The sequence below is a fragment of the Canis aureus genome, chromosome 13 (genome assembly GCF_053574225.1).
Source record: "Canis aureus isolate CA01 chromosome 13, VMU_Caureus_v.1.0, whole genome shotgun sequence".
NCBI lineage: Eukaryota > Metazoa > Chordata > Mammalia > Carnivora > Canidae > Canis > Canis aureus.
This window is the reverse complement of record NC_135623.1, coordinates 59,255,464-59,327,552: the sequence shown is the minus strand read 5'-3', so window position 1 is coordinate 59,327,552 and position 72,089 is coordinate 59,255,464. Positions and strand designations below refer to the sequence as shown.

At 38.4% G+C, this 72,089-nt stretch overlaps 1 long non-coding RNA gene across 1 annotated transcript; it reads right to left on the bottom strand.

Annotated features, from left to right (window-relative positions):
* Positions 1–27,353: 27,353 nt before the first annotated feature.
* Positions 27,354–39,482, bottom strand: LOC144281677 (uncharacterized). The gene is made up of 3 exons (XR_013350105.1): positions 39,307–39,482; positions 29,748–29,808; positions 27,354–27,695 (listed from the first exon to the last, which is right to left on the bottom strand). It is a non-coding gene; the product is annotated as an uncharacterized LOC144281677 (long non-coding RNA).
* Between the last annotated feature and the right edge of the window lie 32,607 nt (positions 39,483–72,089).

Genomic DNA, 72,089 nt, shown 5'->3' with positions numbered 1-72,089 from the left:
CACAGGCAGATAACTTGGCTATCTTCCTTCTTCCTTACAGCTGGTGCACTGTGTGACTGCATTCTAGCCCATGGAATGAGAGCTGAAGTGATTTGTGCCTCTTTCAGACCTGGCCTGTGAAACATCCAAATGTGACCCTCCTTTCTCTTTCCTTTCTGCAAAGATTTTGGAGGCCAAACAAAGAAGATCATGGAGCCACAATGTAAAGGGACCTACTTTGAATTTTATGGGCAGAGAAGTAAACTGGTATGAGAGTAATAGATGAGATTTGACAGTTTGCCTGTTATTCCAGTGAGCATTACCTTAACTTACAGATACTTATAAACAGAAATTTTTAAAAATTGTGACTTAGGAAAAAAGCAGGAGGCAGTGGAAAGAGATAGGTCAAAGATAATTAACAAAAAAAAATTTGGATAATTTTTCTGTGAATGTATAGACGATGCCATTAACAAATAATGAGTAATATTTACATTTAGGTCTCCAAAGCCAACTTTTGACCCCTGGGTTAGAGCACTGAGGAGGCACAAAACAATAAAGTGTCCCACCTGCTGCCTTAGCAGGTACTTTGGGGGGGCAGGAGGCTACACCCCAAGTAGAAGGAGAGCTATCAACACAGACAAGCTCTGAGACCTGCAGGAACTTGGCAGAGACTCAATGTTTAATACTACTCTTGGAGCTCTTGTCTCACCAACAGAAAAATGAATAAATAAATAAATAAATAAATAATACCAGCAAAGTAGAAGGAGAAAAAAAGTTTAAAATCCAGAGCTTCTGACTGCTATTTTAATTTTTAAAAAATCCCCACTCTACTCTTCATGTAAATATCATGTGAGAAAAAAGCAATCAAAAGCGATTTGTAGTCAAATAGCTGAGAAACAAGCTGGGTTAAATATGTTCTTCACACAGAACTCCTAGAATCTTTTGACATTCTGCTCTGCCTTCGAAATATCCAAGAGGGTATGCCTGGCATATGCAGTTTCCCAAATTTATTTAATCATAGGCCTCTGATTGGGGAGCCCATTCCATGCACAGATGATAGGAAAAGAGAAGTAAAGGACATAAAAGCACATGAAGAAAAGGTGCAGGCTCATGCCTTCCTGGTCTTGCCAGTAAATCGACACCTTCAATACCATTTCTGCTTTTGGCTGGATAGAATTTCACCCAGCTATGCTTATCCATGTGCTGTCCATACTATATTACAAGATAGCTAATCATGCCAATCAAAAGATCCCTTTATTTATTGGGACATTAGCTTCAAACTACATTTCAATATTTCCAGGATGCGTTAGAAGAAGGAACCACAGTAACCACCTTTGTAGCTATTTCTCTGGCAAGAGTTTCTTCCCTTCCCTCTATCTTAATACATGCCATTGTATTAATTATTAGTTAGTTAACATTTGCGCTGCTTACAGAATAGTCCAAACTGGATACCATAGTCCGGGAAAGGATCTTGGACAGCAGAGCTGAGCTAAACAGCAATTTCCTCAGTCGCATACTGAAGTAAGGAGAAAGTGTTGCGGTCTCATGCCAAAAACACATTTGAAAAATGAAGGCACTATAGACGTGTAACCTTTTGAGTGGATATTCTTGATTTTCCGTGCTTCTCTCCAGTCACAGGAAGACTGCAGGCACAAAGGCAGCATCAACATTTCTACTATAATTTGTAGGTGGGTGTGGAAGAAGTAATCATGGAAAACCAACTAACCAAACAAAAACCAAGGTTATTCAGTGGACAGAACACTCCGTGCCTTATTCTTTACGCAAAACGTTAGTAAATGCTGACCATCTTAGAATTCCTCCAAGAAGATGGTGGTACACCGATTTTAAATATATACGTAGTTCTTAAGGTCAAGCATAAAAAAGCGGATCTCTTCTTTGGCTAATTTCCTAATTTCTTGAAAGAGAAAGTAAGACAAATAGTGTGCCTACACAGTCTGCCTGAGGAAATACATATACAGTCTTTTGGCCTTGTTTCTGATTGTTTTAGTCCATTTTTCAAGTAGAATTATTCTTTCTTCCAAATAGCTTTTTCTTCTTCTGAACTAGCACTCCCCTATTTGGAGAGTTATTTTAGCCTCTGTGACCCGAAATTGTACTGTTTGATGTAGTTCATTTTAAAATACTCTGTGGACCCAGAAATTGAAAAGCATGTAAAAAACAAGGAGCAGGAGGCACAGATTGTCTGCACTATTTCATTTTGATAAATTCTGTCAACTTTATATCTCGTTTTTGAAAGCCTCAGAACAAATGCACTTCATATGTGAAATGTTTTGTATGGTCAGAATCTCATAATATTACTGTTCGAATTGGAGTCTTTAAGAACCAGGGGACACTGGGTTTGACATCCCCATTATCAGCGAAGAGAATGGGACCCCACTACATAAAGCATCAAAGATCCTGCCCTTGCTCCCCAAGATGTTGTTTTCAAAGACAGTTTCATGGCTTTGGCTACTCTCAGTCATGATCACAAGATGAAGATGGAGATGGAGAAGGAAAAAAAAAAAACTTTATTATTTACATTTTATAGATGAAAAGGCATGCAGAAAGTTGGGTTTTAAATTCAGGTCTCTCCAGCTCCAAATTCGTGTTCATGGACATCAAAGTGTCACATATAAATGTCGTTGGTTAAATGATTCCATCATATTGACCCATGAGCAATGTTCCCAACCCTCAGCATTTTGGAATCCGTGCCCAAGATGACTTGCTGATGAAGAGCAGAGCTGCCAGCTTCTACCTGAGTTTTTTTTTTTTTTTTTTTTCTACCTGAGTTTTACTTACCTCTCCCACTTCGATAATATCACTGTTCTGTTGAAACCACCTTGTTTGAATCACCTGTTACTTCAAGTCACCTCTGCTTTGAGGATTTCTCAAGCTGCATGACAGTTTTGAAGGACTTGTAGTTTCTAAATATCTTCCCTCTCTTCATCTTTTCCCTCTCTGCTGCTCTTCCTCTTGTCCTTCTGTCTTTCTTTCCTTTTTAGCCACCAGCATTTCCTGGAGAAGAAATGTTGGAGCTTCTATTGGATGTTATTGGATGCAGCTTCTATTTCTCTGAGAAGATTTAGATTTCTATGCACACTCTTTTTATGGTTCTTATTTAAAAAAAAAACTCTCACCTCTGCTTATGTTTATCTCTCTTTGTTTTGATGAGATTTTTTTTCTGCAGTTGTGAACCTATATTATTTTCTGTTTGATCTCTTGTCATCTCTCTTCTATATTTTAAATACCAAAAAAGGTGGTTTTTTTTTTTTTTAGTCCAAAAAGACTACATGACACCCTCTGAAGTTAACTGAAGAACCAGTGACCCAGTGCATTGATAAGGAAAACCTTCTATATTTAAACCAATTGCTCCTATAAGTAAGGCTTGCAGCTTCATCTCTTCCAAGTTCTTGCTCTGTCCTCAGCAAACATGAGAGCAATTATGATCATCACTGTACAGGGTACAAGTACAAAAAGCACAAGATCTGGGCCCTCAATAGGCTTAAAATCCATCAAAAGACTTCATAACAGAGTTCTGCTTAAATTCTTTTAGTACAATTAAGTAAATATTCAATGTTTCCAAGCAGGAAACTCCCAAATTTATGAGAAAAATCCAAGTTATGTGAGGTGGGACCAAGAATTGGCTTCTTTATTTCTAAAAACTCAGCTTCTTCCTCAACTAATGTCCCTAAAATGCTAGAGAATAGTTCAAATTGGCTCAATTTGTGCCAGCTTTCCACTCCTGGATCAATCAACAATGACCATGAGCTGGAATCATATTTTACTATTATGAAATTTCTCAAACAATTTGGTTGGAGTCAGAGTGGACATTTTTCAAGAGGTCATGCTGCTCCAGAACTCAGAAATTTCTAGATAGTTTTAAGTTCACAATGGAGAGAAAGAAAGATAACTGCGTAGCTTGTGTCACTCTAACTTTCTTCGGCCACAATAGATACCATTGACGTGTTTGGGTTATTGTGTTACTGTTGCTAAAATAGGGTTTGGGGCACTAGGTGGCTCAGTTGGTTCAGCATCTGTCTTCAGCTCAGGTCATGATTTCAGGGTCCTGGGATTGAGGTCCCTGCCAGGCTTCCTGCTCAATGAGGAAGCTGCTTCTCCCTCTCCCTCTGCCTGCCTTTCTCTGAGTTTGTACTCTCTCTCTCTCTCTCTCATTCACTCTCTCTCAAATAAATACATTAAATCTTTTTAAAAAAATAATAATAATAAAGGGTTTGAAAAACACGGTTCCAAAATTGTCTGAGGAAATACACACAAAAGCATAATAATGTTGAAAGACCAGCATCCTAAATGAGGTAGGCATTCCCAAGGCCAATTAAATTCAATTAGCTAATGTGATTTGTGCCACCTGAGTGGCAAACTGTCCAGTGACCATTATTTCTTATTTATGGGGTGATTATTTAGGCACTGTGCCAAGCTCCAACTGAGAGCAATAAATGTTTTCTAAATTTTCTGTGGCTCTACTCCTCAATCTCTAACAGACATCAGATTCAGGCTTTTAAAAAACTTTATCTGAAAAATGGACATAGTAATAGTACCTACCTCAAAGAGTTTTGTGAGAATTAGTCAATTCATGTAAAATACTTAAAATATTGACAGACACATTTTGTGCTTAATATGCTATCTTCTATTATTATTATTATTATTATCATTAATGATGCTCATGAATCAGAAATAGTAACTTTTAAAAAATATTTTATTTATTTATATGAGACAGAGCAGAAGCAGGGGAAAGGGCAAAAGGAGAGGCAGAAGCAGACCCCCTGCTGAGTGCAGATTCCCATCATGGGGCTTGATCCCAGGACTCCAAGATCATGACCTGAACCAAAGGCAGATGCTTAACTGAATGGGCCACCCAGGTGCCCCAGAAATAGTAATTTTAATAAGTAGATTTAAAATTTGAATCTTGAACAACATGGAAGTTCTGTTCCAATTGCTGATCTCTAAAATAAAATGTTTACACATTTTCTAGAAAATATCAGACAGTTAAAATTATGTGAAGACTTAAGAGATCAAGATCAAGAATTAAGCAAAGTCTAGGGGTGAGCCCAATATTCAGCACCACATTTCTCCTTGAGGTAGTTGCTATTTCCAACACATGATTCAGAAGCTAAATAGAAGTAGGGCAGCCCAGGTGGCTCAGTGGTTTAGCACCGCCTTTGGCCCAGGGCCTGATTCTGGAGTCCTGGCATCAAGTCCCACATCAAGCTCCCTGCATGGAGCCTGCTTCTCCCTCTGCCTGTGTCTCTGCTTTCTTTCTTTCTTTCTTTCTTTCTTTCTTTCTTTCTTTCTTTCTTTCTTTCTTTCTCTCTCTCTCTCTCTCTCATTTTCTCTCATGAATAAATAAAATATATTAAAAAAAGAAAGCGGTAGAAGAGAAATTGAATAGAACTGCCAAAAGTCTCATGGGGTTGGCTAATGGGATATCGAAGAACAGGCCCACTAAGGGGGAAGTAAGGTTGCCAGATAAAATATGAGATGCCAACTAGCTTTGAGTTTCAGATAAAAAACAATTTTTTAGGATAAGTGCATCTCATATAATATTAAAAATTCAAAGTTCAAAATTAACTGGGTAGTCTTTTTGTTCTGTTTATTTATTGTTTTGTCTGTTGTTATGAACTCTGGTAGCCCCAGAAGGAAAGACTATGCTAAACAACCAAGGTTTTTAGCTGGGACTTCAGAAAATCTATACTCTTGGAGTAGTAATGATGTAAAAACAAGCCAGACCTCACAAAGAGCTACACATCAGGTCAAATGCTAAATACATTACAGTAATATACACTTACCTTCTAGAAGAAAAAATACATTCTTGCTGCAGGAAGTTAAAATCTTCTAGAACCTCAATTGCCTCTATTGTTTTCCAATATTTAATTAAGTATTACCAGAAATAGCAGAGGTTAAACAACTTGACCAAACAAAGAGAACTGTGTGTGTGTGTGTGTGTGTGTGTGTGTGTATGTGAGAGAGAGAGAGAGAGAGAGATTATAAGGAATTGGCCCATGTGGTTATGGAAGCTGAGAAGTCCTCAAATCCACCTTCTGCAAACTGGAGACCCAGGAAAGCCAGTGGGGTAATTCTGTCCAGGTTTATAGGTAGGCCTGAGAACCAGAGAAGCTGATGGTTTAAATCCCAGTTTGGGGGCCTTTGAGTGGCTCAGTCAGTTGAGTGTCTGACTCTCCGTTTTACCTCAGATCATAATTTCATAATCCTGATACTGATGGAGCCCTGTGTTGGGCTCTGTGCTCAGAAGGGAGTCTGCTTAAAAGATCCTCTCCCTCTGTCTCTCCTCCTGCTCTCCCTCCTTCCCTCCATCCCTCCCTCTCCCTCTCTAAAAATAAATAAATAAATAAATGTTAAAAAAAAAATCCCAGTTTGAGGACCAGAGAAGATGAAATGAGATGCCCCAACTCAAGCAGACAGGTAGCAAAGCCAGGTAAATTCCTCCATTCATTCTTGCTTTATTCTGGCCCTCAGTGGATTGGAGATGCCCATCCACACTGGGGACAGCAGTCTGCTCTACGGAGTCCACTGATTCAAATGCTAATCTCATCCACACCCTTATAGACACACCAGAAATAATATGTACTAAGGGCACACCATGGTCAGTCAAATTGAAACATAAAATTAACAGCGCATATATGTAGCATATCTACCAGTTCCACTCCTTGTTCTATCTCCAACAGAATGATATAAACATGTGCTCCAAAAGATGTTTAAAAGTTATCTTGCAGTATAATCCATAATAGCAAAATGCTAGAAACAACCCAACAGTCTATCACCAGTAGACTCTATAAAGCATGGTGTGGGGTATGTGTGTGTGTGCGTGTGTATGTGTGTGCATACTAGAACATGGCTATATGCAACAATACAGGTACACATCACAGATAAAATTCTAATTCAGAGACCAGACAAAAAAGAATACATACTGTCTCATTCCATTTACATCATGTTCAAAAAAGACCAACTCCTCTCTGATGTTAGAGGTCAAGATATTGACTACCTTTGATAGAAGAGAGGGGTACTTATTGGAAGAAAGTATAAAGGAAGCTTCCAGAATTTTTATTGCAGGCATTTTTATTGCATACATCTCCACACAACATGTTAAATATGTTTACATATACATGTGTATGTAAAAAAAATTATATTTTTGTAAAAGATAAAGTTTAAAAAGTAGAGACCTGGATATTGGGGCACCTGGGTGGCTCAGGTGGTTAAGCATCAGCCTTCAGCTCAAGTCATGATCCCAGGGTCCTGGGATCAAGCCCCACATCAGCTCCCTGCTCAGAGGGGAGTCTGCTTCTCCCTCTCCCTCTGCCCATCCCCCTACCACCTTGTTCATGCTTGCTCTGTCACTCAAATAAATAAATAAAATCTTAAAAAAAAAAAAAAAAGAGAGACCTGGGATATGGACAGTTAATAAACATAAAAGTTAATGAAAAAAATAATAAATCCATTAGCATAAAGGACAATAAAAATAATAATAGGGGTGCCTGGGGGGCTTAGTTGGTTGAGCATCAACTCTTGATTCCAGCTCAAGTCATGATCTCTGGATTGTGAGCTGGAGCCCTGTGGCAGGCTCCACAGTGGGCATGGAACCTCTTAAGATTCTCTCTCTTCCTCTGCCCTCCCCCACCCTTCTTCTCAAAATAATAATAATAATAAATCATCAGCAGCTGCTGAAATCAGGTCTATAAGTCCTACGCTATATAGATGGCCTATAGGACCATGAAGTGTGAGACTAATTTGGGGTGCATCAACTGGGTGCTGGGAATGGAGCTGGAAGGAACCTTTTCTGGGTACAGGCGGTCAGATTCCTAACAAAGGGACACATTTACAAGTAAAAACAAGCCTCCACAAAGAGGACCTGCAGCCATAAACTAAAGGTTTGGCAAGCCCAGCTGCCTGAGCACTGGCTTATCAGTCACAACCACAGACCTAGATAACATGGCTGAGTCTAGTTCTGCAAATATGAAGGACATGCAGGTATAGCCACATGCACACAGACGGTTTATTTACAGCATCACCCTCTTCTTCCTGTTGTTAAGTGATAAGAATGGTTCAGAGAAGTTTCATGTTCTTTGGGAAAATTGATTACTCTATTGTTAAATCATATTTGGGCTTGAAGCCCTTCCTCAGAATTATATTTTCCCAGCCTTTCACAATCTTTTTACAATACTGTTCTTTTTTTTCTCTTCGTCTCTCCATATCTAGAAACTAGTTTTTTCCATCAATCCAGTTGACAAATTTTGTAAATGTTTAACTAGATGCTGGCCATGAGTATCTTGTATGCACTGAGTTAAGCAAAATGGCTTTTACTTAATTCAGTTTAACAAACATCAATAATATGCCTAACATATGTTAGGTGAGGGTTTAGCCCTGAAGAATTTCTTTAATTTATTTACATTACCACTCAGATGCTCCCTGAGACTTCATTTTTTTCGTTATTTGTGTAGTTCTACCTGCATCCACTTTTAAGAAACTGATCTTTCACATCCACACAGAGCCCATTTCAAATGCAAAAGTTCATTGAAAAAAAAGAGCTAACAGGTTGCGCAGTTCATGGATGCTGGCAGAGGAAACCCGATTTCTCGATCACAAGCAAAGGACTCCATTACTTATGACATAGCAGGGAGCCCGGGCATCAGCATAATTACATTTCCCTTCTTATACCAAGTCCAACAGAAGGGACACGAACGGCCCCCCAAAATGGCTACATACAGAATGGTTTGCATTCCAGAAAAGAAGACCTAACTTTTATAATCAGCAATATGTATATTTGTCCTTTGCTCTGCAGAGATTTTTTTCCCCTCTGTAGTAAGTTTATCTGTTCTTTGCTTTGTTGAAAGATGCTATTTTTTTTCAAGGCAGTTTTCTATACAAACACTAAAAGGTAGTTCACACTAAGAGGGCAGTTAGTACATCGGTCGTAAGACATAGAAACATGAGAGACTCATGGATAATGATCTCTCAAACGTGCAGAAAAAATTAGTACAAAACTAACATTCTATTGACTTGGGCCAAAGCTCCTTAAATTCTCCAGATAATAATTAGAATTGGAAGATAAGCTCCATGGAATGGAAATGATTATTTTGTTTTTGACAGTTTGTTGTTTCCATTGTGACGCCACACAATTTGTACATGAAACAGAACCTCCTCTGGGATGATGATAAAATTGGCGATGAGTTTGGTTTCTCTGTACCACTTTTCACTGCCCTATCCCCTCTCCTCCACATGTGATATAGCAAAATACACCCAACACCAGGTACTCAACAGAGGTGGTGTGAGATCGATCAAATAAGGGTTTGCCGGAGCAAAGAATATATCCCCCCCAGAGTATGAAGATAATATGGAATATCGGCACAAACAATACAATCAGTCTAATCCCTGAAAGCTCTGGGATTAAACACATACACAAATCCTGTTGTCAGATAGCTCTATGGTTAGCCTTTATAAAGGTGTTTTGTTACAAAAGCAGATCTTCTAGAATCAAGCTTTCAGACTCCTCTTGGCCTGGTAGGAAGTGCAGTTTCCTCCTCCAGGGAGGCCATCCCTCTAACGCACAAAAAATGATGTCAAAACAGGAGCCTTTGAGGTCAGACCCTACATGTTAAATCTCATTTCTGTTCCTTAGACACTTTGTGACATTGGTGTGCCAGATAATGTCCCCAAGTCTCTGTGTCCTTGCCTGAAAGACGGCATCCATACAGCTTAGCTGAAAAATGCAAAGACTCAAAGACTAAAGGAGACAAAGACTTGACGGCAGAGACGTACACAGAACAAGTGCTGAATTGCCACTGGCTTTGCTGTTGTTCTGTTACATCACAGATGCTGAGCTCCTGCAAGCTCTCCTCTTGGGCTATCCAGGTATGGAGATGGAGCCTACTGGACTGGCTCTGAGATATTCCATTTCTTGTCTCAGATTCTACGCTTCTTGACTCCATCCAGTTTTTCTTCTGTCCAGTTGGCCTCTGTGTTTCCAAGCAGAAGTGTTTCATCCAGCTTGGATGCAGCAACTATCTCCCATGACTCTAAAGCCTCCAGGGCCAAGCCATATTTTCATTTTTTATTCTCCGCTCCACAGGCCTTCTGACTAAATCCTTGCCGAACTTCTTCATAAAGCAATGGCCCAGATTAAGTCATTGATGCGAATCTTCATTTTAATTATGTCATTCACAGAAACATTAAGCTCTTTTCAGAGTGCAGCATGGCTCATTCTTTAACAAAATATGGTACCCTGGGTTATGTGAAAAGGCTATAAATGAGGCCTATTAGAGGCTGCTTGATCTACTTCCTCTGGCACCAGGAGATCTGGCCTGAAGCTGCTTTTTAAAAGCCCTGCATTACTCTGGGTGTTTTCTTCCATTTCCCCATAAGCATTTCATGTCATGTAAAATTTGTTCTCCATTCACAGAAAATGTATTTAATTCACTGATATTTAAGCGTGTGTGTGTGTGTGTGTGTGTGTAAGGAAAAGACAGAGACTGAACAAGGGAGACAGAGACTCAAAAGGAAACTCAGAGGAAAGATTAAAAATAAAAATAAATGTCCTAAGTGGGCTCTGAACTCACAAAAGGGACATTTTCAGTTGCAGAGAATGTTGAAGATTGGAGATGACCTTGAAAGGATTCAACTCAACCCCTTCGTTCTATAATTGAGGAAATTAAGGGCCCAGGGCACAGAGGATAAGAGGTAGAGCTTGGAAGAGAATAAAATGAAGGATGGCCAGGTCAGTATGCTTTCCATTGTAGTGGAGGCAAAAGCAAAAGTCAGTCAGATGAGCAAGTGTGGAACACTTGCTGTTCTGAGTTACAAAAATGTTTGATTTTATTCTGAAAATATTATATCAAGAGAGTCATGAATATCTGAGCCCTGAGCTATTATTACTCATCCCTCTGTCCCAGGGAGCTCTGGGAAGGGAAGACTAGTCATATGGAGGATGTGACTCAGACAGGAGCCTAAGTAGGGCTCTCACATTCTTCTAAAAGTAAACCTTGAGTATGCCTCCGGGGACCAGGCTAATGTGGCATGAGGAGCCGGGAACCAAAGGGACATGAATCCTCATGGATGCTAAGCTACATGTTTGGAAGAAAAAGAAAAGGGGAAAGTAGCCCAGTTGTGTCTCCCTCGAAGAGCAGAGGAGAGGGTCACTCAAGACTCACCTTGGAGCCACAGTAACCCACCCATCCCAGCCAGTAAACCCACTCTCCCATCCCTTGGGAGGGACCAGTAAGGAGCGGGCAGAGGAGAAGCAGCAGAGCTTAGAGGATGGGAACTTCTCTTCCCAGCAGTGGTGCTGGAGTAACAATCACATGTGCGATGCAAGATTCTGGGCACAGAGGTCAAGCACTAGCTTAATTTTTTTTTTTAAGCTTTTATTTATTTATTCATGAGAGACACATAGAGAGGCAGAGATACAGGCAGAGGAAGAAGCAGGCTCTACACAGGGAGCCCGATGTGGGACTCGATCCCAGGACCCTGGGATCGCACCCTGAGCCAAAGGTAGACGCTCAACCACTGAGCCACCAGGTGCCCTAGATTATTTTAAACTACATCAACCTGATAATTAATGAATGCAGCCAAGGCAGAAAATATAAAACCTAAATTAAAAAAAAAAAACCTGGAAAAAGAATTTCCTCAATGAGCCCCAGAAATCTATCTAGAGGTTTCTATCATAACAGTTGAAAAGATAGACATGAGTAAAGGGGCCCATTAGAGCAGAAAGGTGGCAAGACCCCAAGTTCCAGGCTTCCAGCTCAGTAATTTTTCCTTTGTACATCACGACATCTGAACACAGGAATAAAAAGCACAGGCACTTGGTCATTGTTCAAATCATCAGCATTAAAGTCTGCTGCAAATATGCAGGATCTGGTCTGCCCAGAGGCAGAAAAACACTTTAATGATCAACTGGTCACAGTTATGACCTTTAGTTTTATGAGCCTGTCACTGCATTTCGACAACAACTCTCCTTCAAAATGATCCTCGGAGCTTTCTCTGCGACCATTTCAAAAGAAGGCTACCCAAACTAAACTAAACGTTAAAGTAGCATGTTCAGGAGCTGTGAAACCCCACAGCTACCAGAAAGCCACTGAAAACACTTTCCAAAATGCTCTAAATTCCAGTACCAATGTCAAGAAGACATCTGCCAGCCGCCCTAACAGCGCATTCAGAAAAAGTCCCCCACCGCCCCCTAATCAGTGCAAGTTGAAATCAAAATCAAACCTTGTTTCTCCTCTTCCCTCTTGAACTGTATGTAACAAACATAAAAGATGAGCCCCCACCTGAATAAAGAGAGATATTACAACTTGAGTGAGCTGTCAGGATGGGTAGATTTTTTTCAGTCTGTTCACCTAGGCAACACCTGTTGCCACTGCCAGGCTTCTGAAGGATTTTCTGTGGAGGTGAAAGTTTCACAGGCTGAGTATATGCCAAACCAACGTTTCTCCCAAATACCTAAAACGAATTTTTTAGGTAGAAGTGTCTTAAATGTCAATTATTTGAAATAGGGCCTAGCTACTCCCAGGCAGCAGGGGGAGAGCCAGCATTCCTCAAACTATAATAGAAACCCCTCAACATTAAGAATTGGTCTGAAGAGATAGGTTTTTTCTTTCCCAGATTGCTAATCCATCCAAATGCCTCCAGGAATAATCTAGAAGTTGGATCTCTGCTGCGGTTTTAATCCACCACTTTACCTTCATTCCACCTTCATACGAAACACTGAGGTTCACGGAGATTTTTGAGATCTGTCGTCTGAGTTTGAATCTCACCACAAGGCAGTGGAGAAGGCAGAGAAGATGTTGTTTTTTTTTTAATTTTATATATCAAGAAATTCTGACCTATGGAGCTCAAATGCCCCTATTGTCCCCGACAGTAATAGCAGAATTAGAGCTCAAACTCAAGATGGTCCAAATCCAATTTAATGATTATTTCTACTGCCACATTGTGTCACGCAACCTCTCTGAACTACCTGCAGCCTTATTATGGCCTCTAGAAGCCACGGATAAAGTAACTGGCAGGCTCTCCTTCCACCCTCTTCTTGGCTGGTGATGACCACGTAGCATTAAAGCAGTAACACAGCGTGGCGGTTGCAAGGTTCTAGAGCAAAACTACTAAGTCTGAATCCTGGCTCTTTCGTGCATTGGCTATGTGACTTGTGACATGAAAATCACTCTAGTCTGCTGCCTCAGTTTCCTCTTCTGTAGTACTGAAATAAAAATTGTATCAATCTCATGGGTTTTTGTAGGGAGTTAAACAAGTTAGCACACAAAAAAGCACTTAGAACATCGCCCGCTACAAAGTAAAGTGCTTAATACATATTAGCTATCATTTTCCCCAATTCTTGAGAGGCAGATGGAGCCAGGTTAGTGTAAGAATAGTGGACTTTGTCTGCCCAGAATCCTTTCCCCTGCAGAGGGTATCTCCTAGGACCCCCTTTTACACCTCCCATCATTTGCCATTTATCTTAACCATATTTTATTTTCTTACCACTAAAATTCTCACAGTTGGATCTCAGTGGCTCAGAGCCCACAGGACAGATAGTAACCTCATAATTTAACTCATATCTATGGACTAGCAGGAGTTTATTATCTTACCTTTCCCAGACACTGTATTTGCATTTTGACAGCAGTCCTCTGAAGGCACAAGAGCATAACCAGTAGCTCATATGCTCCCCACAGAACACAAATCATCTGAGTCTACCCCAAATCTGAATCAGAGCCTCTAGGGGCAGATTCTGTTGGGTTTTGGGAGTTTTCTTTGTTGTTGTTTTTGTTTTTAATGACAAGTGTGTTGAACTCTAATTCATGTACTGCTCTCTTCACCCTTGCAAGGTATACAGTTCAGTGGTGTTTATTCACAGAATGGTGTCGTCATCACAATAGTCTAATTTCAGAACATTTTCATCACCCCCAGAAGAAACTGCTCATCCATCAGTAGTCACTCCACATTTTCTCCTCCTCTCAGCCCAGCAAACGCTGATGTCCTTTTTGCCTCTATAGATGTATCTAATTCTCAACATTTCATGCAAGTGGATACATATAAAACATGGCTTTTTATGACTGGCCTCTTTCACTTAATATAAGGCTTTAAAGATTCAGCCATGTTATCTCATATATTAATAGTTTTTTTATATTGCTAAGTAATATTTCATTCTATGACTATACACCACCTTTTGTTTACCATTAGTCAGAAGATGAAAATTTGGGGTTAGCTGTCTCTCCTTTTTCTAGATTATTGAGGCAGAGAGTTAACTTATTGACTTGAGATCTTTAATCTTTTCTATTACAGGCATTTGCAGATATAAATGTGCTCTAAGCAGTGCTATGATGTCATCCAATAAATTTCAGTAGTGTGTTTTCATTTTCATTCATCACAAAGTATTTTTTAATTGCCATTATGATTTCTTCTTTGGCCCATTGATTATTTAGGAATGTGTTGTTCAAATTCCATACATTGTAAATTTTCCAAATGTCCTTCTGTTACTGATTTCTAATTTTTTTCCACTGTGGTTGGAAAACATTTTTTTTGAATAATTTCAATGGCTTAACGTCTGAAGGGAAGTGAACATGATTTTCCCAGCAATGTAACACCTACAAATAATAATTTTTCAATGAACGAAATGTGTTGAAATGCTTGGCAAAGGTGAATAAAATATTATGGGCTTATTCATGAGGCAAAAGGCTTATGGATCTTTTACTACAAACTGTTACATAAATGATATATAAAGAGACCCAAACTAGAATTTTTGCTTTTTTTGGGCCCAGATAGGTTCTTTTTATTACTAAAATATTTTGTTATATTCTGTGCTTTTTGACATACTGTTGTATCGTTTTTATAAAATTTCCCACTAATCATTATAACTTATTTTTAAAAAGATATTACCTGGAGCTATTTCTTGCCTTCAGATCCTTGTTGCTTATGATCATACCTTGACTCATGTAAAAATTCTTGTGGATTTTGCCACTATCTAAATCAGACTCCAAATTCAAATTAAAACAAAAAGTAATTTGTGTGTGTGTGTGTGTGTGTGTGTGTGTGTGTTCAAAATGTCTTTGATTTTCCTAAATGGCTATTAGTAACACAAAGATTTGTATCTTCATGTTATAAAAAGAGCACAAAAGGAAAAATTAGGTTTGCTTGATCTCTCCAAATTTTACTTATCTCAACACTATTGTGAGCCTTTTTTATTTGTGAAATTTAGGATTAAAAATAATCTGAAAAATTAAGAGTTCAGCCTTCCTAGTTTAACAACAGGAAAAAATGTGTTAATAAAATGTTTCAATGATTGTGTTCTTTTCAGATTTAAAAAAATCATATTTATATTCAAGACTAATGAAGTATCTCTCTATAAAAAGATTTGTTTCTCAGTAAAATACTTTTCTCTGTCAAGGCCAACCATAATATACCTAGTATAAAAAATTAAAGATCTAAAAGTTCTATTAATGCTCTCAGTTTTCATAAAATACTTCCTCTTCCAACAGTCATTAATTGAGAACAAATTAATTGTATACAGTAACTCAGCAAAGGATCTCACTCTCCTCCATTCTAATGATTGTGATAATAAGTTAGCCAGTGCTATTTGGCTATATCGTCCATACATACAAACTGCTCTCCCAAGAAACCATCTAATTATTTTTATATGATTTTTGACTGAAAGATTGGGAATTTTGAAAATTGTATGGGAGAACATGCTCATTGGAGAAGACCTAGCAAGGGATTGATCCTTGCGTAAATGCCTTTGGGCAAAAACGTGACTTTTCTCCAACTCTAAAAATGAGGAAGATGGCACTATTCAAAGCCATAAGCTGAAATCCTCAGAGAATCTCCAGAAGAAAAGAGTCCAGAGAATTTAAGACCTAGTAAACTGCTAGCTCTAAATTTTCAGAACAGTGGATAACTTCCAGAGGGAAACTATTTCTGCCCAAAACCAATGAAATAAGATGCCCCCTGCTGAATGGTGTTAGCCATTAACTGAATTTCTTTGCATTTTTTTAATCTTCTTAGGCATTTCTTCCCACTTTGCTGGTTTAAATTCTAAGTCCTTTTTTTTTTTTTTTTTTAAGATTTTATTATTTTATTCATGAGAGACATGGACAGAAAGAGGCAGAGACACAGGCAGAGGGAGAAGCAGGCTCCATGCAAGGAGCCTGATGTGGGACTCAATCCCGGTACCCCGAGATCACGTCCTGAGCTGAAGGCAGATGCTCAAACGCTGAGCCACCCAGGCGTCCCTAATTCTAAGTTCTTAGTAAACAACTCTGCCTTGTAATCATGGTACTGCTAATACAATACATTTGATAATCACAAAATATAGGATTAAGATATGAGCACCATGGTTTAATTGGTCAAGATTATGTATGTTACCGGAAGTGTTCATCTATCCTTCAATTTAGGCTGATTTATAGTGCTTTTCAAATCTTCTATGTCTGATTTTCTGTCCATTTGCTCTGTCAATCACTGATAGAAAAGTATTAATATTTTTAATGACATTTGTGCATTTATCTATTTCTCCCATCAATTTTTGGCCTCATATATACCAATGCTTTGTTTTAGGTACAGGTGAATTTAGGATTATTATATCTTCTTGATAAACTGTCATTATAAAATATCCTTTATCTTTGGTAATATTTATATTTACTGTTCTAAAATTGACTTTATGTGATATTAATATTGTTACTTCCACTTTCTTATAAATAGTATTTGTAGGGCATACCTTTTTTCGCCTTTCAACTTTTAAGCCCATTTCTTTAAGTGTGTCTTATAGATACCATTTGGCTGGGTTGTTTTCCCAGAAATCTGGCAGTTTTCCTTTTATTTGAGGTATTCAGCCAATTTACATTTTAATGTGATTATCATTTTGTTTGGGCATAAATCTATCTGGGATAACTAATTTTATGTGTCAATTTGGCTAGGCCATGACATCCAGATATCTGGTCTAGACATCAGTCTAGTATATGTGCTGCCAAAGCAAGCATTAGACATGAGTCTAGATGTCTCTGTGAAGGTATTTTTTAAATGAGATTAGCATTTAAATCAGTCAATTTTTAGCATAACGGAATACTTTCTATAATGTGACTAAGCCTCATCGAATCAATTGAAGGATATAGGAAAAAAAAAAAAGAAAAAAAAACACTGAAGTCTCTTGAAGAAGAGGGAATCCTACCCCCAAACTACCTTTGGACTCAAGCTACAATAGCAGTCTCTAGACTGCCAGCTTGCTCTGCAGACTTTGGGCTTCCCAGCCCCCAATGTCATGTAAACCAGTTCCTTAAAATAAAGCATCTTTCTCTTCTATTTGTTTCATCTCTTTTCTTTGTGCCTTCTTTACTTTTTTTTTTTTTTTTGTATTTTTAAAATTGCATATTTTTTACTATACCATTTTATTACAGTTATCAGCTTATTCATTCTACCTCTTTTTTTGTCTTTTAATGTCTGATCTAATGTTACTATATAAAGACTTATCATAGTCTACCATTAAATAATTTTAAACTAATAATGTGTAATGCCTTTACAGTTACATGTTTTCAGTTTCCTCATCCTACTCTTATGGCCATGCATTTTATTTGCAGATATGTATATACCTTATGAACTCCACAATAAAATGTTAATATTTTTGCACTGACTAGTTATTTCTTTAAAAATATTTTAAACTATGAATTTTTAAAATTAATTTTTTAATATTTAAAAATATGTCATTATGTTTTTCCTTGGTTACTATTTCCATTGAAATACATTTCTTTGGTACAACCAAGTTTTAACTCACTCTAAAAGAATATTCTTTAACATAGTGCAAATCAGTTGAGAATAAATACACCATTTAATATTTGTTAGTCTGAAATTATCTTTAATTCACCTTAATTTTTGTTCCAAATAGAAGACAAATGGCATACAGTTATGAGTATGCTATAGATCTACTAGGTTACTATATATAGCTGACAGCCTCTTCTCCCTTCACAATTAATATCTAAGAAATCTACTTTAAGTATCAAAATGCTCCAAACACCTATTGTATCCTTAATATTCTCTCTCCAGATACCCACTTGTTATGGACTGAATTGTGTCCACCATCCTCTCAAATTCATATGTTGAAGCCCTAACCTCCAATGTGACTGTATTTGGAGATAGGACCTTCAATGAGATAATTAAAGTTAAATGAGATCATAAGGGTAAGGCCCTAATCCTTTCAAGAAGAAGAGATACCAGCAATCTCTCTCCTCTCTCCTGAAATGTGTGGAGAAAAGGCCATGTGAGGACACCTACAGGAAGGGGACCATCTAACAAACCAGGAAGAGGGATCTCAGAAAACATCCTTATTAGACCTTGATCTTGAACTTCAAACTTTGAGAACTTAAGAAAATAAAGTTGTTCTAAATCTCTAATTAAGCCATCAAAATTTTTCATTTTAGATAGGACATTTTTGATCACTAGAGTTACTGTTGAATCTTCTATATATCTTTCATATCTCCTCTTGTCGTGTTGTTTTCCTTTAAATTCTTAAGTGCATAGAATACATTTATAATGGCTGTTTGGAAGTCTTTGCTAATTGCATCATCTTTGTAGCTCAAATACCATTTCTACTGAAAAAAAATTTTTCACTTGTTTATTGGTCATGTTTTCTTAGTTCTTTGCATATCTAGAAATTTTTGTTTGTATGGTAGACATTGTATTTTCTTACATTTTTGAATGCTTGATAAAACTGTATTTCCTTAAAAAATGTTGGGCTTTGTTCCAGGCAGGTAGTTAAGTTATTTAACTCTCCTTTTGCTTTTTTGAGGTTTGCTATTAATTACATTTAAGGATGGTACCAGAATAGTCTTTTCTCTAGATCCCATTTAGCCCATGACTAAGGGGTGACCATCTGTAGTCTTTACTTAATTCCCTGTGTATTCAGTCAGTTTTCTCTATTCTGCAGAGTAGAAACTTAATTTCCAATCATGTATAAGCTCTGAAAATAGATTAATATTTCCTTGATAATTATTCTTTCCTTAGGATTTCTTCACCTGGCTTCATGCCCTATGCATGTGCAAAATGGTATCAATCCAAAGATTTAATGGAATTTCTGTATACATTTCTTAAGGTTTTTCTCAGCATAGATCCTTCCTCTATAGTATTCATCCCTTTAAAATGTAGCTCGCCTCAAAATCCTTGAATTCCTATCCTTGTCTCTTCAACTCAGCAAGACTATTGATTTCCTTATTTGTGCTACTGACCAGTAATTTCTTCCAAGAAGAAATCTCAGAAAATAAAATGATAAGGTTAATCTTTTTTTTCCCTTTCTGGAGATCACAGTCTTTAACTGACATTGGCTCCATGTCTGAAAACAGCTGTTACTTATAGTGCCTAGTTTTTTAGTCATTTTTGATAGTAAGATAAGTATAAAACTTAATACTCCATCATAACCAAAAGTAAAATTCCAAATAACTTTTAAGACAGGATTTATACAGCCATGTATGTATTTCAAAGCCTCCGACTTCTTCCTCACCTCAAGGAAGATGACAAAATATTTTCCAAGTCGGCACAAATCTGACTCAAGATTTCCTTCTACATATGATATTTTTAATCAGAATCTAAACCATATGTGTTAATTCTACAATAGTAAGGAAAAAATGATCTTTTCACTTCTTGTATTATCCACCACTAAATCCTGCTCAGCTGTTTAACGTGCTAATCTTCACTCTTTGAAAGATTTCAACACCAAATCAAAAAGAGTGGTAGGGAGTGGCTTTCTCCACACACATCAATTCTAAACAATATCAGCTTCTCTAAAATTACACAGAACCTAGGATCTCTGAAGAAATCTTTCATTTCACTGCAGGTGACACCTATCTGGTTTTATGTAAGTTTTCTTTGCTCAGCAATTTCCTTTTACAAAATCAAAGATGGGCCACTATTAAATCAATACAGCAAAATATTCAAGAACCAAGATGGATGCAAGGTAATGTAATTTTTTTTCATTCAGTACAGCTGCTGAAAAATGCTTAGTGATGTGGCATTTCATGCTCTGTGAGTCTAACTCATATTACCTTTTATATCTCACCACTCTGCCAGCCTGCAATGAACCAGACTATCCCCCAGTATTTGTTCTTCACTAGGTCAAAAAAAGGATATCTAGAAATATAGAATTGTTAGATAAGTCCCTTATGCATACCTTCAAAAGGTAAACTGCCAGAGTGAAGATCTTGGGCAGAATTCTTAAGGGAGGACAAAAAATCCAGAAAGAAAGGAAAAGAAATGGCACTATTAACAAAGAGCAACACTAAAGTAAGTAGGAATATCAGAAAAGACATGAAGAATCAAAGGGAGGACATAAAAGGAAACTATAAGTCTATATATTTAGAACATGTTAATAGATGAGAAGATTCAATGTGGAAAAACTGTCAATTTTTAACATATTAATTTGTAAATTCCATTTATTCTTAATTTAAATCCAAACAGTGTTTTCACAAACTTGAAACCAGAGTTTAAAATTTCATGTGGCATAATAATGACATATTATACAAGATAAATCTAAAATAAATGAGTAAGGGCAGGAGATTTGCCCTAACAGATAATAATATTTATTATAATTATGTAGGAATTAAAATTATGTGACATTGGGATGCCTGGGTGGCTCAGCAGTTGTGCATCTGCCTTCGGCTCAGGGCGTGATCCCAAAGTCCTGGGATGGGGTCCCACATCAGGCTCCCCGCAGGGAGTCTGCTTCTCCCTCTGCCTGCATCTCTGCCTCTCTCTCTCTATCTCTGTGTCTCTCATTAATAAATAAATAAAATCTTTAAATATATATATAAATAAATAAGATTATGTGATATTAATACAGAAGTAAACAAATAGATCAATAGAATAGAAAAGGCAAGGGAAAGGCATATATACACAACTTGATGTGCAGTAGTACTGGCATTACATATCCGTGGGCCTTTCGATCTTTTGATGAGTTTTTCAGTAAATACATTTAGAGCACTAAGCTTTCTGTAAGGAATAAAATAACAGATCCTCATAATGCAGCACATAAAAATAAATGCTAAATGAAGATCTTGTGGGTCAGTTTCTGCAAGAAACAACTTCTAAATTTGCGTGCCACAGGGTAACTAGGGAGGGTTCATGGGAGTGAGAGAAACAGAAGCAGACAGAGAGAGAAATTGAACTTTAATTCAGTTGCAACAGAGGTTTCCCCTAACTGCATTGGGAGCTTTGGACCTATGAAGGGTCTTCAGAGACATCCTGAACTGCAAAACAACCTGCCCCCAGGATGAGGAGGAACCTTTTGGGGAGCAGTACCTTTTGGCTAAGGATAATTCCTATGGAGGGATACAGCTATGAAAACTCATCAGGACCACGGGATCTTATGGTCACATGTCTATTGCTGCACCTCCTTTGTTATAAAGTTAGTCCCTTAGTTTGAAGCAATTGTATGCAGAATATCTGTCAGTGACTGAAATAGTCTATAAGTCTTAAAAAAAATAAAAATAAATAAAAATAAGTCTTTAGGTAATGGTGCTTGAAGTCCTATAAGCAGGAAAGGCAAAACAAGTCAATTCCCTTTAAGATGAATTACTACCCCTTCAGGTTGGAAAAAGTCTAATATAATCAACCCATTACCAAAGCTGGTTGGTTTCCTAGAAAGATGGTTCCACACTGAGAGCTCGCCCTTTGTTGATTTCCACTATTGACAAGTTGGACACTTGATAGCATTAGTTTAGTCAGCCTGGGTGAGAGAAAGTCCATATTTTGGGGCCTATGCATATTATCTATCCCTATCATAATGATAATTCCAGTTTTGCTTCCATTGAGTGAGTTCTAAGGTATGCCCTAACAAAAAAAATGACTATGTCATTTTGTCTACATGGTTGTTTAGTGACTATTACATGAGGCATATGCTCTGATGGTAATAATCAGACAATACAAATATTATAACACTTATTCATTATAATTGTTCCATCTTTCTTCTAAAGTTTGAGCACCTGACCTGTAGTTACTTTAGGATCGTAAAATCTCCTTTGCTGTCAAAGAGCTCAGTCTTACCATCAGCCATGGTCTACAGAGGACATTGCCAGTGGGCTTCCCAATATTACTTTGGCCCCTCCTACAAGTGTATGCTTTATTGCTTCCATAAATAGAGTGTACTCTGGACCCTACTATAGAATATAGTTGCTGATGGGTTTTCCAGCCATGTATAGTACATTCTCCTTAGCGTGCTCACCTCTTTTCTTATCTTGTCTTCCACTGCCTCCAGTGGATCTGGCATTCTGCTTCACCTGATGCAGTACCTCACCTTTTCTAAGTTTTCAAGACCCGTCTTGTTATCTGAAACTGTGTTCCACTCTTGGTGGGTGCTGAGTCAAAAGAGATCACCAAGCCAGAAAATGGGAAAAGGAAGGGTTTACTTGCAACAAGTAAAGGAGAACACCAGGGATCTTTCCCAAAGCAGTGTCTCCCTGAACACAAAATTGGGGAAATTTTAAGTTAAGGGATCATGAATATTCATGAAAGAGCTTGTACAATGGGAAATATAGCACAGAACTGGTGCAGAGGTCACCTTAGGGTGGCTCAGTCCAGGTCAAAGTCAGGGGGCTGGCAAGGGAGAGCGTCATCAATTCTCTGGCTCCAGTTGGTAGAGTATCTGAGGGCTCAAAGGGGTTTAGATCCTGCAGAGAAAACTCGCAAATATGCATCAGGTCAAGCTTCACTTGTAAATATGATTAGATTATCTCCTGGCCTGATAGCAGCTGTTTGTCCTTAAATTCTTCACAAGATGGCTGGGAGCCCAAAATGACTTTTCTTTATGTCGAGAAAGCTACATCTATCTTTGTTCTTCTGGGGAACCTCAACTCTTTCTGCTTATAATCTAAGCAGTCTGTTAGTACTGACTCTTGAAGCCCTTGTCAGAGTATTAAAGTTTTATCATAGAAAACCAGTCCCATATCACTAAAGTCTCCCTTATCCAACTTTGTTCTCCATCTTCTTTCATCTAGAACTCTCAAGATGTTATCAGACAAACTCTCTCATCTCCTGCTAAAATATATTGAGTAGGTCCTGTGGTTTGTCTGAGGTATAGTCCAATTCTCTCCTTAGCAGGCGCAGTACTTCCCTGCTAGGTCCTGCTCTGACTTAACTCTAGCAAGTGATGAAGTTCAAAGGGGTAGGGAACCAGGGAGATCTTAAGGAGGGTGATTGTTGTCACCAATGCAGAGGCGTCTGCGTGACCTTAATATAAACAAGGAGCACTAGACTCTCAGCAAAGAGTGGGCCACTTCTTCAGGTTTAGAACATTTAGGAGAATCTAGGGATTCAAGATTTTTGAATGCATTAACTGAAATCTTAGAATCCCACTCCTCAACTGCTGCCCTGAACTTGGTGTAGTAGATTTCCCAGGACTGAGATTTCAGCTTTCTTTAGAGCTCCACTATCATTAAACTAGGGGCCTAATCTTTAGCTTTTTCTAACCTCCAGCTGCAAAAGCTGAGAATCTCCTATATACTGCCCAAGGCATCCTCTGGCTATCACAAAGGCTTACATTGGTGATTAAAGGTCTTCAGCTTTTCTTAGTCTTTTTCTATTTATCAATAACCCTAAGGAACAGTGATCTGTTGTGATTTTTTTAAATTAACATTTGTTAAGTAGAGTGGGGGGTGGTGTTGGGATGATGAGCCACCCTTCAACAAAAGACCACAAAGAAAAATTAAAGAGAGAAGTTTATTATTCACAGGTCCTAGAAGAGGTAATGGGCCCCGGGGAGGTCAAGGCAGGGTACAGGCAGAAAGAACACAGTGTCAGGATTTGGACACATGGCTTTCTTAGGGTCCGCCAGTGGAGCACTTTGGGGTTCCTGAACTAACGGTGGGTTAGCCAGTTCAAACCAAAAGGAGCAGGGGTTTGGTAAGTTCCATAGGGATCTTATCTAAGGGGTGCAAGGCGGAAGGCCCTAGGCGGCAGCGGAATGCTATCACAAGGATAGTTGACAGGAGTCATATCACAAATTTACATTTACTTGTGCCTCTGTGGGCAGAAGCCCCTGTCAGTTCAAATTCAAGGCTCCTCTGCGTGAGGGCGGCATTATTGTGGAGTGGTTTAGCTAAACTCAACACCATCCAAGTCCCAAATCCTTGTAAATCCTTACTGCTTCTCCTGAATCTCTCAATTACTTGAAAGGTTGTACCCACCAATGTATTTTCTTCCAGCCTCAGTTCCCCTTCCCCCCAGTGAAAGTTTTAAAAGTTTTAAAAGTTTAAAGTTTAAACCTTTAAAAGGTTTACTGCATGCCAGGGTTTGTCATTATTTCATCTATGGCATAAGTCATCATTGCCAGCCAGGTGATGGATGATTCAGCTCCAAAATCCACTTTTGAATCTGTTTTCTAGGACCACTAGTTGTGCCCATTGTCACAGGTCAGGTTTTCTAGACAGACTCCGAGATGGAAACTAGCATGATCTGAATAATAAGGTGAATAAATTGGATAAGGAGGAAAGGAAGCAAATTTGGGCAAGTAGAGAAGTTAAATTGTGATGCACTGCCGCAGAGAATTTAATCAGTCAGTCCCGCAACGAGCTTGGAAGGGGGGGACTGGCCTTTTAGAGAAGTCCCAAACTGAGTCCAGGAGCCAGATTTTTGACAATCCACAGGAATTTAGTAATTGAATACAGGGCTATCTCTGAAGAGGGAGCTGAATCATGAGCAAAACAGCTCTTTATTAATTTGAGGGACAGACTATGCTATAAGCTGTCAGAAGACAGTGCTTGAAATAGGCTCTGGGCTATGCACCACCACAACCTTAAATGAGTAAATCAAACTTTGAATGTTAAACAATAAGTAGGTAGATAGATAGGAATATCTTTGTGACATAGGAGTATTGAAAGTTTCTTAAGACATTGAAAGTTCCAATTATACAATAAAATATTAGTAACCAGATTATATTAAAATTTAAAATCTGGGTACAGTTCAGGACAGTATAGACAAAGATAAATAACAATGAACAAACTTGGAGAAGATACATGCAGAGTGTATTATCAAGGCTTCGTATCCAAAATGTATAAGAAATTGATATAAATCATTCAGAAGACAAACAGCATGAGTGTAAAAATAGGCAAGATATTTGAAAGCTAATTCATAAAATGTCAATGTAATGGTCAAGATATAAATGAGAAAATGCTTAACTTCACTAGTATGGGGAGAAATCAAGTTAAAGCAATGCACCCCCATTTTGCACCCATTCGAGGCTCCAAAGACAATGCCTAGTGTGGGCAAGGTTGTAAAGAAATGGCTTTATGTGCTGTATGCTAACCTATATGTTTTTGGAAAAACATAAACAGACACTTTGAGGAACAACTTAGCAATGTATATAAAATTGAAAGTGTGGATGACAAAAATGGTAGTCATTCCATTTCTGGGCCCAGGGAAACTTGCACATGAATACCAGAAGTGAACAAGATTTTTCAGAGCAATACTGTCAACAATAGAAATAAATGATGAAAAATAGCCAAAATTATTATCAATAAAGGAACAAATAAATAAAATGTGCTTTAGTGACATGATGGAATGCTCCACAGTGGTTCATGTCTATAAACCAGGTTCAATACACATCAATGGTTCCATCTTAACAACACCTCCATCTCGTCCAGTCAGAAGGAAGGCCCAGAGCTCTTTGAATTCCAAGTAAGTCTGCTTCCCAGCCATTCACTTCTAAGCAACACTAGACCTTGCTGCTTCTGTTTCCCTTGATGACCTCAGGGTTCCTCTCATTCTGCCCCGACTGCCTGAGCCGTCCCTCTGCATATTCCCCTTTCCTATTTTTTTTCTCCATAATATTCTCACTGACCAACATACTTTACTTATCTGTCCTTTTCCAAATAATACATAAACTCCACTTAGGGCAGTTTAATTTCTTATTATTTTGTTACTCTCTAGCCTTAACATCTACAGTAGCGCACAGAACATTGAACACAAAATATTCCTTGAGTGAATGCATATGCAGAACATAAAAAGCAAGTGGTAAAATAGAACAAATAATACATATAGCTCATGTAAAACTTTAAATACATTCAAAACAGTACTCCATAAAAATAGTTAAAAGACTTTAAAATGGACTGGAAAAATATATTATAAATTCCTGAAAGTCATTATCTTTAAGAAGAAAGTGATTATATTGGGTTTGGGGAAGGAAAAGAGGTCTTCAGCTTTATCTCTAATGGGTATATTTTTATTTAAAAAAATCAAAAGTAAATATAGCAAAATGTTTAAGATTCTCTGTTACTTCTCTGTATATTTAAATTAAAATAAAAGAAACCTAAGTGAGAAAGTTATACAACTTGCCCTCATTTACATATGGTTGGCTTTAGTATTGCAAATTTCAAAAACTGCAGGTGATATATAATGTTTCTTAGCATAATTTCACCAAGGCAGATCTTCCAACTGGCATCCCTGTCAGCTTTACAACCAAGTGTCTAATGCTTTGATTAATTCTATTTAAACTTAAAGGCAATATTCTTTAATACAATCAGCTATAAAATAAAAAGTAAGCTTGATTGTCTGCCAGGACACCCTTGATCACCTCTGTCTTTGGCTGCAGTATAAGGATTAATAAGTGGCCACACTAAATCCTGGGCAGGTTTCAGAATAATGCAAGGGGGTAGGTAGGAGAGGGGGAGTGGGGAGGAACGGGGCTCAGCTGAGGGAGACCTGCAGAGCTGTGGGAGCTCCAGATGAGAGAAGACATGCTGCCCTAGAGCTATCATGCTGGCTCTGAAATGCTTCTCAACATTTCCCACTAAGCCTTGCTCCTCAACCCCTTCAGAATGCACAGCTGTGCATGATGCTACGTGCTACAACTTGGTTTGCTTCCTCTTGACACAGAGGCCAAGTTCAAAGTCTAGTCTGAAATACAATCAACTTTCTGCAGCTAACCCTCAATAAAATAAATCTGCCCAGAACTCTGTGGCCCTTTGGACTGGCCAGATCTCAGGAACAATTCATATCACTCATCACCATAGTAAGCAGATGTTGTGGCTCAAGGATTCAACAACTATTCACCACAAAGGACCTCTTTAGGAAATTTTGTGCTTATGGACCCTATTTCTGCATATGAACCCTGCATATGTGAAATGTATGCCCATCAATACATTTCAAGAAAAAAATCATTTTGCAATTTTCGTTGACCAAACGATAAACTAGAAATACATAAAAGTACATGAGATGAACAAGAGATCACCAATGCTACATTGGCCTAAAGCTCAGAACCCTGGAATAATGGATTATCAGCCCTAATGGGAATAAATGTATGATTCTCATCAGGATTTTTACTACCCTGAGCATAGCTGCATCAGGCATTCTACAGACCTATAAAGCTGAATGATCTGAACTTTACTTCCAGGGTGAGGCTAAACTCAAATTTGGGGAGGGACAGTAAGCAAACTGCCTTTTGTTTCACTTATTTCCTCCCAAAGTTAAACTTTTAAAGTCATGGAAATCTATTGTTCCTTTATTTCTCAGTGCATTATAGCTTTACACTATGACATCATCTCCAAGGGACCTGAAAAAAATCCATGTACTGTGAATAGCACATCAAACGAGTTACGTGGCTTTGCAGAGGGGATGGAGTGGTGAGAGAGCATTATCCAAAGTCTTTTCCATTCTGTGTTCTTATTCTTCAGGTGCTTGTGATTACCCTCAGACAGATAGCTCAGCATTATAACTCCCCTGCACACAGATAAACTCTGGGAATAAAAATCAAAACAATAATGAGAGGTCAAATTTCAAACTGCTTTGAACCACATAAAAACAAATTTAATAAATGTTGCTCAGAAGATACACATGAATAATCATTAGAGCTGTTTCATGTCTGCCTCTCTCTGACACCTCATGCCTCTGTTGGGATCCTTCTTTATCTGTAGAATCATTCCACTGAATGACTTCTAAAATTATTTCCCAAATAATCCAAGCATCATGACCTGATTTGATAATCAAGCTACTATCAGCATCAGGGAGTGGATGTCATAAACTAGGTGAGTAATCCTACCAGAAGTCTTTTATCTCAAGAAAAGAGACTAAGCACATATTTATATATTCAACAAATAATACTCAGACAAGTTTGAAAAATGCTAAGTGTTCTCCCTCATTACACAGGTAGCTGAAATGTAATTTTAAAAAAAATGACATGGATCTAGGTAAGTGATCTCCAGCAATGTAATTAATCGAAATGAAGTATAACAATTGACAGTCTTTTTTGCTAGACTCAGAAGTAATAACAAATATTTTGAGTAAGCCAAGGGCTCATGCCTGTCTCTTGCCTTCATTTTACAAAAGAAACTAAGCGGGTTTTTCTTTTATGAAATTTTTAATGCTGCTAAAGACTGAATTTCATAGAAATGACATCAACCAAAATAATACAGTGACCTTTTGACAGCAATATATTCAGTTTAAATCATGTCATAGTCATGATTGTACATTTTCATTGATCTTCAGTTGCATTTCCACTCTGCTGCATTTCTGAGCAGTGTTTCATGCTTGCAGGATGCCTAAATGAGGCAGAAGATGCAGGATGTAATAAAGAACTATCTGGTTCATCGTGGGATGAGACATATACATGTGTCTGGATCAGATAAAGTGACCACAAGCCAGTGGGGGTCATTGGGAAAATTACAGAAAAACTAATAGAATTTCAATCCACCTAAACACCATTTTGCTATTTTATTTTCATAAATTTATGAAAGAATAACAAAGATCCATTCACTTGAAGAGAAATCCATTTAAACTCAGCTTCATATATCATCCTATGCAGAAACCCCAAAGGGGGCTCGAAGAAAGAGGCTCGAAGAAAGAGGCAAAGCACAGGATTGACCCTATAGAAAAGCCATGATTTGAAAGAATCATAGAAATTGATCAGTGGGATAGCCAATATTATTTGTTGAACTGAAGCAGATATTATCCCGCCCTCAAAGTATTTACTGTCTATTTTTTTGAGGCAAGCAGACATTAATCAAATAATCATACTATATATATATATAAAAGATGATCCGGCTTCGTCATTAAAGTCAGAGAGAAACTCCCTTAGGAAGCTTCGTCATTAAAGTCAGAGAGAAACTCCCTTAGGAAATGACCTCTAGTCTGAGATCTGAAGAGGTGTCTGAGAACCAGCTAAGAGGGAAATAAAGAGGTAAAATACCATGTGCAAAGGTCCTGAGGCAAGTCAGAGTATGGCATATTCGAGGACCTAGGAAAAACCCTGAATTCAGTTTTGAATATATGAAATGGAAATGCCTATAAAACACAAAGGGGGTTGGATATATGTATGAGTCATGACCCCATAAACATATGCATGTCCAGTACTTCTGGAATGCCACACTAATATAAACACCACCAACCTGCACCTAGATGGCTGTGAATACTGAGGATAAGTGTAAAATATACACTTTTTAAGATTTTATTTATTCATGAGGGACAGAGAGAGAGGCAGAGACATAAACTTAAGGAGAAGCAGGCTCCTCGCAGGGAGCCCAATGTGGGACTCGATTCTTGGAAGGAGGATTACACCCCCAGCCGAAGGCAGACACTCAACAGCCGAGCCACCCAAGCATTCCAGTGTAAAATATTTCTTAAGCTTTTATGCTGTAGTCCTCTCTCTATGCATGGTGTTCTCTAGTGGGGGTCCAGGAGACTTTGATCTTGTAGGTTTGCTCTTCACCTCCATTAAATCCCAGCTCCACTCAGAAGAGACAGTAGGGATTCTATTTTCAAAGCACCTATCTAGAAAGGTGACAGCACCTTACCGAGCAGACCTGGAGCTTTCTAGTGATGGGGGTTTTAAGCTAGTGCTTCAGAGTAGAAGATCTGTAAGACAAAGAAATGTTTCTGTCTTACTATCGATTAAGTTTCATAGTAGGACTTCAACATACATTTATGCTAACAAAATATCTAAGCAAATAGAATTTAACATGAGGACACTGTATGCTTTTTATATTAAATTGTAGAGGCCGCTTTTAGGCAACAGACTTGAACAACAGAAAGCTGAGCGAAGTAAGAGGGTCCACAGTGACCAATGCAAGCAGGCCCATCGGGCGACCCACTTCAAAATAGCCATAGGCCCTGCTGACCAATGGGTGACTTACAACCAGGCACAGGAACCCAAAAACTAAAATTCCATACCTTCCCATAGCTCCTAGCTTCCCCTACCCCCAACCTATAGCCCCCTACTACCACCTCCTGGCAGACAGTCTCTCTTCTGCTGTCCTGCCAGCTGCTCCCTTGCAGTGTATTCCATAAACTTCTGGGGCACCTGAGTGGCTCATTCCGTTAAGTATCCAACTTGGGCTCAGGTCATGATCTCACTCCTGGGATCAAGCCCCACATCGGGCTCTCCACTGAGCGGGGAGTCTGCTTATGTCTCTCCCTCTACCCCTACCCTTCGCCCCACTTGTGCTCACTCCCTTGCTCTTTCTCTTTCAAATAAATAAATAAAATGTTAAAAATTAATGAGGAAGTAAACTTCTATCTCCTTTGTTCTGCCTTAGGTGAATTCTTTCACCACCTGCACCACTGGCCTCCATCTGATCAGGCCACTCGACATAAACCACTATGGAGGAACTTCTGAGGATTTTGGTTATATGATAACAAAGAGGTAGAGAAATTTCAAGCCTTGTGCGATATTTCTTCCTGATGAATCAAGGAAGCAGATGCCCTAGAAATAATATTTCTTCCAGTCCAGGTAAGGTTAACCTCCTCTGCTGGGTTTTGCTGAGTCAGCGTTAAAGGTCCGCCTTGGAATCTAAGGATGTGCCCACACCAGGCTTGTACAAGCACTTACAGAAGGTGTTTTCTCTTCCTTATATTTAAAGAGACTGTTGTTACAAGGTAGAGCTTTAAACCTGTCCAGTGGTTAAGTGGAAATAAAATGAAAGAGAAAAAAATTTCCTGAAAAGGGGCTAACGTCGGTTCTCATTATTGTTGGTAGTCACGTGTGATGATACCCCTGTGGGTCACAAAACCAGTGAAGATCCTCGTGGCGACTGTGTGTCAACTGGCTAAACAACTGTCTCCTCCACTATGGGGCAGCTGCTCAGAGGAGTGAAGCCTGGAAGCGCCTTGCCCAGAAGAGGAAGAGTTGAGCATGTGAACACCTAAAGGCTTCTCAGAATAATCCAGAATCAGAGCACAACTGCCACCACCAGAAGCTGGCAGAAATCTTGGCAGTTGGACCCTGGAAGGAGGAGGCCAACTCCACACGATGGGAGAAAGGGGCTTCTGCAGAGTGCTCATCTGTCAAGGTTAAAAGGGTGTTTTCTATGAATACTCCAGGGGCTCTACAAATGTATTTTAAACCCGAGGACCTCATATCGCAGGTAATTACTCCCAAACAGACTGTGCAGAAATGTCTGAAGAATCAAGGGCATCTTGCCCTTCAGGCCAGGAGCACAGTAACATGGCTCCTCCTCCCCCAGCTGCCCCTGTGTTCCCAGGCTTCCTACCTCCTGTGCCAGATGCTCGTGCCTTCCCATCATTCATCTCTGGCAGAAAGCAGGTGAACGGTGTAGTTTTCCTCAGGGAAGTTGGATTCCCTCCACACCCCTTCCAGTGTTATTTTTATCCACCTAGATTGTGTGCCTCCTGAGAGTAGGAACCAGATTATTTGTTAGCATAGCTCCTGGCAACTTGGAATAGGCTTAATTTTTTTTTTCTAGTTCAATCCTATTTCAGCATTTTTCTAGAAGGATATCCAAAGAGTGGTTAGCATTTGCATTAAAGAGAGGTTCCAGAAGTCAATATATGAAAGGACAGGGAAGGAGAATTTCACTATTCATCTTATACTTTCTATATATTACAATTTTTTTGCCACATGGATATATGAGGGTTTTTTATGACAAGATGCTCGCTTTCAGTTTTATTCATTTGGTGCACTGTACCTAAAGTTGTAAGATGCAAAGAAGATAATGGGCTTTTCGGTCAGAATAGTTAGTGACTAAAGTCTTTGGCATGAGAGAAAAATGTTTTTCCAGAGGATAAATACACCCGCCCTCTCTCAAGGCAGATACTTCTGATTAATCATGACATTCTTTCCTGTGGGGCCCACAGACCACCTGTAAATTTCTCCCAATCCAGCACACCCAGCAGTTCTTATGAATTGACTAGAGTTGACGTGGGATTTGAACCTGTATACCATCAGGATCATTGCTTGGATCATTTAATTGGCATTGACAGTTCTCCTTGTGTTGAAACTTAACAACAATGAATCTAAGCTTAAAACTGGAGAAATAGGTCCAGATGAGAACAGAAGGAAAAAACGGATGTCACAGAACACAGTGGGATGTGATGGAATCAAACTATAGGGTTATAATCAGTGTCCAGATAAAAACTATACATATGAAAAGAAATCTTTTTTTCAAAGATGATGACTTTAGCTTCTCTGGATGGCTGTCCCCACGCTTTGGGGCACTCCTATTTGGGGATAAGCAAGCACTTGTCACAAAAGTAAAATGTTGCCTGCTGCTGTCAGATCCTTATACTGCCTTTTGTGTAAAATAAAATAAAATAAAATAAAATAAAATAAAATAAAATAAATTCTGTCCTAAAGGGCCAGCATTTCATAGTTTCTATTGTCATTTTATGTATGATAGTCTCAATAGAGACACCACAGGGTGCTAATAAAAAATAATCTTTTCAATATGTTCTGCTAATCCTATGATGACCGAAGGCAGAGAAATGCTTTAGAAGAAAAATGGCTCCTCCTGGGGGCTTCAGCTCTCTTTGCTGAAGAGCAATTCATTCACCCACGGAAAGAAGGCACTCCAGAATCTGCTGGAAATAGTAGAGGAAAACCACGTTGCAATCTGATTCTAGTTTGAAGGAAAATAGAGAATTTGTCTGAGAGGTCACAAATATACAACCTGCTCCAGCCAGCTGATGTAAGTGGGCCAACCGAGGTGAGGTTCTTGTATGCTCTTCAGAATACTGATCACCTGTTACATGACCTGAACAGTTCTGAATATTGAGGGAGAAACATCACCAATATATTCAAATTGATCAATTCAAATATTTATCTATTAAGCACCTATTATGTGTCAGACACTGTGCTAAATGCTAGCCATGGCCCTTGCACCCAAAATGTTTGCACCCTCAGAGCCAAAATATTTACACACTCAGTAAATAGAGAACAATAAAAAAAGAACAGAGGAATAAGTGTCAGAGCAAAAGAAACACTATGTAGAAAGCCAAAGTCAGAAGAGAGTAATGTGAAACAAGTACCTGCCTAACAAGTAGTTAGACAATCTTCATGAACAAGGTAAATCTTTTTTTTTAATGTATTTATTCATAAATAAATGAATGTCTGAAAGAGACACAGAGAGAAAGAGGCAGGAGGAGACACAGGCAGAGGGAGAAGCAGGCTCCAGGCAGAACCTCCCAGGACCCCAGGATCATGCCTTGAGCATGACAGACACTCAACCACTGAGCCACCAGGCATCCCGAACAAGGTAAATCTTAAAGATGATGTATTAATCAGGGTTCTCCAGAGAAGCAGAGCCAGTTTGGTTATACACACACACACACACACACACACACACATATTTATATATTTAAAAAAAATTAAAGATTTATTTATTTATCTATTTATTTATGATAGACATGGAGAGAGAGAGAGAGAGAGGCAAAGACACAGGCAGAGGGAGAAGCAGGCTCTATGCCGGGACCCCGATGCGGGAGTCCAGGATCACACCCTGGGCCAAAGGCAGGCCTAAACCACTGAGCCACCCAGGGATCCCCTTAAAAATTTGTTTTATTTATAAATAGAGAGGGAGGCTGTGAAGGATTAGCTCACACAATTATGTAGCCTGAGAAGTCCTATGATCTTCAGTCTGCAAGCCAGAGATGCTGGAAAGCCAGTAGTATAAGTAAGTCAGTCAGAATCTGAAAGCCCTGAGAACCAGGGGCGCTGAGGATGTGTAAATCCCAGCCTGAGAGTTGGACAAGATGAGATGACCTGTCCCAGCGCAAGCAATGAAGCCAGAGAAAGGGGGTAAATTCCTCCTTCCTCTGCCTTTTTTTCTATTTAGGACCTCAATGGATTGGATGATGCCCATACACAACTGGGAGAGCAATCTGTTTGGCTGAATTCACTGATTCAAATGCTAATCTCATTCAGACCTGCCCAGAAATAATGTCTAATCTGGGCACCCCATGGCCAGTCAGGGTGGTGCATAAAATGAGCCATCACACATAGTGAGCAACTAGACGGAGAAGAGAAGGGGGACATTTCAACTAGAGAAGTGGCTTGAGCAGGGCTCAGAAGCAAATGCAAAGATTGTGGGTCTGGGGAAGGAATGAGTATGGTCAAAGCTTCTGAAGGGGAGATTGGGGGGGGGTCGAGGCGAAGGAGGAGGAATGGAGCTGTGTTATTAAATTGCTTGATAATGAAGCAGCCCCAGTATAAAACTGTGACATTGGAAACCAACACAGCTTACAAATCAGAAGAGGATGACTTCGCAATTCTTTGCTCCAACTATACTGTTGAATATCAGCTGCTGGCGTGGGTCAGTCACTGTACCGTGTCATGTAATCCTTACAAGAAGCCACCAAATTGGTTCCCTGTTTTCAAAATAAAATCATGTGGCTCGGGAAGATTAAATAACTTTACCAAAGTCACAGAATTAACGGGCAGGTCTATGACACTGAAACTCACATTTCTTTCTACCCTAAACCTCTAGGTACAACAGAGCTTGTCCAAACAGCCTTAAGGGATTTCATCCTCATCTCTTATGCCCACTGCGGAAACCAACATGCTGTCCATAAATATCAGTTAGGGCCACCCGGTTTGAGATTCTCTCCTTACCAGTACCTACCTTATTCATTCATTCCACAATTATGAGGTGCTTGTTTAATGCCAGGCACTGCTATAGGCTCTGGCACAGAGCCATGACCTATGCGGTGCTCTAGCCCTCTTCAAACACCTTCTGTGTGGAATAAATTAATGCTGGGGATAAATATAGAAAGCATTTTAAAATATTTTATTTATTTATTCATAGAGACACAGAGAAGGAGAGAGAGAGGCAGAGAGAAGCAGGCTCCCCACGGGGAGCCCGATGTGGGACTCCACCCCAGGACTCTGGGATCACGCCCTGAGCCAAAGGCAGACTCTCACTGCTGAGCCACCCAGGTGTCCCTAGAAAGCATTTCTTGACGTGGAATTTAATGAATGACATCCATTTACCTACATTTAAACTGTATCATATTACTTTGAGGTAAAAATGCTGATGTAAGCACAAATAAATATAGCCAACTGTAAAAGAAAAAAAAAACACGCATACACACAACATGGCTGCAGGTATAATATGATCCTCTATTAAATATTTTAAATTTCTAAGATATGATTAAAATGTGGCCTTAGCTGACAGAAATGTCATTGTCCTGTTCTTATCTGGGCTTCTTGTATTCTGTATCCTTTTATAACCTACTCAGCAGTGTGTGGGATCGGACCCTTCCCTTGGGTTAGGACAGAAATCCAAATCTCAAAGACCCCTCAGTCTCAGGCTACAATTTCATAAGGTGGAGACTTTATGACAACAAACTCTTCATTGAATTCAGGTGCCTGTTCCAGCCACTGCCCAGGTGACTGCAGTGCGAAGTTCAAGATGAAGCAGCTCCTTCACCCTTTACCATGTAGCTCCCCAACCCCCCAAATGCCTGGTGGCAGCTCTCTTGTCAAATGCTTCTCTCTGCCTCAGTGAGTGTTACTGGGGAGAGGGGAACAGATCCTTTTATTTTCACCTTACCTTTTGATGAAAAAAAGAATGTCTTTTTTGACTATTCTTCAAATAGCTTTCACCATGACATTAGAAAGCCATAAATCTACTTGTTTTCCCCCCGGGACTCTGTCATTTCTCCTTCCCCGCACCACTCCTCCCACATCATCTATAAAATAGGATCCTGGCAAAGCTAACACTTCAAATACTACAGTCAGCAATCTATTTGATTCATCCAACTGAAGTAAAAAGAACTACTGCAATAAGTCATGTTCAATCTTGATCTGTGCTTATTTTTCTATAAATTAAATTCTTATAATTCTGTAGGTTAAAAATATTCAAGAGGTGCTTTTCAAATAAAAGCTTGGAAATAATATCAAATGCTTAGCAAGGTATCTTTAAAAACATTTTTTTAAACGATTTACTTATTTATCTAAAAAAAAAAGCATGCAAACAGGGTGAGGGTGCAGAGAAAGGAGAGAATCCTCAAGCAGACTCCCCACTAAGTGTGGAGCTCTATGCAGGGCTCAATCCTAGGACCTTGAGATCATTACCTGAGCTGAAATCAAGAGTGAGCCCCTCAACTAACTGAGCCACCTAGGTGCCCCACAAAATATCTTTTTAAAAATGAAAAATGAACTAAATGACTTTTAACAAGACCCAAACTTATTTCATGTTGCAAATCATTTTTTTACTCTATTGATTAACAACAAACATTTTGTTTGTTCAGCACTGTGCAAGCCAGAATGGGAAAATTTCCTCATAAAATGTGAAGTTCTTACATTTTCACCATATATCTTGCCTATGGTTTGTGCTCAGTTAATATTTAAAATATATAGCATTTATTACTAATAAATAATTGTATAATAACAATTTAGAGTTCAGTAATTATTATTAATAAACATATAATATTTTAAAATATTGCTCAAAGCAGAAAAGTTCTATGGGACATTGGGAAACAGACAAAAAATTAAAACTTAGAACCCAAAGTTATTCCTCCCATGGTAACCCTCCCACCATTGTGCTCTTTCTAAGAAGGAAGAAGGAAGAAATGCCCCTAAGATAGAAAAGGTAACAGATTTTGCAGCAACAGCTGAGATCAGCATGCATTTCAAGGTCAGAAGTCTATGTTAGCTTAAGTGCAGGCCTTAATTTGTTCCAGGTACAAAATTGCCTTGTTGTGCTTCAAATTTTCAGCCACCAGTAACTACCTTGTAAGTTGAGAGGGTTAAATTTGAAGGATGCATTTAAAAATATTACTTATTAAAGCTCTTTCTTTTTTTTCAACTCCTGTAAATTCCATTTCCATTTAAATAGAGGCAGAAGCAGACAAATTGCTTTCATGATGCTCTTTCTATTTGTGTTTCTATGGAAATGGATTCTTGATTAAGGAAGGGGAAAGCTAAAATCAAAAGTTGTAAGCAAGGAGAGCATAACCGAGGGTGTTTCATGGAGCTGTTGACCAGATTTTGTCCAATCCAAGGTAACATAATATTAAGTAGCCCAAACTTACAGATATAAACAGTCATGTCCTCACCTTACCTCTCCCAGAGCTATTTAACCTCTCACATTTTCCTGACCACATCTTACTGTCAAACACAAGACTCCCCCCACAGCCTTGACTTACAGGTCCTCAATACGTGGCACAGTATCCTTTGTTGGGTCTTACTTTTGAATATTTCTTTCTTAACTAGCTCCCAAATATGAGCCTTATCCTAAGGTGTGTGTCCAAGAGCACTGGACATTTTGGGGTATTATTGAGAGAATAAAGACTAAAAAGAAAAAAACAAGAAGGTAAGAAGTGAAGTTGGATTTCAAAGAGTAAATAATTATTTAGCATCATATTCACTTTTACATCCCAACTATTTCTCAGTAACTCACATTTAAATTAAAAAATAAGTCAGATTTACATTGTCCCTATTCTGTGAAGAACTGCCATTAAAAAACCTATTACTAAAACCTCCCATCACACAAACCATGCCTGTCAGCTGCTATCAATTTCCACATCCTATTGACTTGTAAATGGCTAAGATTTTCACAAAAGTGCTGAGGTCTCTTTTATGACAGGAATTTTGCAATTTTTGGCAGCACAGGAACAAATTACATTCTTATTTTCTGCAAATGTTCAATGCTACAGAAAAGTCCACATAATTATATAAAATATTATACAACAATTCAACTAAAGCAGACTAACTCAAAATCTACTATGAAATTTGATTGCAACTTTGGTGTTATTCTTTTAGCTGTTTGACATAAAAGACATGTGACACATCATATATGAACTCAACACCTCTAAACCTCTAGATCAGCATAAGAATTATTATATGGTCTTACTCATATGTAGAATTTAAGAAACAAACCAGAGGATCATAGGGAAAGAGAGGAAAAATTAAAACAAGATGAAATCAGAGAGAGAGACAAACCATAAGAGACATTTAATGATAGGAAACAAACTGAGCTGCTGGAGGGGAAGGAATTGGGGGATGGGGTAACTGGGTGATGGACATTAAGGATGAGGAGTGGGTGTTATATAAAACTGATGAAATAATATGAATATGTTTGTATTATAGAAACCAATAATACACTATATATTAATTAATTGAATTTAAAAAAAATTATTTTAAAAATGAGTTTGTATGATGGTGTAGATTACCTAAAATCTCTAAAATCCCTCTGATTTCCTCAGTTGCAAACACATTACCAGTATTCCATGCCAGAAATTAAAAGGCTAGCAATTAGGAAGAAATGAGTAATTGGTCACACAGAATTTCTTTTAAGTGTATCATGACTATAGAACAATAATATTATGATGTTGCTCAGTGTGATAATTAAGGGAAAAGAGAAAAACAGAAAGAGAAATGGGGAGGGAGGGCACGAGGGAGAGAAAAGGGGAGTGAGAAGGAAAGGAAGGGTAAGAAGGAGAAGGAAGGCATAAAGCTAGGGAAGGAATGAAAGAAAGAAGAAATTTGGAGATCATCGACTTACTTATTTTAGAATGGAAAAAAATGAAAGTAACCAGAAGTTAACAGTGATCAATTCTCCTCTCATGTATTGACCAAAAGAATAATATTGTTTAACATTGCTAGAGATTCAGATGCAAATAAGTGCAAAGGAACAGGCAAGAAAAGGTTGGGAAAGAGGGAGAGGAGAAAACTCTAATAACATATCAAGGTCTCTTCGAGCTATACTGGTTCCTTATGTTTCTGCTAATGGGCAAACAAAAGGTCTATATACCAGGTTTATCGAAATAAAGCTTTCTTGAATAATGTATAGAATAAGAAGAATGCGGGGATCCCTGGGTGGCGCAGCAGTTTGGCGCCTGCCTTTGGCCCAGGGCGCGATCCTGGAGACCCGGGATCGAATCCCACATCAGGCTCCCGGTGTATGGAGCCTGCTTCTCTCTCTGCCTATGTCTCTGCCTCTCTCTCTCTCTCTCTGTGTGCCTATCATAAATAAATAAAAAAATTAAAAAAAAAAAAAAAAGAATAAGAAGAATGCTATGGGTTAAAAAAAAAAAAAAAGTAAGAAGAAAAGCCAATATAATTGGTACAATATATACCACAGAAACAAAACCACATTAACATTTGGGACTATTTACCTGATTGTAAAATTCAGATCATTTGTTAAAACAAAATTGCAGTTGACCCTTGAACAATGAAGGGGTTAGAGACACTGACCCCCGCTCCGTTGAAATCTACACTTAAGTATGTAACTTTCAACTCCTCCGAAACTTAACTGATAGCCTACTTCTGCCTGAAAGCCTTACCAATAACATAAAACAGTCAACACATATTTTGTATGTCACCCTATTGTGACATACCATATTGTCACCATATTGTGACACAATTGTATACCATATTCTATGATAAAGTAAGCTGAAGAAAACAAAATGTTAAGAAAATCATAAGGAAGAGGGACGGCTGCGTGGCTCAGTCACTTAAGTGTCTGACTCTTGATTTCAGCTCAAGTCATGATCTTAGGGTCCTGAGATTGAGCCCTGTTTCCGGCTCTAGGCTCAGCGCCGAGTCTGTTTGAGATTCCCTCTCTCCCTCTCCCTATGGCCCTCCACTACTCATGCTCTAAATAAGTAAATAAATAAATACAAAATCTTCTTAAAAAGAGAATCAAAAGCAAGAGGAAATACATTTATAGAACTCTATCAAAAAAAAAATCTGTGTGTAAGTAGATGCACACAGTTCAAACCTGTGTTATTCAAGGGTCTACTGTATAACAAATATATGTGATGCCCATTCATTTTGTGTCTCAGCCGTTGAAGGAAATGAGTACTCAGCAGACCAAAAGAGCAATGGTTAACTCGAAAAAAACTCTTTTGAAATCCATTATATAACTTTCGTGAAGGGGCAACACTTTCTTAATCTTACCATTTTTTTGAGTTTCTCAACGTGAGTAAGATGATACCGTCATTATTAGTTGCTGACCAGATGTGTCAGGTAAACAAATGACTGGCTACCAAAAACAGGCAACGAAACAAAAAAATCTGACCTTCTGGAGAAAAATAATTCATTGAAAGTTACACAAAAGATGCCATTATACGAGACTAGAGACCATTTCCATTTGGAAACACATAATACTACCCCTTTCAATTCAGTCGCAAGATAGAAGGATGGTAAAACTATAGCTTCCTATGAAGCATTCCTATCTATATCTTTCCTGGACTCTTTCCCACATGATCCCATGTTTACCTCTTGATTCCTTCCTAAACTGGTCTCTCAGGACACACTGGTGTCTTAAAACAAACAAACAAACAAACAAACAGACCAAAACAAAAAAAAATGTTGCAATGCAATGTATTCTATTTCTTTATTCCCTTTCTCCGAGAGGTCTAGGGGAGGTGGTGGCAACCACGGTAGACAAAGAAAGAATGGTGTGAGAGTGAATTGTGGTGCAGTTATGTACAGCACAAGCATGCAGATGACCAATGGGTTCAGGCAAAGACTGCAGCTGAAGATTCTATTACAGATTTAGAAGGGATGGAAGAAGCAAAAGGATCCAAATGGGAGCTCTTAAAGGAAAGGGACAGCAGAAAAATGGTAAAGAATACCCTGGAAAATGTTTTCTTTACCTTAATTAAGTGTCACTTTGAATACTGAGAAAAGGAAACACACTGTGACTGTTACTTTGTTGGAAACAGGTGCTATAAGAATGATTGCAGTTAAGTGATTGAGTTTAACAAAATAATTACTTCAAAGCAAGAACTAAAATTTTTGTTCATTGACCCTAACAAGGTAATTATTTGAAGACCAATGGCAAATAAAAGGGTAGAGCACACCAAGGGGAGGAGATAAATATACACTTTCTTTCATTTAATAGGGCCCTCAGCTCTAATCAACACATGGGGAGATGTATCTCCATCATTCCCTTTACTAGTAGGTGGAAAATGACTCAGAATCAGCAATTGTTTTACTCAGCCATGCTAACCCATATAAAAGGAAATTTGTGTATACCAATGAGAGAAGGGGAGAAGCAGGAGCTAGAGGGGAAGGGGATTCCGTGGGAGAGGGAGGAGAGGAAAACAGGCCTTATCATGTGTTGCCTTTAATAGACCACAGTCAACTTAAAAATGACCAATTCCACAAATGTGTAGCAATTTGGAGAAGTAGATTCGAATGAACTCAATTTTGTCGATTGGGCCTAAAAGCATGAAATTAGAACACTGATTTCAGATAATGCAGAGATTTTCAAGGTTTCTTGGTTCACAGTGCCCTTAGCATCTCAGTAATTTCTTATACCCTCCCCATGCAGGCCAAAAGAAATATCTAAGAGTTAGTTAGATCCAAATAGCTTAGCAAATTTTTGTGTTCTAAAGCTTAGCGGCTGTTTAAAATCTAATGCAAAAAAAAAAAAAAAAAAAAAATCTAATGCATATAATTTGAAAGGTAAAAGTAGTATTTTTATTTCAATTTCATCTATCATTATCTATAGGAGACTAAGAAACCTGGTGGGTCTGTGCATCTTCTCAACACTTGGAATCACAATGGACACTAACATCCATATTTTCTGTTCCACATTAATTTTCATGTGGTACTTGCTTTTTATCATGGAAACCACTAAAGAGCAGCTCCACAAAGATAATAGTGTCATTGAAAGGAATATAGGACAATCTAAAGTGGTAATTCATGTAGTATCTACCGATGCTGCTCTATTTCCTCAAAAATTTAAAATATCTTGCAGTGCTCCCTATGAACAATCTGTGGTGTTCCCAAGGCCTTGGTGCACATTTTGAGAATCATGGGCAAAAAACAATTCTTAGACATGAGAAAAATCAATTGAAGAAACAGTCTTTTATACCTAAGAAGTAGCATAAATAAAAATTTAGAAGGTTAAAAATGCATGTTATGTTTGAAGAATGTCAAGTGATTAACAAAAAGAACAGAAATGTATTTGATACCTACTCTGTGCCGGGTCCTGTTTAGCAATGGGGACATTAAGGTGAACAGGGTTGATTTTATTACTTCCTTCATGGAAAAAGATACAGATAAATAAACAGGTAATTGTGGAATAAAGGTAAAGCTGGAAGAAAAAAAGAGAAATGGAGGAGGGAGGGAGGGAGGGAGGGAGGAAGGAAGGAAGGAAAGAAGGAAGAAAGGAGGCCATCCAAATTGAAAAGGAAGTAAAATTGTCCCTGTTTACAGATGACATGATCATATATATAGAAGACTATCAAGGCTTCATAAAAACAATGTTGGAATAAATGAATTCAGTAAAAGTACATGATAAAAAAAATCAGCATAAAAATCCAGCTGAGTTCCTAAACACTAACAACAAACGATCTGAAAAAAAATTAGGAACACTATCCTACCCACAATAGCACCAAAAGGAATAAAATATTTAGGATAAGCTTAAAGAGATGAAAGTCATGTATACTAAAAACTGGAGAATATTAATGAAAGAAATTAAATGAATCATAAATAAATGGAAAGACATTCATTGTTCATGGATTGGAAGATTTCATATTCTTAAAATGCCCATATTACCTAAAGCAATCCACGGATTCAGTGCAATCTCTATCAAAATCCCGATGGTGTTTTTTTACCGAAAGAGAAAAAAAGACCCTAAGATTCATTTTGAACCACAAAGGTCATAAATAGAATTCTTTTCAGCCTTTAACAAGAAAGAAATTCTATGATGTATGACAACATGAATGAACCTTGAGGATATTATGCTAAGTGAAATAAGCCAATCCTAGCAAGACAAATACTGAATGATTCCATTTACATGGGGTATCTAAAATAGTCAAATTCATAAGCCCAAAGAGTAGAAACATGGTTTCCAGAAACTTGGGGGACGGAGAAATGGGGAGTTATTAATCAGTGGCCATAAAGTTTCAATCAAGATAAATAAGTTCTGGAAATCTGTGTATAACATTGTACTTAGAGTTAACAGTAACTTATTGTACAATTAAAATGTATTAAGAAGCTAAACATCATGCTAAATATTCTTCCCACAATAAAATTTTTAAAAAGAAGTAAAATAAATCTTTAATATAAATTGATATGTTTATAGGTGAAACATGATTTTACTTTTAACATCCCTGTTCTTAATAGTCACCATCCACACCCCTAGAAACTTCTCACTCTCTAATTTTCTCCAAAGGTAAAACTTCTGTTGTGTTCCTTAGCTTCTCTCTTTCCTATCTTTTCTGATGTACACCATTTCCAAACTCCTTCCACTTCATTTGCAGAGAAATTAATTCTCTTCTATTTCATGGTGTCATGAATCATTCCCTTAAGGACTGATCTTCTCCAGACACAAGGATCACATTAACCTAAATAGAAACAGTTCTATCCCTAAGATGAATTCTGGGGTCAGCTGTTGAAATTATATTTAACTTACCTTGGTGTGTGTGCATGAGTTCGAATAGGTGTGTATGTGGTGGATGTGCATGTGTGTGCATCAGAAAGGGAGGGGGAGAGAGAGACAGAGGAAGAGGGAGAGAGGAAGGATGAGAGAGGGAGAGAGGAGAAACTAGTTGTAGTTGAACTAGAGAACATAAAAAGCAAAACATAAAAAGCAAAAAGGAAACCAGTGTAATTCTAGATGTGTTAAGTCTTATGTGCCTATAGGCCTTGGTGGTAGAAATGAACAACAGATGGCTGGAAATTTAAGCTCTGGAATTTATTATAACTGCATTGTTAAATTAGCACCACCATCTCATATACAAGAGAATTTTAGCTAATTAATAGAATTATTTTGTCAGTGTAAAGATAGTGATTTGTATTCTCTTGTTTTTATCATCTCACCATCACTTTCTCAGGGAAAAGAATGTGAAATGTAAATTCAAAAATTGATTGTTCCCCCATTCTGAAATGTCTGCAGTTTGAAAACCATCCTGTAATAGGTGTGACCAACTGAACTCGGTCTTCCTCTACTGTTTGCAGAGGCCAAGCATCCTTCCTACAGTGGGGTGTCTCTAGGTAACATATGGCTCTATTGCACCTGAGAGCTCCTCGTCACTCTGGAGAATTCTTTCTTGCCACTATTTACATGCCGTCAGTCTACCCAACTACTATTTCAGTTGGTCAGATCACCAAAATTGATCGAAAGACTTCAAAATGTCTCCTGTTTGTAGAGGGCACATTCCTGGCGGGCTTCACAAAGGAGGAAACTGCTGACCCAACTTCCACGTCCTGGAGAAGTGCGCTGGAGGGGACTTCCACCTCTCTCTCCACCCCCATTATCTGCTCTGAGATAAAAGCATGTGGGTGAAGGTGCCTTCTAATATGCAGAACAGATTGAGAGAAATCGACTACTACTGATGGAATATTAAAGTATGACTTTTTTAGGATTCATATCTTTAGTTCTCCTTATGCACCATAGTTATTCCTTATTCTCAATTTTGGCATTCCAGCTGGAATACACATCTTAAAAGGAAAGAAAAAGGACTATTTTCTTGTGCACACTACCCACTCATCGCTGCACTGCGACAGGTTTCTCCATGAGTGATGAGAAGTGCTGAACTCTGCCTGCTTTCTAACAACAACCTAATGGCTCACATGGTGCCTGGATGCATCACCTACTACAAGAGTGAGCAGCCCAGCTGTCGTCAGTCACAGAACCTTTGGAAGGTTGGTGCTGCTATGATTCCTAGCTGTGGGTTAATTAGCCTACCTCTAAAACTGACCCATTTCGTTTTCTCGGTTCAAAAAATTTCATATTTTCCTCTACCCTTTCAAGTGTATAAGTGTATTTTAGGAAGTAAAAGCAGATAAGGTGTTCCATCCAACCAAATCCTGATCATTTCTCTGGGCCCGTAGCTTTCCTTTTCAGTGCTATTTCCCCCAGGTGCTGCTCTCCTTCTCATCAGTACCTACCAGCTACATGGCCCCCCTGGCAGTTGCTCACAGCAATAAACAGTAATTTCTTCTGTGACTTGTTTAATTGGGAAAATCTCACCACATTGGAGTATATGTGTAAGATTTTACTTTTCAAACTATTGACAGCAACTATGCTCTGTCTACCCCTCAACTTCCTGCCAAGTACCAAATTCCATTTATGATATCCTTGTCTGCTTCTCTAACTTTTCACTGTCTTTTTTAATACTGACTATTGTATTTTAGTTACTAAGACTTAGTACTGATCATTTTTAAAGTTTGACCTCATATCTGAATTCATCTGACTGCAAACCCCCTCTTCCTTCCCCTCACCTATGGAGGATTGAATTTGGAGTGGAGTGGGAAGGGGTATTAAAATGATCTGCTTTTTCATACTCCTTTCTTTCTTACATGTATTGCTCCCATGTTGGGAAGGGCAGTGGGAAAAGCTGTTTTCTTTCATGTCAGTTGACCATTGGATTGACTGTTTTTCTTTATTGGTCATAAACAATCTTTTGTCAGTGGTGTTAGTGGTTCTCATTCTGTTGATAATCACTGCTGACCTGAATTATTATCTCCAGATTTATGTGGAGAAATGGAAGCTTCCAGAAACCTTGCTGACATGGTGTGCAATCCCATAGAATCAATGGGCCCTGGCAAGACTCACTGTATTTACAAGCTATCCCTACTAGCAAGCTGTCCCACACCACATTCCTCTAGCATTTGAACCACATTGCCTCATATTGCATTCCCAGTGAACCTACAGGTTGGTCTCATCCATTCCTTATTTCCTAATCTGGGGCTGTGGAAACAGGTAGGCTCTGTAATCTCCATCATCTGAGAACTTCGAATTTGAAAGGATAATTTCAGCCTGACCACACTGCTTTTTTCTATAATTCTGGGACCACATGAATAAGTCAACAAGGCTGCTAGCTAAGTGGACATCCAACTTTATACTATAATATTGTCATGGAGAGACTAATGCCTCCCCAAAGGACGTTCAGATCTTCATTTTCTATGATATGTTACTTTTCATGGCAAAAGGGACTTAGCAGATGTGATGAAGTTAAAGATTTTGATATAAAAAGATTATCCCGAATTATTAGAATAGATCCAGTATAATCACTAGGCTCCTGTAAGATGGAGGCAAGAGAGTCAAAGCTGTGAGAGAACATGTGACAATGAAAGCAGTTGCTGCAGTTATGCATGCTGAGTGTGAAAGAAGGAGCAGAATTCAAGGAAGGTGGGCAGCCTCTGCATTCTGGAAGAGGTAAGGAATAGGAGAGAAAAAGGTAAGGAAATGGATTCTCCTCTAGATCCTCGAGAAGAAACATAATGTTGCTGATCTCTTGGTCTTAGTCTCTAATATCCATGTCAGACTTTTGATCTCTAAAACCATAAAATCATAAATTTGTATTGTTTTAAGACATAGGGTTTGTGGTAATTTATCACAGCAGCAATAGGAAACTACTACAGACATCAATAGCACCTTCTTAAAACAATAAAAAATAATAAAACACCTTCTTTCTACACCCACAAAATTAACAAGTCAACTTAAAGCGTCTGTCAATCAAGTATCTTCTTGCCCCAGAAGATGGTAAGAGGGACAGATAGCTTTTCTTTAAGAATACTCCCTTCCTGAGAAGAAATGTGTGGGAAATCAGAAAGGGAGACAGAACACAAAGACTCCTAACTCTGGGAAATGAACTAGGGGTGGTGGAAGGGGAGGAGGGAGGGGGGTGGGGGTGAGTGGGGACGGGCACTGAGGGGGGCACTTGACGGGATGAGCACTGGGTGTTATTCTGTATGTTGGTAAATTGAACACCAATAAAAAATAAATTTATTAAAAAAAAAAAAAGAATACTCCCTTCCTCACCAAAGAGGCTCTTTCCTAATTCCCAGGCACCTTCTTATATCCTTGGTCAGAGCCTCTTCTGCACCTACAGCAGAGCTGGCATCTCAGTCAAGATCTAGTTCTTTTCCAAGCTGAACTTTGAAAGTTTCTAACTTTGTTCCCAATAGGGCCCTAGTTAACTATATTCCCTGTTTCTTAACAGGTACCTCACAGCATCCTGTTAGACTATTTCCACTTATCCCACAACTGAGGTATTTTTTTAAGGAGGGTAAGACACAGCACCACATTTAGTTTTCACTAAAACTAGTGGTGGACTGGCTTTAAACTAAAATCTAAAAATGATTAAACTTACTGAGGGAGACACGTCAAAGCGGAGATAGGTGGAAAACTAGTCCTTTTGCAGCAGTTAGCCAAGTTGTGAGTGCAAAGAAAAAGGTCTTGAAAGAAATTAAAGGTGCTATGCCAGTGAGCACATGAACAGTAAGAAAACAAAACACCCTTATTGCTGAGAGGGAGAAAGTCTGAGGGTTCTGGATAGAAGATCAAACCAGCAACAACATTCCCTTAAGCTAAGACCTAATCCTGAGCAATGTCCTAACTCTCTCCATTTCTGTGAGGGCTGAGAGAGGTGAGGAAGCTACAGAAGAAAAGCTCAAAACTAGGAAAGATTGATTCATGAGATTTGAAGAAGGAAGCCATCTCCATAACATGAGACGCAAGGTGAAGCAGCAAGTGCTGATGTCGAAGCTGCAGCAAGTTATCCAGAAGACCCGGCTACGATAATTCATAAAGGTGGCTACACTAAAAAAATAGATTTCCAGTGTAAATGAGACTGCATTCTAGATGATGCCACCTAGGACTTTCATAGCTAGAGAGGAGAAGTCAATGCCTGGCTTCAAAGCTTCAAAGAACAGGCTCATTCTCTTATTAGGGGGAAATAATAGCTAGTGACTTTAAGATGAAGCCTGTTTAGTGGCCATTCCTAAAATCCTAGGACCCTTAGAACTATGCTAAAATTTAATCTGCCTGTGCTCTATAAATGGAACAACAAAATCCAGATGACAGCACATCTCTTTATAACATGGTTTATTGTATATTCTAAGCTGTTGAGACTTACTGCTCGGGAAAAAAAGACTCTTTTCAAAATAATACTGCTCACAATGCACCTGGTCACCCAAGAGCTCTGATGGAGATGGACTATGAGATTAATGTTGTTCTCATGCCTGCTAACACAAGATCCATTCTGCAACCCATGGGTCAGGAGTAATTTCAACATTCAAGTCTTATTATTTAAGAAATACATTCCATAAGGCTATAGTTGCCAAAGATAATGACTTCTTTTATGGATCTGGGCAAAGTAAATTGAAAACCTTCAGGAAAGGATTCAACATTCTAGATGACCTTAAGAACATTTATGATTCATAGGAAGAGATCAAAACATCAATATTAACAGGAGTTTGGAAAACATTGATTCCATCCCTCATGAATAATTTTGAGGGGTTCAAGACTTCAGTGGGGGAGGTAACAGCAGATGTGGTGGAAACAGAAAGAAAATTAAAATTAGAAGTTGAATCTGAAGATGTGACTGAATTGTTACAATCTCATGATAAAAATTTAACCAAAAAGGAGCTGCTTCTCACAGAGGAGCAAAGAAAGTGATTTCTTGAGATGGAATCTATCCCTGGTGAAGATGCTGTTAATATTGTTTAAATGAGAACAAAAGATTTAGAATATTACGCAAGCTTGGTTGATAAAGCAGCAGCAGGACTCGAGAGGATTGACTCCAGTTTTGAAAGAAGTTCTGTGAGTAAAATGCTATCAAGTAGTATATGTGCTGCAGAGAAATTGTTAGTGAAAGGAAAAGTCAGTCAATATGGAAAACTTTATCATTGTCTTATTAAGAAATTGCCACAGCCACCCTGACCTTCAGCAACCAACAGCCCTATCATTCAGCAGCCATCAATATCAAAGTGAGACACGTCATCAGCAAAAAGGTTAGAACTCATTGAAAGTTCAGATGATGGCTAGCATTTTGTTTAGCAGTAAAGTATTTTTTAATTAAAGTAAGTACATTATTATCTTTTATACCTAACTCTATTGCACTCTTAATAGACTAATAGTGTAAGCAACTTTTATATGCCCTGGAAAACCAAAAAAAAATAATTTTACCTCCTTTATCATGATATTCACTTTATTGCAGTTGTCTGGAAGCAAACCTGCAATATCTTTGAGGTATGCCTGTACCAACAAAATTCCAATAATACTCATGTTCAAGGAGACCTATTATATGGTATACATGCTCATTTCACATGTGTGTACGTGTCTCCCCCACAAATTGTTCAAAACTTACTGACCACGGGAATTATATCCCAGCCTATTCTCACTCCTTAGTATGTGAGGGCTTAATAGAATAGGGACCCTGTACAGAATTCTTTAACTGAAAGACATCCAAAGAAATGCCAGTCAGGAACAATGAAAATACAATGACATTTCCCTGAGGTGATAGTCTCCTTCTTGCAAGATACAATGATACAGTCCTGATATATTTTAATTTAAGCTCATAATTTTCCTTTGCTCTCACTATTATCTCCAATTTGTAGTTATTGAGCCCAGAAATAAATTAAATCTTACCTAATAAAGGGTTGTTTTATATTGTATATTCTTCACATATAATTTAAATCACTCAAGCAATAGAGAAAATATTGAAACTCTCAAATGGAGAGTACGTGAATTTAGCTTTATTATCATAGCACTTAGTGGCCACTTTCCTATGAAGATTAGATTTTAAGAGCTTTGTCATGCACTTTAACATTCCCAATTAGATGCCAATCTGACCTCCAGTGTTTCTGGAAGTTAAATCAGATGGCTTCCTACTCAAGCATAAAAAGGAATGAGATCTTGCCATTTGCAACAGCATAGATGGACCTAGAGGGCATCATGCTAAGTGAAATAAGTCAGACAGAGAAAGACAAACACCACATGATTCCACTTAAATATGGAATCTAAAAGCAAAACAAATGAACAAACAAAACAAAGCAGAAACAGACTCATAGACATAGGAAACAAAGTGGTGGTTGCCAGAGGGTGGAGGGGATGGGGACATGTAAAATAGATGAAAGGGATTAAGAGCTGTAAACGTCCACTTATAAAATGTAGTTGACCCTTGAGCAATATGGGAGTTAGGCCATCTGACCCTGCATGCAGTCAAAAATCTGCATGGAACTTCTGAGTTCCCTAAAGCTTAATTATTCACAGCCTATTGTTGACCAGAAGGTTTACTGATAACATAAACAGTCAACACATATTTTGTATATGTATTATATATTGTATTCTTACAATAAAGGAAGCTAAAGAAAAGAAAATGCTATTGAGAAAATCACAAGGAACAGAAATACATTTACTGTACTGTACCCTATAAAAACATCCATGTATACATGGACATATGCAATTCAAACCTATGTTGTTCAAGAGTCAATTGTAGGGACACCTGCATGGCTTAGTGGTTGAGCTTTGGCTCAGGGTATGATACTGGGGTTCTGGAATCGAGTCCCACATCAGGCTCCCTGCAGGAAACCTGCTTCTCCCTCTTCCTGTGTCTCTGCCTCTCTCTCTGTGTGTCTCTCATGAATAAATAAAATCAAAAATTCTTTTAAAAAAAGAAGAAGAAGCAGCTGTAAGTAAGTCTTAGGGATGTAATGTACACCATAGAGAACATAGTCAATAATATAATAATAATTCTGTGGTGACAGATGGTAACCAGACTTATTGTGGGGATAGTTTTGTAATGTATAAAAAGAATCACGATGATGTACATCTAAATCTAATAGGATCTGTTTGTCTATTTATATTTCAATAAAAAAATAAATAATTGGGTAGGTCCAGATGCCCTCTAAGATATTTTCTGGCTGTTTACTTCATTTAGTTATCCACTTAAAAGCCCTTTCTAAGTAGTTACAACTATAAAAAAAAAAAAAGAAAAGAATAAAAGAAAAAAAAAATCCCATGGCTTCCAAATAAACAGCAATAGGAATGAGCTGCAATCCAAGTATTCATCAGAAAGTGTAATGCTAAACTCACAATCAGTCAATATTTATCAGAAGCTCAGTTGAGAGAAATATTTGCAGAGGGTTTCCTGAAAGATGTGTAATACAGTCCAACCCATTCCCTACTGATACCATCTTTTTCATGATAGCAAAATCTTATGAAGTTTAGATAAAGAGATGAAAAAGAAAATAGTCCATCACATTATATAGTATTATTTACAATATACTTTATTTTATTATATGAATAAATACTTTTTCTCTTGCTTTGCATAATAAAAGCTGCTACTGATGTTAACTGATACATTCTAGAGAACAAAGGAGCCTCAAAGGCTACTCTTGTAATGGACCCGAATTATTGAACTTTCATGGAACTAAATAAGAGAAACTTCGTAGGAATAAAAAGTCAAATCTGCTCATCACCAACAAATGGCATTAGCAGTCACTTGCATTAAGTATCACTTTGGACATCGTAAATATACAAGAGGCTCTTTGAGCCTCTTTTACTTGTAAATAGGGAATTGCTATCTCATTCCTTGAAGCATTGTGTCAAATTATTTCCAGATAGCTCATCATTCCTGTTGCCTGTCTCATGTTAAATGCTGCAGAGTTAAGCATGGTGGCCGGAGGTCTATGTAACAAGAGAAAGGATACTCTCTTGATACGTAACTAGGAAAAGCATTTATGTTGATAAAACAATTTAAAAAGAGCTTCTATAACAATGTTTGGAATAATGTTTTTGGAGAGTTGACTGGAGGAAGATTTTGAGAGAAATGTTCATTGGTTCATGGAATCCACGTGTACATAATGACATCTACAATGCGTCAAACACCATGACACCTAATTCTTGCAAAGTTTTGCTTTTCCCAGATTTCATTGCCTTCTATTGTACTTCTTTGTCTTTTGTTTTTGTTTTATAACTTTGTATCTTGTTCATTCATTTTTGGTCTAATGGCTTGCTTACTTCGTTGTTACTTTCAACTTTTTATTGAAGGATAACATATATACAGAAATCTGTACAACTCGGAAGAGTATGTATTTATGAGTTTTCAACAAGTGTGTACATCCAAGACAGCAGCATCCAAACCAAGCAAGAAAATCTCACAAACACCTCCAGGGCCCACCTTACACCCCTTCCATTCACCGCTCTTCCTCCCTCTTGACTTCTACAAGCACAGATTAGTTTGGCCTATTTTTGTTGTGTATATAAATGGAATCACATTGTATGTTCTGTTTTCCTTCATTTGCTCAACATTCTATTTGAGAAATTCATCCAGCAGCATTTTGGCCAAGTTTTGACAACTAACTGATTGCAAGCTCCCAGCATGTATTCACTGATCAGAGTTGGGAAGTGAACTGGTACAAGCCAACTCCCCCACTGAATTAACTCATCCATACTATTGCAGGTTCATTCTCATAATTCTAGTGCCCCAGAAGTTATAATATTGAATTATATATGCTAATGTATGTCATCCTCAAAAAGACTGAGATCTAAGAAATCCACATGGGAAGTGGATTAGTTAGCTATCTTTTTCTTATTGTATTTTTCTTATATATAAATGAAAGCAGATTCTAGAACATTTGGGAGATTTATTTTCCAGGGATTTTATAAGTCAAATCCAACTGTGTAATGATCACAGATCCTACTTCTCACTGGGTTGTATAAATGCATTCTCATGTTAAACAATTAAAAATTTAGTTTTTTTTTTTAAATGCCTATAGGAGATCTCTGACTCTCAACAATTTCTTTATATTGGTGAGTGCGTTATACTCATCTTTGCTGGATCTAGAATTAAGTTTTTCCCATTTTTGAAGGGAAACAATATGTTTCTTATAAATTATATGATTGTTAGACACTATAGTTCTAAATAGGAACAAATTTATTTCTACTAAAAAAAGTGTTTTTGAAACATCTATTCATGATATTGCATAATGTTCTTTTTATGAAAGACTATTGGAGAAGTTTCTTTCTGGATTGTACTAATTTTGTCTCCCTCTTTTTGTCACCTACCGCCAAAATCTTTGAGACAAATCAGTGGACTACCTTTAGCAACATATTAGGACATTTTAGCACGTGTTTTGTGTTCACACTTCAGTTCTGTCTCCATCATCTTTTCCCTATTCTGATTTTCTTCTGTCCCATTTTGTTCATTTAACTTTTTAATCTTGCATTGTCAATTAAATTAAGCCATCTATATTATTTGCTTATTGCTATGTAGCAAATCACCCAAAAAACTCAGAAGCTCAAAAAAACAAATATTTATTTTTTCACAGTATCTGTGGGTCCACAACTTAGGACCAGCTCAGGATGGTCTTTTAGGAGACTATAATCCAAGTGTCAAGTAAGGCTGAAAACATCTGAGATTCAGCTGGAGATGCCACATCCAAGTTCACTCACATGGCTGTTGATTAGAGACCTCAGGCTCTTCATAAGTGCTTATATGGCAGCTGGATTTCCCTAGAAGAAGAAGGAGAGAGGAAGGATAAGGCCACTTCTGAAGCTCTAGTCTTTTATACCCCTGTCTTGGAAAGGACATGCCAATCAATCTTCTATATATACTGTACCAGGCCAATCTGATTCAAAGTGAGAAAGAAGCACACAAGGGTATAAATACCAGAAGGTGGGATCATTAGGGTCTTAGAAGCTGGTTACTACATCCTTCAAATATTTTCTGAAACAATATACATATATGAAAGTGCTGAATATAGGTGTGGCAAAAGAGAAGTTTTGAATAAATTCATTGCAAGCATAATTTATATCCATAATGGTTTATCTTATGGAAAAAGGGTCCTTAAGGCAACACAAACAGCATACTACAGTGGAGGGGGAGGTGGAGATTAGGAAAAGAAGAAAGAATAAGGATTTGGGCTTTTAACTGGTCTTAGCAAGCCAAGGGAATTATTAGAAACAAAAAGAATGCCAGTGAAAGTGCTTTTATTATTTTATAATAGAAAAATGTTACTGTAAATATGTATTAAATAAGATGGTTTTTGTTTCGAATGACAGAAAACTCAACCCAAATTGTCATAAGGAAAAAAGTGTGATGACCTAGGTATACTGACTCCTGTAACCAAGCCGTTTTGGTGAGGGATGGGGGTAGGACTGGCTTCAAGTACAGCCAGACACAGGCTTCTTCCCCAGCCCACCTCTCCCTCTCAGATTCCCACCTTAGTTCAAGATGTCGGGGGGAGTGAGTTTCTGGCATTTTCATCTTCTGCAGTGAAAATCGACCTGGCCTAGGAATTTGAGTAGTTCCTCAACAAGTCGGCAAAGCTGCTGTATAGGGACCACCCTAAATAACAACTTCCGAATGTCTTCTTCCTGTGTGATTGGCAGCCTGGCAGTTGGGTGATCAAACAGCCATTTCTGACCCCTCCCTCCTGTGCTTCTCTCCATGATCAAGACCGGAAAACTTCCTCTCTTTTCCACCCTCCTATGCCAGTAGGTGTAGTCAAAGATGTAGCCAATGAAGTATAGCTTCAGGGTTCTAGGAAAGAGAAGAGGGTGCTGCGGGCTTTCAGCTCTTGCCCTGCTCATGCATGTACATCCCTGACACTACCTGTGGAGCTGTAGATCCCATGTTGGCACCATGAGAGCAAAAGTGTGAGACGGAAAGGTAGCAGAAGTAAGAAGGACAGAGCTAGGGCCGTGGTGGTGCTGATGAGCAGCTGAACCAATGCAACCACCCAACTGTCCTCAGACTTCTTACATGGGAGCCATGGGGCGTAGTTTCCCTAAGGTGTGGACCTGCGTCTCAGCCTTCTGCCAGAAGCTGCTTGCCAAAGAACAACAGTGCTTGTGACACAGGAGGAGGCCAGGAGGTCCGAGTACAATAGTCCTGGGGGTCAGTACTGGAAATGCAGATTCATTGAAAACAATTATGTGGCCTCTATAGAGCTGAGAGAGCTTGCTTGCCTGAGAAATCGCTTCCTGGTGCTCTGGAAGAGAAGAACGGATTAAGGATAAGTGATTTGGATTGGCCTGTGATGTATCCTTTCATCATCTTATCCCCAACCATATGCTCAGGCAATTACAGCCCAGAGAATTACTTATTACAGGAAAAGAATAAAACAGTCTGAAATGCTGGTGCCTTGAAGAAGGGTTGGTTATCCGGATAACTTGGAGCAAAGCCGAGCATGACTTAGCAAAGCAATGCAATGATCAAAACTATGAAACTAAATTCTGCAAAGGATGAGTGGTTACCACTTAAAACCCTGGTATGACTTTACATCGAACAGAGGCTTCCCTGAGCACTGAGGGGTGGGCCCAATTTTAAAGAAAGATGTGAGGATTTGGGGAAGGACACGTGGAAAACAATAAAGATGAGCAGGTTTGGAAAATATTCAATTTTGACAAGGCTAAACCGATTGTGTCTGTTGTGGCCAGAAAAAGAAGGGGGCCATTTTACGATCTTAATAATCATCACCAAGCTTATGATGTGCTGTTCCAACTAAATCAAAATGTTATTCAGTTCTTTTCCTTTTCCATGGGCATCAGGACATAAAAGCCTTAGCTGGCGTGTGCATCTGCTGTCGTTTTGCTTCTTTGGGAAAAAATTATTCTTTCCTTCCTTGAGAAAGAGTGACTCATCAAGATGTAAGGAAAGCCGCTCTTCTCACCTACTGGAGAGTTTCTAAGAAATCAGCCCTGTGTTTCTTGGTTTTTTTTTTTTTTTTTTGGCCCTGTGTTTCTAAGAAGTAGTCCTGCTTTACTGTAGAGACAGGATCACCATATTTTTTTGTGTTTCGTGTGATTGAGGATGAAGCTCTAGAGGAATGGTGTGAAAACACAGAGGCAGTGGGGGGAAAGAGTAGAAGATGGGAGCTTATCTGATACCCTCCTTGACTGATCTCATAGGAGACCCCAGGGCTGGAATATATGACCCTAAAAGGGACATCTGCAAACACCCCAAAAGTACCACAGGGCCAACCCTAGCACTCTGGTAGCCTGTGACAATTCAACAGAGCCCCACAGACCTGACCCTGCCTACCTGCCCGAATGTCAGGACCACCTCCAGCCAACTTCAGGCCATCTGGTGACTGGGACAGATGGTCCTCAGGTATGAGTCCGCACCCACACTCAGCCTGCCCTCAAAGATTCGCGCCCATCACACCCAGGGCCGAGGCCCCCTGGGACCTATCAGATGTGGTGGGAGCATCTCCCATTCGTGATTTTGAAGATGGACAGGGACAACTAAGAGCTGAAAAGAAGGGGGAAAGAACACCCCTGAAATGAGTAAAAAAAGAAACTCTTATTAAAATGCAACCTGTGACTTTAGGTTAAACATTGGGACCTAGTAAATACTAAAATGTATCACAGAGATGCAAGTTATTCTCTTGGAAAGCCTTTGAAAAGAAACTGTAGGAGGGCACATGGGTGGCTCAGGGTTGAGGATCTGCCTTCGGCTCAGGTCCTAAGCCCAGGGTCCCAGGATTGAGGCCCACATCAGGCTCCCCGCATGAATCCTGCTTCTCCTTCTGCCTGTGTCTCTGCTTCTCTCTGTGTCTCTCATGAATAAATAAATAAATAAATAAATAAATAAATAAATAAATAAATAAATAAAAGTTTAGATAAATAAAATTAATCAAATAAGATAAAGTGACTTTAGGGGTTAGTTTAATCCTACCTCTTGGTGGGTAAATATCCTAGATGGTTTCTCTGGGGGGATTTTCCCCCCTCATAATTCCTTATTCAAACCAAAGAAGAAAAGTATTATTCTATTTTACATCCTTCAAAAAAATATTTGAGAGGCCTCATGGGAGTATATATAATATCACAAAATGTAAGAATATATAGAAATTACAGTGAGAGAAATGTTGAAGTGCAGTGGAAAAATAATGGTATTTTTTCTTGCTTTTTTGTTTTTTTAAGTAAGGAAATAGGTTGGCTTGGCTTTGTTAGGAGAGCGAATCATGCCAACAGATGTAGCCGATCAATTTGTGGGGCTGAGCTCCTTGCAGGGGAGCATCCCTGAGAAATTAGTAAATGCAGAGGCCCTGTCAGCAGCTCTCTGGAGACCGCTTTCTCACTTCCCACCGGTCGCCAATTAAATACCCAGAACTCCAGTGCTCCCAAAGAACATGACTTCTCAAGGCACCAAGATACAATTCTCCTGTTTGGCCTAAGAACTAATGAGTAAACCCAGAAGCTGGTCAGCCAGTCCTGGCCATGGGAGGAGGCCCCCCTCACTCGCAAGGGCCCATCTTTTATTGTCTCACCTGTTCTCCTCCCTTTGAGAAGAAAGGCCCCGCCAATCAACAGCTTGCTTTAAGATGCAGGCACATTGAGCTAGAGAATGTTCTAGAATTCCTCTATTTTTTATTTTTTATTTTTTTGCTGTTGTTTTTCATAAAGGAAATGAATGAACAATGAAGCAGTAGGAAGAAACTGCGTTATAGACGTGTTAATTACCGAATTAATCAATCATAAAGGGCAGGATTAAAGCAGGGAGCTGGTGCTCATGTCAGAAGGTTGCCTCACATTCTTTTATCCCTCATTCCCTTTCTCCGGGTCATGCCTGCATCAGCCCCAGCGGTGAGCCCACCACCGGTGCATCCCAATGCCTGCTCCGGGGAACCCTGGTCACAACACTCCTCCCATATGCTTCTCTCCTCCTTTCTACTGGTCTTACCCCTGCCCCCTTCTTCAAGTCATATTCCTTCCACTATCTCTCCTTCCCATTCAAAGCCACTGTGCTTCGTCTTTCTACCGAGTTCCAATAGCATTCGTCACTCCCTCACAATTTAATATTTACTCGGCTATTGCCTAGAACTTTTCGTTAGCTGTTTCATTTATATACGTGTTCTTTTCCTGAAAGCATGGTGCACTCATCAGGGTTAGACCCCCATGGCCGGATGATGCCTGAGTGTTTTGATCAGGCTCATTTGACCAAGCCCAGAGGGCTTAGCACTTGGCTGTGAACCAAATAAGAAAATGAACAAGAATCTTTTCAGAGGAAATGTGCTTTGGAAACATGCACCAAAATGTGAAGTCATCCTCCTTCCTGCCCCCTCCTTCCCTTCTCTTTACCACTAATATTAAGTGTCTAATCTTTTTCATGCTACTGCTAAGTGGCTCAAATGGCAACAAATGCATCAGGACTGGAATTCTGCTCCACTCCGTGGTCCTGAACGTGCTTGGAATGATGACAGTGGCTGAGCCCTTCACACGCTTATTTTGCAAGGACATCAGCAATCCTGGAGAGCCTTCTGCCTCCGGCTGGACGTCACTGAGAAAAATGCTTCCCTGCAGTTGGTTCCTCTCCATTTGGCCAATGCGCTAGTCCTTTCTTGCTGTGGGTCTCTAACAATTTCATAATAGCAGATCTTTCGTATCTCAATCTTAGACGTGGGCCCTGCAATAAAAGAAATTCATTAGTTATCTGCCTAGAAAATATCAGTATTCTTAGAGCAGTTGACTTTTGAAAAAAAAATGTAATAAGAGGGTGTGAAAGGTTAAGTCTTCTCTCAATGAGTATTAGCTCGGATTTAAAATAAAATCTGCTGGCAATTACTATTAGGTATATCATTTTGTCTCTTTCAGAGAATGTACATTTTTGATCCTCAAAGTTTATTTAGTTTCAAAGTGTCATGTACTATGAAGCTTTTCAACCTTTGATTTCTTTTTCCTTTGAGTCACTGAGAGTCCCAACATGTGTAAAGGTTTATTCTACTCCCCTTCCCCTCCTCTAGGAAATACAGATTTCTAAGGGATAATTCAGAAAAAAGAACTACTGATAGAATTTCTGCTCAAAAAAATCCTATAAATATGAACTATGCCTGTTTCATAGCTGCAGAAACCAGTGACACTGATTCGTCGTACGCACCAAAAAGACATTTGGCTCCTGAGTCCTAAGATGGGAACTCTTCAACTTTCTATAATTGTGGCTGCAAATTTATCTGTGTCTATAGCCAAACCTCCCACTTCCCTTCCGCTTACAGTCAATCAATCAATCAATCAATAAAAAGTGTCCTTTGGCCAACCACAGGCCAATCATTCTTCCCATGTTCTGATTCCTATCCCTTCTTCCCTCTCAGAGTCTCACTCCAGCCTTTGTATCTTCAACCTCTCCCTCGCTCCTGCTTCCCATCAATACCTAATGTAATAAACTTACTCTGCTTAAAATAAAAACAACAATAAAACAACTGCTTTCCCTCTTCACTTGCTTCTTTTCTTCTGTATGGACAATTTCATCTACACAGCTCCAAGCCCTACAACTGTAACATCACATCTTCAACCCAGCCCCTCTTCTTGCACTGCCCTATTGTTACCCCTATTTGCACATCTCACGAGACATCATACACTTGTCCAGAATCATATTATAACCCTGTCCCACTACCATTCCTCCCATAATCACCATCCCCGGAAATGACATCACATTTAAGCCAGGGGCCTGAAGGAGTTTTTTTTTTTTTTTTTTTTTACCAGAGCCCTCTCTTTCAGCTTTCCACCCTCAAACTCTCACCTCATACTGTGAGCATAGCTCAAACCAGTATATTCTCTCCATCTCCACTGCAAAAGGAGGCCCAGCTAATAATACTTTCTGATCAATATTTCTTCAATAGCCTCTAGAACAGATGTTGCATGGAACTTGACCATTGCTTTATCATTGCAAACTGGTGCCCAAAGATGAGGACTTAAAGATTTAAAGTATTTTGATGATAGAAAGAGCCATGAATAATTGAGGGTCAAATACCCATTCTGGTTATTAAGTGATATCTGAACTGATTTTGATGAACCCAAACATTATCCCTATCCTTGTAAGCAAAAGACTATGGAAGAGGAAGAGGAGAGAATCCTTTAAAAGGTAGTAACATGTAGGGAAATAGTGTGGTTTGTTCCTCTTCCCTATCAGGGAAGAAAAGGGGATTCTTTTCTCTATGCTCCAAAGTGAAGTGACGTTAGGTCAAAGAAAATCACTCAAAGACATGAGGGACGTCAACAAAAAGAGAAGTGTGCAAAGTACAACAAGTACAAGTACAACAGCAGGAAAGTACAACAGCAGAAAAATAGGAAACTAGCTAGTACAACGAGGAAGATTAGTTACAGGAGAATGAATGGTTTATGGAATCATTGTTAGGACTGGTGAGAGAGCTCCAGGGTGTGCCCAAGAAACCACACCGCAGAGAGCCATACCACCAAGGCCATTGCTGCTTCTACAATGATCAAGAAGCTAGCTGCACCGGAAGCCACGCTACAGCTGCCGATTCCACCAACACACCACCTCTTCTGTGACCCTCGTAAGCCAGAATGATGTCTGAAATTCTCTCTTTGTCCACATGATTCCTTTCCTGTGTTAGTCAAGTAATGCACATAGTATAAGCATGTTTGGTTTTGTTAGACTACATATATGTACTTATGTGTAAGGACAATTCTGAAGGCTTATAGTTAATGACTATATACTTTGAGACTGATGTCAATAAGATGGGAAAAATAGGAAGTCCTTCACTCATATTCCTCCCACAGAAACAATAATTTGGCAGCCATCCACAGACAAAAGTGCCTTTGTGGGAGCTTTGGAATCCAGCTAGGAGATGCAAAATGCCAGGAGAACACGTGACTGAGGAGGACAATTTTGAGAAGGCAGGTCCACATGTAGGTGGCAGGCTCACCAACTGTGGTCCCAATTTCAGACCCAGAAACGGTCCCAACCCACTGTGGACTGACTAATAGCCCTGTTTGGTCTTCATCCTGCCACCCGCACCATCTGTCTGCTTCATACCCTGGAACTCAGTTCAGTTCATACCCTTCCAGTTCATACCCTGTGACTCAGTTCCAGCCCCACACAGCTATAGTCTGAGCTCAGTCCTACCTGCCCAGGTTCCCTCCCAGTGGCCTGCCAGGAGCCCTCCCAGGGGTCTGGTAGGAGTCATATCATCCTCACGGCTGGTAACAGACCTGCCATATACAGAGCCAAATCTGGCCTTGAAGCAGACCCTTGTCCCAGTACCAGCCCTACAGACAAGGATCCTAGAGGCAGTCTTGTCAGCCCAGGGATCACACAGAATGTACACACACCTGAGCATCTGGTAATAGGCCCACCATGGACAGATGAATGGACAATGAAGCTGATATAAAAAGAGGAAATCTTCCATTTGTGACAATGTGATTAAACCTGAAGGACATTTTGCTAAGTGAAATAAGCCAGATAACAGAAATACAAATATGATCTCATTTGCATATGGAATCTAAAAATGTTGAACTCATAGAAGTAGACAGTAAAATGATGATTGCCAGGGGCTGGGGCTTAAGAAAATGTGGAGATATTGTTCACAAGGTTCAAACATTTTATTTATTTATTCATGAGAGACACACAGAGAGAGGCAGAAACACAGGAGAGGGAAAAACAGACTCCCTGTGAGGAGCTTGATGTGCGACTCGATCCCAGGACCCTGGGATCATGCCCTGAGCCTAAGGCAGATACTCATCCACTGAGCCACCTAGACACCCCTCAAACATTTTACTTATAATATGAATAAATTCTAGGAATCTGATGTATAACATGATAACTATAGTTAATGATACTGAATTATATACTTGAAATTTGCTAAGACAGTAAATCTTAACTATTCTCACTACACACAAAGAACAGGTAATTATGTGATGGATATATTATTTTTTTTACAGATTTTATTTATTTATTCATGAGAGACACAGAGAGAGAGGCAGAGACACAGGCAGAGGGACAAGCAGGCTGTCTGTGGGGAGCCTGATGCAGGACTTGATCCCAGGACCCTGGGATCATGACCTGAGCCAAAGGTAGATGCTCAACCGCTGAGCCACTCAGGTGTCCCTGGATGTATTAATTTGATTGTGGTATTCATTTCATAGTGTATACATATGTCAAATCATCACATTTTACACCTTAGGCATATATAATTTTTGTCAATTTTACCTCAACAAAACTGGAAAAAATAAATAAATAGATCTACAATCCACCTTAAAAATGATTGTGGACTTCAAAATTCTTCCAAAAAAAAAAAAGAAAAATCAGAGAATGCACAAATACAAATGTAGTTATATTTGCAAGCAGCCATAAGTAATTTTTTAATTTTTTTGTTTGTTCTAAGAACTTTCAGAAGTGTTTCATATATTTACTAATTTAAAAATTATTGATGAAATATAAGATGTTCTTAATAAAAATCCAAGAACATTGCCAAGGGAGAGTACTTCATTCTTTAGGGAAACCTTCAAAAACTTACAATCTTAATAGGCCTATGAAGTCACCTTAGGCTCTGGCTGTTTTCAATTCAACCTTTCTGGAACATATTAGCCATGATATTTTAATGTGGTGCTGTGTTTCCTACTGTTGTCTTCTGCTTCTAACTAGAGTGCATAAGAATAGTCCTTGGGCCTGGAACATTTCCTTACCAAGAGGTAAAGAGCTTTCACAGCCTCTTCTGGGCTTATCACCTTGTGAGACAATATCTTTCCCTGATTCTCTTTGTTCTGGAAAAAGGAATTTAGCCAAAATAGTTTCCTGGTCTGGGAAGCTTCTTTGTACCCATGAACTTGAAAATCTTCACCACCCACTGACACTGGTGCCCAGTCTAAAGAAATGCCTTTCACTCCCTCAGGTAGTACTAACAGTGATCTGTTGGAGTCCCCACATCACCAGATAAACAAAATAACAATGACTGCTTGTGAAAGTTAAACTGCCAAATTAATTGGAACCACAGGCCACAGTAGTAATCCAGAACTTGAGTGAAAGCCTAAACAGAGTTGACTGACAAAAAATAAAGGATTGAAATAGAACCCAGAATCTCCTGACATAATAAACCAAGTGTCCAGGATGCAACTGGAAATCACCCATTATACCAAGAACCAGGAAAACCAGAACTTAGATGAGAAAAGTCACTTAACATCAATACAAATATGAATCAGTTGTTGGAATTATCTGACAAGGATTATAAATCAGCTATCATAAAAATATTTCAACAAGAAATTCTCTTGAGAAAATTGAAAACGCTAGAATATCTCAGCAAAGAAACAGAAGTTATTTTAAAAGAACCAAAGAAATTATAGATTTAAAAGATAAATAATAGAAATAAAAGCTTGCTGGATGAGCTCAACCAGTAGAATGAAGATGACAAAGTATGGAATCAGTGAACTTGGGGACAGATCAGTAGACTACCCAATCTCAATGACAAAGAGAAAACAGAATAAAAAAAAAGAAAAGAAAAGAAAAGAAAGAAAAGAAAAGAAAAGAAAAGAAAAGAAAAGAAAAGAAAAGAAAAGAAATTGAGCCTCAAGAAACTGAGCAATCTATAAATAGAATAAATCCAAAGATATCCATGCCAGAAAAGATCATAATTAAATTTCTAGAAACTAAAAACAAGATTAAAAGCTTCCAGAGAGAAACTACACATTGCCTTAGAACAAAAGATAAAAAAAAGAATGAAAGCAGATATCTTATTTGAAACTATGGAGGCCAGGGGGAAGTAGTACATTATTTTCAAGTGCTAAAGAAAAAAAAAAATGTTAACTGTCAATTCTATACAGTGAAACTACCCTTCAGGAATGAAGAGAAGCTAAAGACATTCTCAATGAGAAAATCTAAAAGAATTTGTCACCAGCAGACAAACCCTTAAAGATTTCCTAGACGAACTTCTTCAAATAGAGAAGAGATGAAAGATAAAATCTCAGAGTATCAGGAAAGAAGAGAGGGCCGGCATTTGGAAACCACCACAGAGGCACCAACAACCAGCTAACTCCAGCACTGATTACATTAGAGACATTGACCCCTTCCCCACTCATCTCCCCTCTTCATCTTTGACTCTGGGGGGACAACAAGAGGAATAAAGAGAAAGAAAGGGTGAGAAAGAGAGAAAACAGAGAAATTGGAAAGACCCTTCTCCAAGTCATACCACATGTTAGAAATGAGTTAGGGATAAAGGGATGAAGCTTAATTTTACTTTTTGCTGACAAAATTATACTGCTTATAGCTTATGAATCCTAAATGCTACCAAATATTTCCAAACAACTGCATTTTTCCTTCCCTAAGAAAACCTTTTAAATTCAGCCTTTCTCTCTCTAAAATCAAATCCAGACAAGATTCTCATTTGGAGCAGTTTATTTTTGCACAGATTTTTCTGTAGGCATAATGGTATCCTTGTCTTTTCATATCCTTGATGTCCAGGAATCTGTACTAGTGTTGATCAAGAAATAGCTCTTACGCATCACATTTGTAACCCACTCTAGGCCCTTGGAGTATGTAAGGAGGAAGAGTCTCTGTCTTTAAGTTCAAATTCAAAGAGAAAATAGAACAGATAATGATAAAATAGAAATATCATAAATAAGACTTTGAAGAAAGGAGTTAGTTCAGGTTGAGTTGATAAATGATGGTGTTCTCAGAGATTTTAAACTTTAAAACTTTAAGTTATGTGTTTAAAAAACTCAAACTTATTTTAACAAAGCAATACATTCACATGTTTAAAAACTCCAAAGATTCAAAAGGGCTTTTTTACCAATAGTACCAATCCCCGATCATATCTTTTGTATCACTCCCCATTGACCAAAGAAAATAATTTTTAACTCATTTAGACCTTCTGTTCTTAGTTCTTCTGGTGATTATCTCCAAATTTCTAAGATTATATGCATATGTTTTTTCTATTTTTTTCTGCTTTTCTGAGTAAAATACTCTCCTATCCCTCTATCAGATAGATTCCTACATGTTGGATATTTGAAATTGGATCTTTTGATATATGTATATCAAGTATTACAAACACTACCAAAAAATCTTAATTTTTAATTTTTTTAACTTAACAAAATATATAATTTGTTACTATTTATTCTTATATAATGTTATACAGTCAATGTTAATTTTGATTGATTTGCATATTTATACTTTCATACTTTTTAATTTCTTTCTGTATCTCCAAATTATCTAATAATTTCCCAAGTAACACATTTTAGAATTTTCTTTGCTATTGATCCACCAGTGACAACTTTTCTGTTTTGTTCTTCTAAAAATGTCTTCATTGCATCTCATAATGCTAGATTGGCAGTCATTTTAGTTCTGTATTACAAAAACATTACTCCATTTCCTTATGGCATTCATTGTTTCTGGTTTTGAGAATTAAGCTATCAGTTAAATTGTTGCTTCTTTAGAAGAAATATGAATCTCTTCAGCTCCCCAGTCCCTGGCTGCTTTTAACATTTTCCTTTTCCCTGCTCCCAGCTGTTTTATTTTTATGTGCTAAATGTACAATCATTTTAATTACCTGGTTTATGTTTGGAGGACTTCACGCATCTACAGTTTCGTGTCATTCATCCATTTTAGACTATTCTCAGCTATTATCTCTTCAAATATTGCTTCAGCCTCATTTTTGTTCTCTTCTCCTTTGCGAATGTTTTCACTACATTTTCTATATCTCTTACTCTTTTTGCATTTTTCAACTTTTTTGTCTCTTAGTATTTCATTTCTTCTGACATATTTTCTGGTTCATTATGTTTCTAATCTGTTATTAATCCAATCCAGAAAGTTAAGAGCTTTAGGGATCCCTGGGTGGCGCAGCGGTTTAGTGCCTGCCTTTGGCCCAGGGCGTGATCCTGGAGACCCAGGATCGAATCCCATATCGGGCTCCTGGTGCATGGAGCCTGCTTCTCCCTCTGCCTATGTCTCTGCGCCTCTCTCTCTTTCTCTGTGTGACTATCATAAATAAATAAAAATTTAGAAAAAAAGAGCTTTAGTTACTAGGTTTTGAAATCCCAGAATTTTTATTGGATTGGTTTTCATATTTTTCATATTCCTTTATTTTTTAAAAAGGTTTATTTATTTATTTTAGAGGAAGAGCATGAGGCAGGGAGGCCAGAAGGTGAAGGAGAGAGACACTTTCAGAGACTCCATGCTGAGCTCAGAGCCCGATGCTGGACTTGATCTCACAATCCTGAGATCAAGGCCGTGAGAGCATGACCTGAACTAAAACCAAGAGCAGACGCTTGACTGACTCTGGCATCTGGTGCCGCTTCCATATTCCTTTAGACTCTCCAGTTATTTGCCAAATTTCTTAATATTGTCTTTGTTTCCTCATAGCAAACATGCTAACTTTAAGAGTTTGTGTCATAATTTCAATATCTGGAGTCCTTGTGAATCTGTTTCTATCTTCTGTTGTTTCCATGTTGCTCTCTTTCATATTGTTCTCCTATATCTGGATTTTTTTTTTATAGTTTGCTAGAATTGAAAAAATAATTACCACAAATGTACTGCAGGAAGTCATGTTAACACACAGAAGAAAGAATTATAATAATTCTAATGAATTATAAAAATGTAATTGGAAAGAATATGCATATCAAGATCAGGCAAAAATGATCAAACATAAGCAAATGTGAGATTCTTGAAGAAAAGAATCCCCAAAAGAAAAAAAGAAAAAATTCAAGAAATACTGCAGTCAGAAGTCTCAATAATAATCTACAAATCACCATCTATTTGCCCAGTTAATTACCTAATTTCAAATCACATCACCTCTCTTTTTCTCATTTGTAAAATGAGGATATTAATAGCATTGCATAAGGGCTTTTGGATGATAATGTAGAATAATATTTGTAAAAATACTTTCAGGATACCTGGGTGACTCAGTCAGTTAAGCATCTGCCTTTGGCTCATGTCATGTTCCCAGGGGCCTAGAATCAAGCCTTGCCTCCTTCTCCTCCTCCTCCTCCTCCTCCTCCTCCTCCTCCTCCTCCTCTTCCTCCTCATGCTCCCTGCTCAGCTGGGAGTCTGTTCTCCCTCTCCCTCTGCACCTCTCCTTGCTCATGTTCCCTCTCTCCTCCCTCAAATAAATAAACAAAACCTTAAAAAAATACTTTCTACTTTGTTTATTGCCACCACATGCAAGGAATCAATATTCCCAATATCTGCTGAAAACATGTGCTTATTTATAAGTAATAACTAAAAAAAATAGTAAAGTATAAGTACATATAGTCATCCTCTCCTCTCTCTGCCTCTAAAAAGAAACTTCTTGGGGTGCCTGGGTGTCTTAGTTGGTTAAGTGGCTGCCTTTGGCTCAGATCATGATCCCAGGGTCCTGGGATTGAGCCTCTCATCAGGCTTCCCACTCAGAGGAGAGTCTGCTTCTCCTTCTACCCCTACCCTCAGTTGTGCTCACTCTCCCACCCTCTCAAATAAATAAAATCTTAAATAAATAAATTAAGTAAGTAAAATAAAACAAAAGGATACATCTTGGGGCATCTGGGTGGCACAGCCAGTTAAAAGACCAACTATTGATTTCAGCTCAGGTCATGATCTTGCAGTGGTGGGATCAGGTCCCGAGTCCAGCTCCACGCTCAGCACACAGTCTGCTTGAGATTATCTCCCCCCCTCTCCTTCCCGCTCACTCTCTCTCTCTCCCTCTCAAATAAATAAATAAATAAATAAATAAATAAATAAATAAAATCATTTTAAAAAAGAAAGAAAAAAGAAAAAGAGATAAACAACACAGAAAATCAAGAAAGATCTGAGTCTACAAATCAAAAACTTAAACTATGTTTAATGAAACTATGATACAGAGCAACAAAGTTTCAAAAATATCCTGGCAATTAAACTTTTAAAATAAAGAATACTGCAGGCAGAGAAAACAAGTTAGCTGCAAGGGAGTAAATACCATCGAGTCTCAGATTTCTCCATTGCAAAATGTATTTATATTTATACTTGAAGGTAAGTGAAAATCATGATTATAAACAAAAAGGAAAAAGTTTTAAACTGAAAGAAATCAAAGAATATAGAGCCAATAAGCCCTTCTTTAAAAAAAAAAACAAAAAACAAAACAAAACAAAAAACAACTACTCAACTATAAACCCACTCAACTAAGATATTAATCATTACAAATGACCCAAGAATGCTATTTATTTAGCAAGCTTATTATCCTTAGGAGTTGAAATTTAGTGGTAAATAAAACATGCACTGTGGAACTCTGATTATAACTGATAGGGAGGCTATGAAAAGGGGGAACTAATAGTAAACAACTGTAGATATTATGTTGCATATTAGAAATGTAAATACTCTAAACCAACAATGTAAAGCTGTGGGTAAAAATAATCAGCAGGTTGTGGCAAGGAAATGGAAGAAATTTTTAAAATATTAACCCTTCCTATTCTCTATCAAGAAGTCAGTTCATACTATAAATTGGAATAGGTTGACTTCAGATTGTTAATGAATTCCATATTATCTTTTCTGAATTTTTGAGATACACAATGTATCTCTGAAGTTCAGCAATTTCTTTATTTAAGTGTTTTTCTTCTGTTAATTCAAGCAAAATTAAATATCATAATTTCAATATTAAAGACATGATGGGGGTGCCTGGCTGGCTCAGTCAGTAGAGCATGCCAGTTTTGAACTTGGGGTAGTGAGTTCAAACCCCATGTTGGGTGTGAAGCCTACTTAAGAAAAAATAAGTAGAATATCATTCTATACACAGGGAAGATATTTGGGTTTTTTTAATGAAATATTAATACTAACTATTTCTAAATATGAGACTTTTCTTTACATATTGCTTTCAATTTTCTACATTTCTTGAACATCTTATAATGAGCATATGCCATTTCTACTAAATGTGTAGAATCCATAGTTTAAATTTTTTAACATTTTAAAAATTTACATCTGGAAATCTATTTAACTTTTTCCCTCTCCTGTTTATTCAATGTATCTCCTGTCCCTCCACATCATTATCTGTATATGCTAATAAGAAATGAAATGGTAACGTAAGATATCTGAGGGTGGAATGAGAAATAGAGCATGAATAACTTACAAAATAGATACAATTTTTTTTTGAATAATTGATAGTCTTGCTTACTTGGGGCTGGAACCAGAAATTTTAAAATTCTCAAAAGTACCAAATTCTTCCACATGTAGAGTGAACAAAAAACCTGGTTATTATATTAGTAACAAGTACCAGTACATCTAAATGTCTAATTTTTCAAAAGTATCTAATCCTAGTCCTATAGTAATATGATGATACTAGGGACACTTAGGACCTCTAGTGAAAGATTGTTTCTGAGGATTCATTTTGCCTGAGAGAAGAGCGAGGATTATTTCTTTCTGAAGCCAGGACTTGGTTCCTAAACTCACTTATACATTCAAATCAACTGGGGGTATAAGGAATGTTGAAGACTGGGTGCCTGAGTGGCTCAGTTGGTTGTCTGACTCTTGATCTTGGCTCAGGTCATGATCTCAGTGTCTTGATATCAAGCCCTGTGTTGGGCTCCCCACTCAGCAGAGAGTTGGCTTGAGATTCTCCCTCTCTCTCTGGCCCTCCCCTCGCTAGTGCCCACATGCATTCTCTCTCTCTCTCTCTCTCTCAAATAAATAAACAAAACTTTAAAGAATGCTTAAGACTAAGGCACTAGTTTTAGAGATTCCTCTGTAACTGGCTTTGCACATTAGGATTTTTATCAGCTCTTGGGTGATTCTAATGTACACCCAAGATTGAGAATCAGTGTCCTAAAGGAAGCATTTGTTTAATGACATGCCCTAGGGCCAACTATATCTGAAAAGCAATTTAAAGCTTGATCAGTTTCCTGACTCAATATAGGCTTCATGCAGAAGAAATTTGCTTTTAAGAGTCAATCCATCTTCAAGGCAACAACTTGTGTTAGCCAAATAACTATCTAATTGAGAATACCACAAAATGGATAGAACTTGGTAGCAGTCCAGCTGTACCGAAAATTACTGATAATAATATGGTAAGTACAGTTACACTTTCTTTTTAAAAAATTCATTAAAAAATACAAAAGTAATGAATAAAAACAACTTTAAGTTCCAGACTGGTTGGCAGCCCAAGATTAGTCGTCACAAATCCTTTACCAACTAACATTTTTAAGTATCTGAGAGATTGGTTGTCATCCCTAGAATTTCATTTCTTTAAGTATTACCAAAATCGTCAATAAACATTTCCTGACCCACACTCTATAGAGAGCTTTTTCACCTAAGAGTGTAATTATGGTCGGGGCACCTGGGTGGCTCATCTGCCCTCCAGGTCATGATCCTGGGGTCCTGGAATGGAGCCCCACACTGGGCTCCCTGCTCAGTAGAGAGTCTGCTTCTCCCTCTCCCTCTGACCCTCCCCCTGCTCATGCTCTTGCTCGTGCATGTTCTCTCTCTCTCTCTCTCTTTCTCAAATGAATAAATTTTTAAAACTTTAAAAAAAATGTGATTATGGCCATGAAAAGTTATCATCAGGATAGCTTTAAAAGAAAGGAGACCAGATGTATGATATAAACGAAAACTTGGAAACACAGAAAACCTAAGGAGATTACAAAACAATACAGTCATGAATAGGACATTGTTAAATAAAATCCTTCACATGATCACCATACCAGACCCTTGACAATTTTAAAACATCAGTGCCATCCCTTATAATGAACAGTGTGAAAAAAAAATAATTTTAATGTATTAATAATGTAATCAATCATACCTACCCTTGAAAGTGATAAAGAGATTTCCTAGATAGAGCTGACACTCAAATAGTACACACTGCTCTCACTGCACCAGTAATTTCCTCATGGCATTTGCTCTGAAGCATTGTTTCCCGTGTCACCCCAGGTAAACATTTTTATTTAACACAGCACCAGTGGTATGCAGGTAACCTGGCAGTCCGGTGGGGAAAGAAATTGCTTTGTATCTGTAGTGGGCTAAACGGTGGCCCCTCAAAATCCAGAACCTGTGAAAATTACCTTATGCTGCAAAAGAATGAATGCTACTATTTATGACAAATTTTGTAATTAAGAATTTTAAGAGGAGGAGCTTATCCTGGGTTAGCTGGGCAGGCCCTAAATGTAGTACCACGTATCCTTAGGCAATGGGAGTTTTGAGACAGAAGATGTGAAGGTAATGTGACCCAGAGGCAGATGTGAGAGTGCCATGGCCACAGGCCAAGAAATACCTGAAGAGGAAGGTGGAAGAAGCAAGTAACAGATCCTGCCCTAGAGCCTTCAGAGGGAGCGCCACCCTGCCAACATCTTGATTACAGAATCCTGTCACAGCAGCCACAGAAAATAAATACAGAGCATTGGGTGACTAATATGGTGTAAATAATTTCACCATAGCTGATTCTCAGCTACCGGTCTATAGTCCCTGACCAGAGTTGGAAAGACATGCACACAGTTGATGACTTGGAGCTGGCACAAAGCGCAGTTCAGCACCCCCACTGACTCTAAACATAGGCTCATCCTTTCATTTCCCTTCTAATTTCTTACTTGGCTCTCATTTCATTTCTTTCTGCCAGAGACTATGAAATGGAGTATCCTGTGCATGCTTTCAGAAGTTGAAGTCATCCAGAAAAACACAATAAAAATGACGAAAAATTCACTCAAGTTACTAAACAAAAGGAAAGATGGAATTTTCATAGACTTATACTAACGCATCCTATTGTTAAATTTAAATATCATTATAACATAAAAAGTATGAGCTACCAAACTCATAGGCTCCAAAATTCTGCCTCCATTTAGTAACTGGTGACCACCAGCACATCACTGAGTTTATTTTCTCACCTGCATGCAAAAAGCTAGTTAAGTGTTCTCCAAAAGCTAGTTAGAATTATTCTACTATCATCTACATCTTTGGTGAAGATAAGAATAGTAATAGTAGAGATAGTGATAATGGTAATAACAGTTATAGTAGTTGTGTTAAAGATGGGATAGCTGATTTTATTCATTTGCTGGGATAAAGAGGAAGAGTAAAGTCGAGAGCAAAGACCAGTTACCAGGGAGCCGTGCAAAAGTGATTGCCAGGTTCAGGGGATCTGGATTTTTGGAAGGAAGAGAAAGAAGAGGTGAGAGAAAGGGCAGTGTGGCAATTAAAGTCCCAGAGAGGAAGTGGAGAGAGATTTTAGCAGTTACCTCCGTGGACTTTGTGGAGAGAAATGTGTAAAAAGAACTGATGGAGGCTGAGCTGTGTGATTTGCTGAGCTACACTAACAAAGGAAGGCGCATAGAGAGGTCCCCACTGGCATTAAACTCACCAAACTAATGTTCAGGAGATGAGCCAACGGGCGGAAATAGATTTCAAGACAGTTAAGAATTATTTGGGTTACGCACCGCTCCTTTTATTATTATGTTAGGCTGACAGAAAGATTTGAGCAGTTATTTGGGGACCTTATCAATGAAAACAACTAATTAGTCCTTTTCACTCCACAAAAGAATCGTGAACTAAATTCCTCA